Here is a 72,089-nt window from a genome sequence, read left to right as displayed (position 1 = left end):
ATAAATACAATGCACTGCAATAAAAACTCACCAAGCATCCTAAACTCCTTTTCACCAAGTATCCAGCCTAGATTCTCACTAATCTATAAATAGGCATCTGTCGTAAGGGAATACTAAATCTAGATCACATCTCATATGACTCCCAACTCGCTGCCTCTCCCACGAATCAGATTTCAGAATCATAAACAAAGCCATCATCAGTCGTGCTGTCTCAGCAATTCTATATCAATATATCATGCCCTCCCTGGAACTAGTGAAACCACATCACTGCGTCTACCCAGGGAGCTCAAATCATCTCAACTAATGATCACCATCATCATGCAATCGCATCATCAATTCATCTCATCAAGAACAGCCCTCAACCTCCACCGACACCAACATGAGGGGCCTTTCAGTTGTACAAACACAAGCAATACAGGCAAGTAATACACAATTAGGGTACAGGTAGAACAAGTAGCACATAATCAGGTAACTTAGCATATATAATGTAGAAATCCAAAACAAATAGGCAAACCCAAACAATTCAAACATATGCAAATGATGAATGCCTGCCCTATGGCTGATGATATCATCTGTCAGTTATCAAGCCAACCCGACATGTCCGGTAGCTAACCCGGGCACAGTCTCTCTGTTGCATATTAATATCATTAGAGGGAATATGTGCCCTGTCACCATTAGAGGGTATCTGCGCCCTGTCGCCATTAGAGGGTATCGGTGCCCTGTCACCCTTACAACCAGAGAGAAAACACAAGCATGCTTACATTCAACATTTTTCATCATTATTCATTTATCATATTCGTTAATTTATCATATATGCCTTTATACTCAGCCATAATCCATAATGGCTTTGCCGTAACTCGGCAATAACTCAGCCACCCGGCTCACAGTTCAATCCAGAACTAGCCAATTTATCAACATGGCTCTGCCGTATCTGGCAAGAACTCAGCCATCCGGCTCATGGTCCAATCAAGAACCAACCATTTATCAATAAATATAGCCCTTCGGCTCATGGCATACACGGTACTTCCACCGCCATCCTCCATATCTCATATAATCATATCTGATCATCATTGATCATAACCTTTTCCCTTGCTTCACTCGCAAGTTACCACATCCCCTAGCTCCTTCCTCATTGCTAGGCATACCATAATGATTTGATACATAAGGGGTGAGATCGGAGGCTTAAAAGTATGAGGTTTGGCTTTAAAAACTCAAAAATCAACTTTGGCATGAAAATAGGGCCACGCGTACGCGCACTCCACGCGCACGCGTGGATGGCCAAAAACTCATCGACGCGCAAGCGTCATACGCGCGAACGCGCGGGTTGAAAAATATCCAAACGGCGCGCAAGCATCAGCCACGCGTACGCGTGGGTGCTCTTGCGCCCAGGCACAAAACTGGCACGACCCTGGCACAACTCTCTGGAAAATAGCTGGGCATTTGGTACAGCGCATCGACGCGCCCGCGCACACCACGCGCACGCGTGGATGGTGCTTTCTGGAAGAACGGCGCGCACACGCCAGGTGCGCCTACGCCCGTAGGGTCGTTCTGCTAAAAATTTTCTAAGTTAAAAGCTGCAGAATTTACAGATTCAACCCCCAATCTTCCGACGGACATAACTCTCTCATTTTAAATTGTTTTTCACCCGTCCTTCGAACGGCATGGACATCCCGGATCCAATTTCATTTCTAAACAGATTTGGCAGAAAACAGAGATCCGTAGTCCAGGTTATATCCCGTCAAAGTATGCCCCAAAACCATGTTTCCATACAAAACCACAAAGTGCCATTTTCAAAACAAGTCATTTTCAACTCTTTTCAAAATCAATCAAAACATGCCAATTTCAGCCTTTTCTTTGAAATCAATCAAAATATACCAAAATCAACATCAAGCCTCCTCAACTCGCACGTTGACACTTTCTCAAACTCAAACACATTTACATATCATATACTCTTTCTCATGCCAAATTTCAACAACACTATTTCCAATCAACCATCATTATACATAATCAATATCGTACTCACTATCACGTGGCTTTACCCACAAATCAACCTTAATCATTCCTCAAGCATATATCACGACAAACATATCTCTAATGCATCATCATACCATCAAGGCATCAATAATCATAATCACATATATGACCATATAATATATCTCAACCAAAACCAACATACCTCATCTATATAATTGCACCCAAATTTACCAAATCCCATACCTCAACTCCTCAAACCTTATTATTCAATAACCAACCCAATCATTCATATATTCATTATCTGAAATTCATCCAATCACTTGTGTCATCATACAATGCACACATCAACTTATCTTTCTTACCTTTTTTCGGCCTCCGGCCCAAAATCCACGGCCTCCGGCCCAATATCATAATTTAAATGCATAAACCACAAATCAATACTCATTACCCAGTACATCAAATTCTCAATACACCAAGCATACAAGGCCACACAATTCTCAACCCAAATCATTAATTCACATTACATACCAACTATGCATATTAGCACCAACCATTTACACAATCCAAACTTAATCCTAGGGGCATCTAGCCTAGAAATTCTCATCACAACACACGGTACTTAAATGAAACTTAAACCGTACCTCTTGTAGCCAAACCAATTGATCCTCTTCTTTGGAAGTCTTCACCAACCTTAGCTCCAAGCCTCACCAAAGCTCCTCAAGCAATACCAATCTCCCAATTGTGCACCAACATCACCAAATACACTAACATAACCAATATCACATACATACATCAACCTAGGGCTCATAAAAATGACAAGTCACAAGGGTTTGAGCACTTCTTACCTCAGCCCATATGAAGTAGGGATAGAACCCACTTAGAATCTATGTTGGAGTATCCCTAAACACCCAAAATCACAAGATTTCAACACTAATTACCCAAAAACGTGTAACAGTGGGGAATTTCGAAAACTGGGCAGATATGAATGGAATACTCACCACAAAACTTAGATAGAATTGTAGAGGATGAGAAGAGCGACGCGTGGCCGCAAACGGCTCGTCAATCGAAGCTCCGTAGCTCAAGTTATGGTGGTTTGAAGATCAAAGAGAGTTAGGTTTTCTCTCTTCTCTTCTCTCTTCCCAATTTCAGCGCCCAACACCCCTTCTTTAGGGCAAAATGAGCTGAAATGCTCATAACTAATGTTTATATATGTTGGGTCTTGGGCCCACTTAGGCCCGGTTCACTTATTTTTGCCCATTGACCCAATTTTGGGCCAAAACCTTTAAGATTAGCGCTCTAAATTGCACTTTAAATATTTCTACCTTCCCTAATTATAGTTCCTCATTTATTAATCTTATTTACCCATAATCAATTTCCTCAGCTGTAGTACCAGACAGATCTCAGCCGGTACTGCCGGTCAAAATTCCACTACGCGCTTTTACGCAGAAAACTATGTTTTCCGACTCGAAAAAAATTCACTGAATCCAAATATCATATTTGAATTATCAAATTCCAATTGCCAAATCTTCCAACCATATTCGCTCTTATTTAACTTATTATTTAATTAATTTCGGTTAGACCGGGTATTACACTCGGTAGGAGGTGACGATGGGATCGCATGGAGGTTAGGCTGGCGAAGGCTGTGGGACAGCGGTGATACTGATAGTTAGAAATCCTCTAAGTTAGAATACCCTACTTATGGTTTATAAGTTATATATTTTGTTTAAGTTTGACTCTGTTGTTTGATGTGATGTTCTAGGATTGCCTTTGGCGTCCTAGAACCTTATATCTTACATTACTGGGCACTGTTACCATACTGAGAACCTCTGGTTTTCATACCATATATTGTTGTTGTTTTCATATCAAGGAAGAAGCCATTGCAAAGTCTCCAAAGCACTCAATTTTTCAAGAAAAGAGAATGAGCCCCACGATATGGATGGACAAAATATCACTGGAAGAAGATTCAAAACATGTGATGCAAACACAGAGAAGGCCTAATCCCACAATAAATGAGGTTGTTCACAAAGAGGTGATAATATTGTGGGAGGCAACCCAATTAGTGAGTACTTTTTTTTCTTCTCCATTAAAGTCCTTTCTTTTAACCAATTGGAAAAGGAGAAAAAAATGTATTAATGAATGAGTTGGATCTTAGTTAATTTTTGCTTTCTACTCATAATTTTTCTTTATTGATTTTAATTTTTAAAACTAGTTTTCAAAAATTTTTTCTACCATCATTGTTTTCTTCTTATGCATGCATTACGTAACACAACTTATACTTAGCATTCTATGTTCCTCCATACTCTTCACTACTTTATCATATGACAAAACCCTAAGTTTGGTATTCACCAATCTGTACATGGCTAAACTCTAAGTTTGGTGTTGCAACTAAGACTAAGAATGAGGATGAAGAGATCAACATAGAAGTAGAACAAAGAATGAATCTAGTAACAATTTTGTATGGTGGTTAGTAATTCTTTTCATTTTTAAGTTTTCTTTCATTTTTCTTTTTCTTTCTTTGCATCATGTTTGTTTCTTTATTTTATTTTGCCATCGTGCTTATTACTAAATTTGTCCTCTAAACCTTCTAATCACATAATAAAAGTTATTTTGATGGAGAAAAGTTGAATCTATTAACTAAAGTCCTCTTATGAAAAGTGGTGGTCCATAACTATGTGATTATACTCCATGGACTATGGTAAAATGTTAATAATCTTGGAGAAAAGAAAAGAATGATTCTTCATGAGTAAAGGCTTAGAAAAGTATTATGAGATCTCTAAACAAAAAAAAAAGAAGATCATTGGCTTGAATTGAAAAGAAATAGAAAAAGAGAAAAGAAACAACAAAGAAAAAAGAAAAAAGGAAGAACAATGGAAAAAGATAAAAAAGAAAAGAAAAGTTGCAAAGCTTTGAGCATCAATGGTTGAAATCCAGTTACGTGCATGTGGTGTCGATTGTCCAAGGAAAGACTTGGGTGATTAGATTCGAGAGGTGCGTCATCGCCTGGTAACTTGGCCCAACTGGCCGGAGATTATCGATCAAAAGTCCACCATCAAGAGCCACCTTGAAACAAGACATTTAGAAGTCCAAAGAGGTTTTGGGCATTGATGTATGAGAATTCAAAACTTTAGCTATATGCTTGTGGTGCGATTGTGCCAAGAAGAGGCTTGGGTAACTAGATCCGTAAGGTGCTTCATCATCCGGTAACTTGGGCCAACTGACCCAGAATTATCGATCAAAAGCCTACTATCAAGAATTGCCTTGAGATGGAACATTTAGAGTTGTCAATCGGAAAATTTTTCTCTATTATAAATAAAGGATTCAAGGATCAATCAAAGCTTAAAAGAAAAAGATCTCATAATATCATCCGAGCCTCAAGTCTAAAGGATTCTTCGCTCTCAAGACTTCAATATTCATTAAGAAAGAAGTGGATCTATTTATAATCACATGGCTTGCTAAACCCCACTCTCAAGAGGAACAAGAGCTTCAAGAAGATTCAATTCTCCTTCATTCAATTCTTTTCTTTTCTTTTCTTTTTAACTTGAGGACAAGCAAAGTTTTAAGTTTGGTGTTGTAATGTGTTCGCATCATTAGTTGTTTTCTTGCTTTAATTCATCATTTTCTTAGGTTTAATTACATTTTTATCTTCTAATCTTGCCACTTTTAAGTATCTTGTGCTGCTGAGGTGTTTACTAAGTGTTTTCAAGAAATTATGATGAAAAAAAAAGGTAAATCAAGTAGCAAAGAGAGGTTGATCAAGGAGCAAGGTTTAGCATGAAGAATGGAGAGCCAAGGACATAGGAGTCAAGCCATGCAAGCCATGCACCTAAGCAGAAGATAGGGTGTGCCACGCCCTAAACGAAGGAAGAGAGGGCGTACCACGCCCCACAAGCTATCAAACTAGGCATGCCACGTCTAGGATAGGGGGTGCCACACCCAAACAAGAAGGAGCTAGGGCATGTCACATGCATGCCAAGGCATGCCACACCCCGAAGAAGAAGCACTTGGCATGCCATGCCTAAGAAGGGTGTGCCATTCCCTATGGAAGTAAATCAAGGAGGAGGGCATTCCACGCTCCAACAACAAAAGGAAGGGCGTGCCATGCCAAGGATAAAGTGTGCCATGCCCAAGCAAGAAATCAACCTTGGGAGAAAATTCATAAATGTTGTCCATCCTGACCTCTTCATACTCCAATGACCATAACTTGAGCTAGACGGATCCAAATGAGGCATTTTTGGTGGCTTTAGAAAGTTAACATCTAGAGTTTCGCAACGATATACATATATCTATGGTGGATGTTCAGTTTGTACTACAAATGACCCTCATATTTCTAGTTCGAAAATCATCGCTGGGAGGAAAAAATGTATGGCGTGCCATGCCCAAGACAGCAAGTAGTACGCCCAAAACACCCAAGACATGGCATGCCATACCCAGACAAGCAAGTGGCACGCCCAAACATCCTTCTACATGCCCAGCTTCAATTCTACACACCCAAAAGCCTAAATTTCACACCAAGCAAGCACAAACCCCTAGAGCCATTCAAATTCAAGAGTGTGCCTCGTGAAGAAAGGAGTGTGCCACGCCCTAACCAAGAGAAGTCCATGGAATCACTTTCAGGTGAAGGGCGTGCCATGCTAAGGGTTGGGTGTGCCATGCCTGACCAATCAAGAGAGGGCGTGCCACACTAGGAAATGGGCATGCCATGCCTTAGCCCAATTCATGCCCTAGGAGTGTTCTCCAAACTCATGCGTACCCACGAGAAGTGTGGGCATGTCACACTAGCCCAAAACTTGCCTTGTCTTGCATTGATTCATATCAAGCCCAACCTTGAATATTTGATTTCAATTTGAAGATTGAAGAAGATTCTGTAATTAATTAGTTTGAATTCCTTTTGATTATATTTTGAAATTTAAGATTTGAATTAGTTAGAGACTATCTTAATTGTTCTGATTAAGATAAGATTAGGATTTGAATTTGAATTAGAAACCCCAGGTATAAATAAGTGAATTACATTCACAGGGGGCATTGGGAGGAGGATCTTTGGATCCCTCACGTAGCTCTTCTCCTTCTTTTCTTTTCTTTTGTTTTTCATTCTCCGTGAGTCACTAATTCTTTGTCAAAGGGTTAGGGGCTCTGCTTCTATTTTCTATGAATTAGTAATCTAAGTGTCCTTCTATTTTAAAGCTTGCATTGATTTGTTCTTGATTGAGTATTTCGTTTTTCATCCTTAAAGGATTAGTAGTACTGACAGGTGTGCTAATCCCGTTTTGAATTCATTTACTGATTCGACAGAGCTTATATCCGAATTGTGCTTGAAAACTCTTTCACATGGCTTTTCAAATTGATTAGACATAGTGTTTTAAAGCGTGTGACACAAAACATGTTTTTTAATTACCCTAATTTTGAATACGTGACATATAATTCGGATTAGGACGATTTTCAAAAATTGTGTTTCTGTATAAGATTCAATTGGACAGGACTAGCTTTAATACGTGGTATAAAATCCGACCTGAGGACTACTCTTGAATCTAATTTGGAATTGAATCAATTTTGCACTTAACCTCTTCGGTTAATTGATTGACCAAGATATTGGCTATTGATTAATTGAGGAGAAACCGAGGAGTTAAGACATTGGAAATCGATTAATTAAGATTTGTCGTGAATGGTCCTTGTTGGCTTTGAATAGAGAAAACAAAGTTTGATTCTTGTAAAAACTTAAGCATCCACAAAACCCTTGACTTCCCCATCATACATACCTTCCTTCAAGTAATCACACGTTCACTACCTCAAGCAATTTAGCATTCAAGTCTTCCAAGTTTTAGCAAGTCTTTAAGATTTTAGCAACCTTTAATTCCAAGTTTTATTGATCCAATTAATAGTTTAATTCGATATTTGCAAGGTCAGCCTGTTAATCCTCGTGGAAACGATATCTACTCACCATGGTATTACTTGAACGATCCGGTGCACTTACAATACATGAGTATTAGTTTTCGCTCATCAATATGGGCGAGGCTACCCATAGACTTTCTACTAAGGGAATCTGCTACAATATTTACCTTATCATGATTATACAAAATGGTATAATCATAATCCTTTAGCAACTCCATCCATCTCCATTGCCTCAAATTTAAATCTTTTTGTTGGAATATATACTTCAAACTCTTATTGTCCGTATAGATTTCATAGGTCTCACCATAAAGGTAATGTCTCCAAATCTTTAAAGCAAAAACGACTGCTGCTATTTTCAAGTCATGAGTTCGATAATTCTTTTCATGCTTCTTGAGTTGTCATGAGGCATAAGCAATAACTTGACCATGTTGCATCAATATACATCCAAGTTCTATCCGAGATGCATTACAAAAGACTAAAAATCCCCCAGATCCAAAAGGTAAAACAAGAGCAAATGCTGAGCTTAAACAAGCCTTGAATGTTTGGAAACTTTTCTCACAAGCTTCTGACCATATTGAAATTTTACATTTTTTTGGGTTAACTTGGTCAATGGTGTAGAAATCTTTGAGAAGTCCTTAATGAATCACCGATAATAGTCGACAATCCTAGAAAGCTACGGATTTCTGTCATCGATTTAGGCCTTAGTCACTTTTGAACGGCTTTAACCTTCTTTGGATCCACTATGTTTCCATCTTTCGATACGACATGCCTTAGAAATGTTACTTGGTCAAGCCAAATTTCACATTTAAAAAACTTAGCATAAAGCTTATGGTCCTTTAAAGTTTGCAGCACAATTCTCCAATGATATTCATGCTCTTTAGCACTCTTAGAGTATACAAAGATGTCATCGATGAAGACAATCACAAAGTGATCTAAAAAGGTTTGAAATTCTTATTCATCAAATCAATAAAAGTTGCTGGTGCATTCGCCAAGCCAAAGAATATTACTAAGAATTTGTAGTGTCCATAGCGAGTAACAAAGGCAGATTTTGGTATGCCTTCCTCTTTTAACTTCAATTGATGGTACCCTGAATGCAGGTCAATCTTAGAGAAACATGTAGCTTCTTGAAGTTGATCAAACAAATAATCAAGCATCGACAATGGATACTTGTTGTGATAATTATCTTATTGAGTTGACGATAGTCTACACATAGCCGCATCGTTCCATCCTTTTTCTTTACAAATAAAATAAGAGCTCCCATGGAGAAGTGTTAGGACGAATGAATTCGTTCTAGCATGTCTTCCAATTGAGCTTTTAATTCTTGCAACTTAGTTGGAGCCATACGATAGGGAGGAATGGACACAGGTTGAACTCTTGGGGCTAATTCTATGAAAAATTCAACTTCATCGCGGTCAGGTGGCATCCCCGGTAATTTATCAGGGAACACATCAAGAAATTCTCTAACTATAGGAACCTGGTCAAGACTAGGCACTTCAGTATCGACATCTTTAACAACTGCCAAAAATCCTTGGCTTTCTTTGTCCATCAATTGCATAGCTCTCACAGATGAGACAATGCTAGCTAAAGTGGGACAATCGTCACTCTTGAAAACAAAATGTGTGGTACCTGAAATGTCAAACTTCACAGTTTTAGAGTAACAACTAACATTAGCATGAGAAACTGCTAACCAATCTATGCCTAAGATGACATCAACATCCTCCATTGGTTCTAGAAGAATCAAGTTAGCTAAGGTATCAACCGTATTAACTCTAAAAATACAGGACCAAAACACAACTCGAACGACCATAAAAACTCCAAGTGGAGTGCCAACATAAAATGAGTGAGATAACAGTTCAGGATGTTTATCGAAACGAGATGTAAGGTGTGGAGATACATATGAATAATGAGATCCCATATCAAATAATACTCGAACATCTAAGGAACAAACTTGTAAGATATCTGCCACAACTGCATTAGAAACTTGAGCATCCTGACGTGTCAAAGCGTACACACGAACCTGACTTCTCTCTCTGACTTCCTCCTTTGTTATAAGTTTGACTGTTGTCACCTACTCCTCTGTCACTAAGACTAGAAGAATTTTTAATAGACATAGCTGAAGATAAAGGCAGTGGTGCTGCAGGGCATGCAATAACCTGGATAAAATTTTCTTTAGAATTGGGACAATCTCTCCTAAGATGACCGGATTGGCCACAACCAAAACATGCTCTAGTGGCCTTAAAAACTACCAGAATGGTTATTTCCACACTATTGGCAATAAGGTTTAATTGGTCTCGTCTTATTAGAACCTTATGCACTAGATTGAGAGCTGCCTCTAACAAAAGATTTTGGACTCGAAACACTCATGAGAACAAATTCGGAAGAAGCAACCCCACCGAAAGATATTTGAGGATGAGCTCAATAACCCAAATAACCTTGTTGATTGTTGACGGAGGATAAATGTCGGTCTAGAAAATTCTAAAATATTTTCAACTCAAGTGTCGCAAGTATGGTCTAAACCGATAAGTGGTCCCCAATCAAAGTTTAGAAGAATGTCACAACAATCAATTCAATAACCGGGAGTAGCATCCCGAGTCATTTTTCCTAGTACTTGCACTAGAATGCACATCATGGTTAGGAGGTGGGGGGGTTGGTTGCTTGCGAAAGAATTAAAGTGGCAAGAATATATAAGCAATAAACAACTAACAATTAAATTGAGACAACTACTACCAATTAAGTAATTATCTAACTAACAAGCATGCATTAAGATAACACAACTAAAAGCATATATGATTAAGAGAGATGAAATTGAAGTGAAAGGACTAAGAAATCAAAACTAGCAAAGATGAATGACAATCAATCAATATAAAGACCTTGGCTAGGGGTGAGAATTGGAATTCCTATCCTTATTATCATCATCAATTGTGATAAAAATTGTCTATTGCTCTCACTTAGTTGTCCTCTAACAATTGAAGAAAAGTCAAGTGAGTACAATTGACTCTAGTCCACAAGTCCTAATCAAATCTTAGTGAAAGATTAGCTTTAGTGGGATTCAAGCCAACTAGCAACTTCACATTACCAATCAACAATAGAATTTGACAATTCAAGAGTTTCCAATTACTCAACTCCAAAGCTAAGAATAGAAATCTACTCCATAATCCGAAGTTGTATTTTCACAAACACCTTGTAAGCACTAATAGAAAACATTATAAAATTGAAAAATAAATCCAAATTAATGATACCCACTATCAATTATCAACAATAGTATATCAAATAACACATATAGCACATAAAAACTTCAATGCATTAACTAGAAATTAAATTTAACAAGATCCAAAATCATAAACTAAGGTGACTTGAATTACAAGACTACTAAGGAAAAATAAAGATGAGGAACTACAATCCAAGCAACAAAAACAAAAGGCTAACAAGATCCAAATGAGTGATTGAGACAAATTATAATCAAATTGCACTAAACCCTAGAGAGAAGGGAGAGTTTCTCTCTCTAGAAACCTATCAACAAAAATTAGCTAAAAACTTAGAAAATATGTGTATGCTTAGTTGCCTCCTATCCCCCTTCAACTTTTGGTCTTTCTTTTCTCAAAATTAGCTTGATTTCGGCCCAAGAAAGGTCCAAAAATTGCTGGCACGTGCAATTCTAATGAAATCACGCGCTACATGTCACATGTACGCGTAAGCCACACGTACGCGTAAGCCACACGTACGCACCAGTCGAACTTTTCGCAAGTCACGCGCACGCGTAAGCCAAGCGTACGCGCGACCATCAGCTTCTCAAAACTTCAATTCTTCATGTTCTTTCCACTTTTGCATGCTTCTATTCCATCCTTTAAGACATTCATGCCCTATCGACCCTGAAATCACTTAACAAAAGCACCACGGCATCAAATGGTAACATGAGATAATTAAAAATTAGCAATTTTAAGGCCTAGGAAGCATGCTTTGAACTATAAAGCACAATTAGAAAGAAATCATAAAACCATACAATTTATATGAATAAATGTGAAATGTAAGAATTGGAATAACCGCTTTAATAAAATAATAATTTAATTATCCAGAATATGTTCAAAAATATAGAAGTATTTTTTTAAAATATAAAGGTGAAATCTGAATTCAATAGATTTTTCTGAGTGGGAAAATGTATCTTTTGCGAAAATTTTTTGTAAAAATGCGTACTGGTGCTTAAGCTGGCAGTACCGACTCTAGTCTGTCCAGTACCGCATATTGACAAAAATAAGATTTTGAAAATTGAATTTATTGTTTTGAAAACACAAAATAATTTAAAATTGAAAATCCGGCACTAATTCTAAAGGTTTGGCCTAAAGTTGGGATAAACGGGCCAAAAATACTAATAGGTTGGATTGGGCCCAAGTTAGGGCCCAAACCCAACATATATAACCCTTATTAATGAGCATTTCAGCTCATTCCTTGCAGCCAAGAGAGGGAGCACAGTGAGAGTGAGAGAGGAGAGCAAAGAAACAAAAATACTATTCACCTCCATCTTTCTCAAGCCATAACTTGAGCTACGGTGCTCCGATTGACGAGTCATTTGTGGTCACATGAAGCTATTGTCAAGCTCTTCATTTCTAATAAAGTTTTTTCCTGGGGTGATCTAGTATTAGAATATTATTGGGTTTTTTTCTAATCTCGTTGAGTAAGGTAAGGTCTCACTAAACCCTTGTGTTTAGTTGATTTTGTGAATCCTAGGTTTGATGTTGGTATGTTGTATGATGTTAGATTGAGTTTTGGTGTTTGTTGGAGTTGGTTTGAAGCTTTTGGAATGAGCTTGGTGGCTTCGTTTTGGTGTTTGGTGTATTTTGGAAATTGGCCAAGGTATGGTTTCGGTTTTCTCTATGTAATATGTACTATTTCTGGACACTTAGGCTAGTGGATCATAGGATATGTTTGAATTGTTGATTGTGGATTATGATTATTGATGCTTGTAATGATTTTAGTAAATTGTGATATTGTTGTTGATTATTGAGAGTGAAGTTGAATAATGACAATATTGAGTAGTGATATTGGGTTTGGATGCTTGTTGATGTTGATGAATTTTGAGGATTTTGAATTAAGATTGAGTTGTGGTTTATTGAAAATGTGAAGGTGCGCAAGTAGGGTTTTGAGTGAAAATGATAAAAATGTGTATGGATAGGTTGTGGAATGAATTAAAAGATATAAGAACATCATTTATGTCCATTGGAACTGTTTTGGTTGTAGGATAATTGGTTTTGATTGTAAATTTTTGAAGTTGAGAACCTAGTTAACTTTTGGTAAAAATCAGTTTTTGGTGGACTTTGGTAGATCATAACTTGAGCCTCGGTTTTTGAAATTTTTTGAAAATTGCTTTAAATTAAAGATGATTCAAAGAGCTTTAAATTGATATAAAGTTTGAGGGAAATGGATTTTTGCAGAAGAAGTTGTGAATGTTTAAAGTTTGGTGTTTAAAACTCAAATCTGATTTGACAATTTTCTAAGTCTGGTGAGGGTTGCGTACGTGACACAGTGCACGCGACGCAGCCATTCCATTCGGGTTGGGCATTTCGCATATGCAGGCACTGCATGCTTACGCGAGCTATCAGAGTTTTGACCCTTGCGTATGCGAACATTTCACACGCGACGTGAGCAGGTGGTTGCGTACGCGACCACCCATTTTTTACTGCATGCGTATGCGAGACAGGCGCTTGCATACGCGAGACCCTTGTTTTGATGAAAAATCGTTTTTCTTCATTTTCAAAGGTTCTCTAGCTTTCCAAACATTCTTTAAATGATCTAGTGTTTAGGTCCTATTACTACTAAAGATGAGTTAGAGACTTAATTAGATGAACTTCTGTATGAATTTAGAAGATGGAGATTTAGGTTTCTGGAGTACTGAGGATGGACTAGTTGAGAGAAATGGCGGGGTACTGTGATAATGATTAATGTGATGAGTTGTGGAATTATGGATTGATGGTGGTTGAGACGAGTTTGGGATTTGGAGTTGAAAGATGACTTTACTGAGTATTGAAAATGATTTTTGAAAACCACTGATATATTATTTTGTGCTGAGATTGTTGAGTCGCTATGCACCTCGGGCAAGGGCTGTGACAGTCTCCCGCTTGCTGAGGTCACAGTGTCAGCGTAAGGATGGTGGTTAATTCCGCTTACGTTGAGATGTGAGGGCTGGGGTGGTATCCCGCTCGCATAACCTTCTCTGCTACATGAGTGTGCAGGGCCTATATCCCTGGTGTGGCAGAAAGGCTACATCCGAGAAGATGTGTCGGGTTGGCATTTATAGACCGACAAGTGATATCACGAGCTAAATAGGACAGATATTCATCATGTGCATATTCTATATGTTTGTTTGCTTTGCTGACTTGCATTGTTTGCATAATTGTATAACATGCTTAATTGCTTCTTGCTTTACTTGCTATACATGATAATTACTTGTGCTTTACTTATATGAATTACTTGTGTTTTTTGCTGGGATTCAGTAGGTTCGATAGGCGGTGGCGATGAGATCGCATGGCAGTTAGGCTGGCGAAGGCTGTGGGACAGCGGTGTAAATGTTAGTTTAGAAATTCTTTAAGATAGAATACCTTGATTAATTTATAGTTTTAAAATTTAGTTATGCTTTAAGTTTGAATCTTATACTCGATGTGAAGTTTTAGGATTGCCTCTAGCATCCTGGAATCTTACATCTTACATTACTGGGCACTGTTACTATACTGAGAACCTCCGATTCTCATACCATATTCTGTTATTGTTTTTCAGATGCAGGTTGTAACTCACCCCGGTGAGTTACATGATGGTGACAGAGTGGAGGATCTCCTATCATCTTTTGCATTTTGATTACTTTTGTTTAGTACTCTCACTTTTGCATTTTATTTGCCTTAGAGGCCAACTTTGAGATAGATATGATATGTTTTGTTTTAACTTTCAAAACTCTGTATGTCAGTGTATAACTGGTCGGCCTAAACTCCGCGGGCTGAGGCTAGTAACTTATGATTATTATACTCATATATCTATTTATACCTTGTTATTTTGTATCAATATCTTGTGCCTTTTTGCTTTTAGCTTCGTGTGAACATTTCACGCTTTGTAACTCGATTTTTTAGTTTATTTCTTCATCAGGCTTCTAGAACTATTATCTCTTTCTACACACACACACACACAAAAGAATTGTCGTGACCTTTAATTAACCTTTGCTTTACGGCATGAGGTAAGGCTTAGGGTAATTAGAGTGTTACATGAAAAAAGTTGACAAAATCCACTCAATTCAATCCAAAATAAACCATAAAATTGTGATTTATCAATTGTTCTGACCATGATAAGACTAAAATCTCCCTGAACTAGATCCACTGAAAAATTGTTCCTTCATCTTGGACTTCTTATCAACATCCTTATAAGCATTTTTTCCGCTTTTTCAACTTCAATTCCATAAGCAGAGTTTAGGATGTTCTTGAAAGATATACGTCCAACTTCAGGCATAAGAGCAGTGAACATAGTTCTGCCAACCCATGAACGAACCGGCGAACTTTCATCTCTTCTAAATTCACCAAGTAAGGAGAACTTTTAGAAAGTTAGTAAACTCCTTAGCATATTCGATCACTGACATATTCTCTTGCCTTAATCTTTCGAAGGCAATTGTATCCTCTACTTGCTTGTTAGCTGGATAAAACCGAGGAAGAAACTCTTCTGTGAACTCTTTCCAAGAAGGAGGAGGAAGTTCAGTTGGTTTTTTTTTTCTCTCAAGAAGAGACTCATACTAATACCTTGTTGAACCACGCAAGTTGTAGGATACTAACTCAACAACCCATTTCTTGGTGCACTTGAGAGTGCGAATATTTTTTTTTGTATCTTCTAGATATTACTATAGATCATTATCTAAGAAATTTCCAATGAAAATGAATGAATTTAACTTCAGATACTTCTCAATTGGCAGTTCTTAATCCCCAAACAATTGATGAATTTTTTGAGGTTGAAGATTTGGCACATTAGTAAGTCCTGCTTCAACCTTGTTTTGATTTGTTAGGGCTTATAGCACCACATTAAGGGTTTCATTCCTCTTATTTTAGCTGCTAAGTCCGCTTGAGCTTCTTCTACTATGAAATTCTCTTGAACTCTCTCAAGTAGTATTCCTCATCCACGCGTATTAGCTATTTTTGGCTTCTTTCTCTTTGTTGAGCCACTCCATGTAGAGGAAAAATTGTCCTATTAGATTCAGCAGTGTCAGAAGCACGAACAGCTCCACTATGTTTCTTCTTAAATGCCATATTTCACCTATTGAATAAGTAAAGTGATTGGATCACAAATGACATATATATATGGAGTTTAAAAGACAATATGATAAACAAAAGGATTTACCAGAACAAAGAATTGAGGACAGGGCCCCTGGTAACATCACACTTTGTGAAAATAGGTCGGTTGCACAATTGTGATTTTACAAAAGGACACTTGTTCTATATTACACAAGAATACCTAAGGCTCTTATACCACTTTATCATGGCCCAAACCAAACTATGATTAGTGCTCAAGGGACAAATCTCTCAGCAAGCCAATCAACAAAATTTACAGAAAAATAGACAAAGTATCTTCTATTCTAGAATCTTGCCAAAATGAGTATTATCTTCCTGTATCAATAATAAGCATCCATCTCTAACAACAACAATATATCCCAAATATATTCACAAATCAAATATATCAAAAGTTACATTATATATGTTAAGTTCACAACTAAAGTATATAGTTGATTCCATAGTTTTACATAACCAAACCAAAACAGTGCTTTACTCCTAGATGTCTAGTCAACTGCTGCGCTTCAACGCATTTCGGATTCTCCCACTCCAGTCGTTACTTTTCTTTCTGTTACTTCGAAAGTAGCTGCTTCAGCTTCAGCCACTCGAATTTTCGATATTCCTTTTTATTTCTCATCAAACGAATTTCTATCCAAAGATTTTGACTTCCAAAATTACATAACCCGCAAGAGGATCGTGTCAGTGACAAATGAAGCATTAACATAATCTATATTTTTAGCACAAAGGTTCCCCTATATACAAACATAGTCCTTGGATAGAAGAAGAGCTCACTGAAGAGACTAAGATCTACTGTGGGACGGGTGGAATAGAACCTGGATTGACACTTGTATCAGAAAAATATGAGAATACAATAGAGTGAGTTTTGTAATTCAATGAGTAAATATTATATCTATAACCACACAAGACGATATAAACTTTACCTTAAAAGTCATATTTCTATTTAGAGATAAGAAATTCATATTAAGTAATATAGGAATGACAAATTTTTTAACCCCAATTCAAATTTATGCATACCCATAAATATAAAGATGACAAAATTAGAGATATAACTAATTATTAAGTCAAATAATTTCCTTAAACCTTTAATAATAATTGAAATTCAAGATTTGAAGCTCTTCCATTACTTGCCAAACTTGAATTTCATTAATGAATTTATGAAAAAAAAATTTGAGTATAAGTGAAATATTAAAATGAAGATAAAATAGAAGAATGAAAATTAAATCTAGTGTGCTGTGATTGGGTAAGAATTTTTGAACAAATATGATAAAATGAAATGAAAGAGATGAAAAAGAGAAAGAGAATTTTAATTTTTGTAAAGAAATGAAAAAAAAAAAAATAGAAAATAAGAGACAGAGAGGATCCGAAAAGAACATAAGAGAGAAAAGAAGGATTTTTTTTGGTGACTTGAGAAAAGAAGGATTTAAGTGGGGCATATGCCCCGTGTGCTTGTCGCTTTTATTATTATTATTTTTTTGTTATTACATTAATATTTTAACATCATCTTAATTTTGTTTCACTTCGAGATAAAGACGATGCATTATTCTAAAAAAAAATGGCCAAGTTATGTAAAATAAAAACATGATATCTATATAATAAAGTATAAATTATACTTTTTTTTAATGTATCGGACTTTTTTAATATTTATTTTAAATGAATTTTATTTTGAACTTTGAAATAAATTTTAGTTTTATTATTTAATAATATTAAATTTTTTTATGGTATATAGTTATTTAATTATTTGTTAATCACATCTAAGTAAATTACTTTTATTATAAGTATTTTTTTTTAAATTTATTCTTAAAATTTTTTACTCATTATGAAACATTTGTAAAATGACTAGTACATAAACTTATGAAAAAGAAAAAAAGAGCATGGTACATATATAATAAAGTTTAAATTATACCTCTTTAATTTAATTAAAATTTATTTTTAATTTTAAAATAAATTTTAATTTCATCCTTCAATAATATCAATTTTTTATGATATATAATTATTCAAGTATTTTTTTAATTACATCCAAGTAAATTATTCTTAATTACATTATTTTTATTCTAAATTAATTTATGTTTTAATTTTATTTTTAATCGCATTACTTAAATTCTAAGTAAATTAATTTTTTATTAAGAGAAAAATTAAGAAAAAATTGAATAATTATTTGTCATAAAAAATTAAAATTATTGAAAAAATTAAAATTTATTTAAAAGTTAAAAAATAAAAATCTAATTAAATTACATATTAAAGAAGTTCAGTATATTAGAGATAAAAGATATAATTTATACTTAATAGTATATGTACCATGTTCTTTTTTTCTTTTTTCGAAAATTTATATATTAGTCATTCTACAAGTATGAGTCAAAATATTAAATTCGTATTGCAATTCATTTCGTTAAAATTTACTATCATTTTGATAATTTTTCTAAGAATAATGTAACATTTTGTTCCCCAACGTTTTTATCCTATTTAAATCCCTAATGTTTCAAAATCATTTCAATTTTATCGCACCGTTAATTCTGTTAACAGATCACTAACTACAGGACAAAATTTGGAACAATTTTAAAATATTAGGGGCTTAAATAAATTCAAAAATTGAATGTTAAGTGCCAAAAGTTGAGTGAAAATTATTCTATAGTCAAATTTAATAATTTAATATTAGCAAATAAATATTATTATAATGTACTATTCAAAAAAACTTTAAATTATAGTGAGATATTTATCCAATTGCCTCCATAACAATGTAAGTAAATCCATTTATAAACAATTCTAAAATATTTTTATATAATTTTTTAAGAATATATAATATTTACAATAACTTTTATTTTAATAAATGATGTTATTGTATTAAAGTAAGTCTCAATAAAAGTGTATATTTTAAGGATTATCAATATGATTTTTATTTAAAAATAATTTATTAAACAATATATTTTATTTTTGTCCCTAGTGTTTAAATTTTATTTTTAATGTTTGATTTTAATTTTATCCTTAACGTTTTAATATGTTTTAATTATACTCTTAGATAGGACAACATACAAGTGTATTAACCCGTGCCATGCACGTGATAAATTGAAATTATAATTTTAAATTATTTTGTTAAGATTAATTTAAATTATAATAATTTGATTAATAAAAACATAATATGTTATGTATTATTTATTTTTTCTTAATCTAGTGTTAAATATATTAACTCTAAAATAGTTATTAATTGGTTTTAGTAATCTACTTTCTTCAATAAATCAAACATATATACTCAATATGACCATAAATAACTTAATAATACTTAGACCCACCAACAAATTTTTATATGTTGTTTTACTGTTAAGTAAGAACATATCAAAATTAGCTCAAAATAAATAATAAATTATTAGAAAATTCTAATGCACAAAATTCTCTAATAAACAATAAATAATTTAAATCTACTAAAAAATAACTCAACACTTTTCTTTGATGCCTGCAAAACATATACCTGAAATAATATTATATCAATGTTAGTATACAGTTTTATAATCATCGACCGTATTTACTATACATGACTCCTTCTTAAAAGTTATTCTACACACGTGTGCAGTCGGAAGATAAATTATTGGACTTTATTTTAATTTCTAAATTATTATAATTATGCATTACTCATTAAATGCTAATTGTAATAAAAATACTGTGATACCCAATTATCTTATTTTAATTTATCCCTTAAATTTATATATCATAAAAATTAAATCAAATAATTAATATACATAATTTTAAATTGTGTGATACTTAAATATCTATTTAAATCAATTAGTTGATATAATTAATTTATCATAATAAATTGTCTTTAATGAGTTAAACAAAATAAAGAAGAAGCATCCTACATTGATTCTATCATTAAAGGTAAAAATTTGATTTTTATATAATAGAATAGATATAAAATAGATAATATAATACACGGCGAGAAAGAGAAAGATAAACATTTTAGATCCTAAGTTGTTTCATTTGGATGTTGCAATGTGGTATCACATTATTTTACTTATTCTACCATATGGACCCTTTTGTAATTTTATTTCAGTATCAATGGAATTTCACTACCTTTGAGTACTAAATTAAAATTCAAAATGAAACTGAAAAAAAAAAGGTAAAGAGTATAAAATTATTGATCGAAAAACACTCTAAATAATAAAAAGCCAAATTAACTTTAATATTAAATTCATTAATATGATTTTAATTTTATATAATATTTAGATAATAGATTAGTAAAAGCAAAGGGAAGAATGACTTTAATTAGTATTTGATAAAATATTTATTTAGAATAATTAAAAAATATAAAATTTTGATATTATTAAAAATAATACATTTTTATGTTAAAAAATTATATTTAAATAAAATATAAAATTTAGAGTAACATAGCTTCATGAACATTAATTATTAATCAATTATGAACTAACATAAAATTATAATATAATTTATTTATGAAAAAATAATCAATAATTAATATTAATAAATATAAAAATTAAAAGTAATTTCACACTCCAATATACCACACAAATAGGTAAATGACTTAAGCTTAATTATGGATTTTTTATTTATTTATGCATACATGATAACACCATGGTCTATAAATGCTTAATGGATAACATATCATATATTGCTCTGAATGATGAGCACGGGAGTTGAACAGTGTATACTGATTTGTGTCCATGATAGTTGCCTTCTTGTGACGACGCCTCATAGGAAGAAAAAGAATTGTTGTAAAAACTACCCAATGAAAGAGTAATTGGTAAATGAATGATATTTTCTTCTAGCATATATGATCTTTTATAGTGGTAAATTAAAAATAGAAGGAATAAAATTTTGTATTTTTATATTAGAAATAGAATTTCATATTTATCCTAATAAAATTAAATAACTAATTAGTTATATTTAAATAAATAAAATAAATTAAATAAAAATATTTTTAAGAATTAATCAAATCAATTAGTCAATACAAATAATTAGTATAATTAATTTTATTTAATTTATTGAATTCAAAAAATAAATTAAAAAATAATTGATTGAATTAATTAGTTGATATAATTAATTTATTATAATTAATTAGATTTAATGAATTAAAAAAAATAAATAGGAAAACATAGGAGACAATAATTTTTTTTAACTAAATTAACATGTATTTAATTAGTATAAGTAACAAATTATCTATGTTATTATGTACCTTATAAATTAATGAATTAAAATAATTGATATAATAAATTACAATTATTTGATTGATATAAATTATAATAAATCGTGTGATATTTAAATATCTAATCAAATCAATTAGTTAATATAATTAATTTATTGTAATAAATTATATTCAATGAATTATAAAAAATAAATTAAGAAACACGCTAAGAAGTATGTCACGCCCATCATGAAGTGCAGAAATTTAATTTTTATATAATAAAAATATACATTCTTATATATGTTATAGAAATATGATTTGATTCCATTAACTTGCTTATTTTTTTTAACTTGCCACCTATATTCAGCATGGAATTTTAATTTTTCTAAAATAAATGTAGAAGAGATAATAGTACTCTCATTCTGGAGAGAAAATAAATTCATGAAGAATTGACACCTCGTTTTTATTAGTTGATAATACATTAAATACTAATTTTATATAATTATAATAAATATATTTTCCTAAATTAGTATAATCAAACATTATTCATTAAATGTTAATTGTAATATAAATATAATAAAGATATTTTTCTAAAATAAATTTAAAAGAGAGAATAGTGCTTTCATTTTAGAAGAAAAATGAATTTATAAAAAATTGATACCTCACTTCATTAGTTAGGAAAAAATACAATTTTAGTATATTAAGTAGAAGTATATTATTATTATTATTATTATTATTATTATTATTATTATTATTATTATTATTATTATTAAAAATATTTTTGATTGATAATTGATAAGTAGTTTACTAATGTATTAAATATAGATTTTATATAATTATAATAAAAATATTTTACTAAATTAGTATAATTATGCCTTATTCATTAAATGCATTCATTCCAGAGGGAAAATGAATTCAGGAGGAATTCACATCTCACTCTCATTAGTTGAGAAAAAACTCAATTTTAATATATTAAGTAGATTATATAAATAGAAATACTTGCTAAGTATATATAAAAGAGGAGATATATAATTATATATAATATAATTGTTATATATGTAACAGATATAAATTGTTATAATTATAGAGACTTACTATAATTATATTAAATTTAATTATGAATGTAAATAAATAAAAGTGATAATAATTAATATTATTTTTTTCTTTTTTTACATTTAATATTTACCGTAAATATAAAAAATATTGAGAAAAAAAAAGTAGATACTGACTTTATTTTATTTTATTTTACGTCATGAATTTTTTTACTAAAATTAATGGAAGAAAAAAAAATATTTATGATTATAAATCAATCTCAATTATAATAAATAAGATGAATCGGTTGAGCAACTAATAAATTTAATGGGTAAATGTTATTTTACATTTATGAAAAAATTGAGGTAACATGCATGCGTGTATTAATATAGAAAGAATATATACTCACAACTTTAAAATCTTCAAGAATATTTGATTGTATTATCCTTCAAGCCAAAAAATCCATCCTTTATTTTTATTAAATATTTATATTAATTCAATTAGATGAATGTTTTAATAAAATAAAAAATTATTATTATTATTATTATTATTGAATAATAACGATAATTATCGTTATTAATATTAAATTGGTTATATATATATTTTGTTGCTTCCACAATCATGTAATAATATTTTCTTTCATTTGTTAATTAATTAAACATGGTTATTTATATTAAAAATATTTAATGATTACTAAAAATTAATCATATAATTATCATTATTAATAACCAATTATTAATAACTAATTTATATTTCTCTAAAATATAATTTTTTATCTTTTTATTATTATTATTATTATTAGTATTAGTATTATATAGGTCACCATTAAGATAATAACTTGTCACTAATAAAATTTTAGGATAATGAATGAAAAATAGAATTATATCAATATAATTAAAATTAATATAATTAAAATAGTTAAAAATATTTCTGATTGATAATTAGGTTAATAATGTATTAATTATTGATTTTATATAATTATAATAGAGATATTTTTTAAATTAGTATAATTATGAATTATTCATTAAATGCTAAGTATAATATTGTTATATAATTATAATTAAGATAATTTTCTGAAATAAATTTAAAAGAGATTAGTATAATTATAATAAAGAAATTATCTTAAATTAATATAATTATGTATCATGCATTCAAAAAATTTTAATTATAATATAATTATATCAATTAAAGATCATTTTTAAAAATAAATTTAAAAGAGAGAAATAGTGCAATTATTTTGGAGGGAAAATAGATTCACGAAAAAATGACACCTCACCATCATAAGTTGGGTAAAAACTCAGTTTTAGTATATTAAGGAGATTGGTATAAATTATAATAAATTATATAACATTTAAAAAGAAAATAAAATGAATAAGAAGAAAATAAAAATAAATAGAATAGATAGAAGACTACAATAAAATAAATTGAATGTGAGAGTTTTTTTTTTGTACATTTCATATTACATCCGTTTCAATAATAATAATAAATAAAAATACGTTAACTTGATATCTAAGAAAAAATGATGAGATAAAATTATAATACAGTTCTAAAGTAAAAGCTTAAAATAGAATATAATATCATTACACAACACATATTGAAAGTAATTTCACACTACAATATACCACAAACAGGTAAATGACTTAAATTTAAATACGAAACATTTTTTATTTATGCATACATGATAACACCATGGTCTATAACGGAAATGTTTGGTAACAAAAAAAAATCAGCCAAAAACAGTCATAACTTGCCTTATTTAGCATTCATTAATTGTTGCGATAATTAATTAATGCTAAATAAGTCAAGTTCTGGCTGTTTTTTTTGTCTACCTAGCATTACCCTTAAATACTTCATAGATAACATATCTTATATAGCTCCAAATGATGAGCACCAAAGTTGGAGAGTGTGGTAGTTTGTGTCCACGATAGTTGCCTTCTTGCAACGACGTGTAATAGGAAGAAAAAGAATTGTTGTAAAAGCTATCAAATGAAAGAGTAATTGATAAACGAATGATATTTTCTTCTAGCATACATGGTCTTTTATAGTGGTAAAATAAAAATGGAAGGAATTAAATTTTATATTTTTATATTAGAAATAGAATTTGATATTTATCCTAATAAAATTATTATTATTATAAATATAAATGGGTTAACAACTTGCCACTAATAAAATCATTGGATAATGAATAAGAATTAGAAGGATATAAATATAATTAAGATGAATATAATTAAAATGTTTAAAAATATTTTCGATTGATAATTAGTTTAATAATGTATTAAATATTAATTTTATATAATTATAATAAAGATATTTTTCTAAATTAGTATAATTATGTATTATTCATTAAAATAATTAAAAAGATTTTTGATTAATAATTGATAAGTAGTTTAATAATGCATTAAATATTGATTTTATATAATTATAATAAAGATATTTTTCTAAATTAGTATAATTATGTATTATTCATTAAATGCATTCATTTTAGAGAGAAAATAGATTCATGAAAAAGTGACACCTCACTTTCATTAGTCGGGGAAAACCTAACTTTAGTATATTAAGTATTTGAAATTACCACGTCAATTAATTACCACGTCAGTATTTCTGCTAAAATTATTAATGGTCAAGGTTATAATTAAAACATATTTGAAACGTGGACGAAAATAAAACAAATTAAACTTTAAAAGTATTTTAAAAATTTTTGAAAAATTTTCGGTACAAAAGCTACCCTCACCAAAATCGCTCCTGCTTTTTTAAGACGTTAATAGAAATATCCTTCATTTTTAATAACAACAAAGAGATTTCTAACATATTATAAAATTCGACAAAAATAAATAAAAAATATTATTTTTTTATATGTAGTAAATTATTTTTGTATTTAAAAATTGCTTATATATTTGATTCAAAATTTTATAAAAATAGTTAGATAACTATTTAATAGGTACATAATAAAATTAAATAAAAACTCGATTCCTAATTTTTTTTATTTTTTTGGTCATTAACAAAATTAATTACAAAAAGATTATTTAAATAAAATCACCAAATTTTAAATAGTCTCTAATTTAATTGCACCTTAATAATTTTTAAGATTGGAAAATATGCATTTTAATGATACAATTGGAAAATCATGGATGATTTTAATATAAATTTTCCAATTTCGGAAACAAAACTAAAATTTAACTCGATAAAAATATTTTAATTTTTTTTATTATACTTGTAAAAAATTATCAAAATTTAATTTATTTTAAATTTTTTTAAAAATATATATTTGATTTAATATTTTTATTCTATTTGAAATTTTTTAAAAATATTTCTATCAAAGATTTAGCTAATATATATTTTTAAGCACATAATAAATTTATTATTAATAAATTTTTTTTAATGTTTTTATTTAATAAATATAAAATAAATATATTAAAAATTTTAATTCTTTATATAATTTTTTTATTTTATAATCTTAACTGATATATCCTTATCAATTAAAAAAGTTTGGATATCATTATAGCTTGGTGAAAAATCTAGAGCGATTTTGATTGTTTAGCCAATTAAAAAAAGAAAAATAAAAATTGAAAAAAGTGAAACGCCACTGTATAGAGGAAAGGACGCAAGCGTGTCGAGTAAGTTTCCGCCAAATCACAAACCCATACATTTTGGCGCGCTTTCTTTCTTCCTTTGTTCATCTATTAACCACCCTCTTCGTTCCCTCTATTTCCTCCCACCACTTACTCATTCTCCCCCCCCTCCCCCTCTCTCTCTACGACTAACCTAATCTCCCAAAATGACTATACCATCGGCACCGCCGCCCTTTGCCCTAACTGTGCTCTGCGCCGGCTGCAGCACGCCACTGACCACGTCGATGAACGTCGTGGAGTTTGTTTGCCCTGCTTGCCAAATGCCGCAGCGGTTGCCGCCGATGCCATTACCACCACTTCCACCACCATCAGTATCACCGCCACAATCGCAACCACCAGTGCCGCCGGCTGGAGCGGCTGCGAAGAAGCGGAAACACGCCACGGAGACTAGCAAGCTACGCAAGAAGCAGAATGGCGGCTCTGGTTCAAGTAAGGTTGAGGTTCCATGCAGAGGCTGCAAAGGGGTTTTTTCCGTTCCAGCTAGTCTCACGAAGTTCGCTTGCCCTAAGTGTGGTGTTGAGAACCCCGTCGAGACCGAAGAAATCAACGAGGTGTATTTTATTTTTCTATTTTTTTAAATTCCGAACGCTTCTGTTTATTATTATAAAATCTCATTTTAAATAAAAAAAAAAAAGAAAAGAAGCTAGTTTGATTGATTTGACGTTGATTTAACAGGCGATGAATCTTCTTAATTTTTTTAACAATAGAAGGAAGTGTGATTTTTAATTTTTTAATTTTTTATTAGTTTCACTTATAAAATTAAAAATAAAAGTTTTATTTTATTTTTTTATTTGTTAAAAAAATTAAAAAGATCTATTTTATCGGAAAAGAAAGAGAAAGAGAGGATTTTTCATGTATTGTTTTAAATTAAATATTTCACCAGAAAACTAAATATTATCATCATTTATGGAACTATCGTGTATAATAATTTTTTGTATTTTATATTATTATTCTTCCTCCTAAAATTCTAGTTGAAAAATCAACCCTACTTTTTGTCCAAGCGTCTTATTAGAAAATTTTCCTTTTCTTTAAATAAAAAATAAGCATGCTTTTGTGGATGTGGTTTTTAGAATGGTTGTGACTTTATGTTGAATTTATTTGAGTGACGTTAATATTTGTTGAGTTGATGAGTCTAGCAGTCTAGCAGAGAAAGGGATATAGAGGAGACAAAAAAAAACTCTGCTCAATGTTATCTATTGGAAACAGGGAATTTTTTTATCTCAATATTTTAAATCAACATTAAACTAATAACAGCTAGCGGTTGAGGTTGAACGTGATGAAGATGAAGGCGGAACAGCAGGAGAAACATTTACAGATTATGTGAGTTAAAGATCCTCTCGATTGAACACCGGTGTTCCTTTATCTTTTATATATATTTTTTTTTAATGTTAACCAAATTAGCAAATAGATATTAACTATCCATTTCAAGCCTTGGAAACACAATTAGCTGCTCAAACTTTTCACGTTTCTCATTATTCAGCGGCCAGCAAAAGTATCTATGGGACCTCCGCACCCAGATCCTGTTGTTGAGACTTCTTCCTTGTCTGCAGTGCAGCCACCTGAACCTACTTATGATCCAATACTTAAAGATTATTTGGAAAGTTCAAAGGCTTTGTCATGCCTGCAGATAGAGACATTGGTCTATGCTTGTCAGGTTTGTCGTTTTTCTTTGACATTTATTGATAACAAATAATGATGGTTTGGCTTCTTGTCTATGATGCTCTTTTCCTCAACAGAGGCATCTTCTACACCTTCCAGACGGCACAAGGGCAGGATTTTTTATTGGGGATGGAGCTGGTGTTGGTAAGGGCCGCTCAGTTGCTGGGCTTATTTGGGAGAACTGGCAGCAAGGACGGGAAAAGGCGTTGTAAGTTCAGATTGCTGTCTGAACATACAGTCATGCATCTATATTGAAATTAACTAGTCTCTCGATCCTGAAATATAAGCAACTTTTTATCAAAAAGTTTGTCCAACAATGCTTGTCATTTGATTAGTTTAAGGATGTTTTAATATCTTTTTCCCCCTAGTTATACCTTTTTCATTAATTATATGCTTAATTTTGTTACTCCAAGCACTTCAAATGTTTTTTTGAAGTTAGTGATTTCTTAATATGCATGTTTTTGTCAAAAGTGACTTATATTTGTAGTTAAGGGAGTATAATTCACGATTTTGATGCTTGCTTATATGTGCTTGTAACCCTTTTTTTCCGTAGTATGAACTTGCATACTGGGATTTTTTTAAATGGCCCCTTTATGTTTCCATGATCATGTAGATGGATTTCTGTTGGTTCAGACTTGAAGTTTGATGCCAGAAGAGACTTGGATGATATGGGTGCAACTTGTGTTAAAGGTATATTATTTAGCTAAAGTTCTATTACATGCTAGCTTTTATGGTGTAGATATAACTAATGTCAGCATAGATGGTTCTTATAAGAGACTGACAGATGGGGATAGGAATCCTCCAAAACCCAAAATGCAGATAACTAAAGGAGAAGAGAAAATCCCAACTAGTGATATATTTCAAATTAGGAACTCCACAAAGATTTATTTATCTCCTGACTGCTTTTACCGAACAAAAATCATATGTTAAAAGGATTATCTGGTTCTGATTAGAATGCCTTGGGTAATCATAAAATAATGTAGGTCTTGGGTACACTTTTGATATGAATTATAGAGCTTCACCTTGTATTTGGCTTGCTGACTCTCAAGCTACATTTATTTTCTTGAAATTCCTTTTAGACGTTTATAGCATTATATTTATTTATTTATTAAGGTTTCGTTACAAACAGGGTGTTATTGTTTAATCACTATTTAAAAAGTTATTATGCAATATACATTTAACTGTCTTCCTTTTTTCGCTGGACCTAGTGCATGCTTTGAACAAACTGCCTTATTCTAAGCTTTCTTCGAAGTCTGTTGGAGTCAAGGATGGGGTTGTTTTCTCAACTTACAGTAGCCTCATAGCATCCTCTGATAAGGGTCAATCTCGTCTCAAACAACTTGTGCAGTGGTGTGGGCCAAAGTTTGATGGTCTTATAATATTCGATGAGGTTGGAAGATAATTGAATTATTTTCTTCCAAGTGAAAACTGTCAATTTTGTTGTTCGATTTCATATGATATTTTGGTAGTGATGAGTATTTCTTGTAGTATTTTTTTTGTTTGGTGTAACTTTCTGTTGCTAAGAGTGATCTGTTTAATTATAGTGTCACAAAGCGAAAAACTTGATGCCGGAAGCTAAAGGTGGTATGCAGCCAACACAAACTGGCAAAGCAGTGCTTGATATACAGGTTTCTGCTTAATGCTCTAATAATGCTTGGATTAGTACGGCAATTTCTGATATCATGTTTTATATGATTGTGACTAGTAATTCTACAGTGAGCCACAAAAGTATATATATATATATATATATATTTCAGGGGAAAGAAGGTTAACCTAACTGAAAATTCCACAATTCATAAACTAGGAGCTGCCTGATAATTGATAAAGAAAGATAATATAAATCATAGTATTTCATGTATACACTGACATATTTTTTTTCATAAGCCCATAGTGATGAAGATAAGACCTATACAAATTATTGTAGTAGTTAGAAAACCTAAATTTATTTTTGTATACTTCTTTTTCTTGTTTTGATTTGTAAACTTCATCCTTGTTTCATTTTCTGCTTGCCTTTCTCCATCTCTTTACCTTTTCAATACATGGTAAGCAATCTCGTTCTATAATTTATGGAACCTAGAGATCTTTATGTTTTTATGATTCTTGTGCACCGGGTAGCCCTTTCTCTTTTGGTAATCTATTAGTAATATATTAAAAGAGAGCTAAAGATAGTTTCTAGATTTCTTGTTAGCCTTCTAGGTTTCTACAATTATACCACTCCAGCTTATGTGGCTAATTCATACAACTTGAGCACAATTCTTCTATCCTTGCATTATGTCATAGGATTTTCATTGTATTTTTATCTCCTCATAATAACCTATCTTTATATAATATTATAGGATTTTTTTTAACCTTAACTTTACATATTCTCTTACCCTTTATTTTTATGTAGGTTATACTATTGTTTTCAATGTTAATGTTAATTCTTTTTAATAGGTATAATTTTATTTAAAATTTAATTCCTTCTCTTTTCTTCTTATACTCATTACTCATTTTTATGTTTACTATATAAATCAATATTCACTTCATACATTTTCTTTATCTCCTCTCACATAATCTCATACCTTTCTCTTTCTCCTTCTCCCTCTCCATTCTTACTAATTTTTTGCACAATTAGAATTTGGTTGATGACCATAGTTTTTATTTTTTTATTTTTTAATTTGCTAAATGTATGTATTAGATAATTGTGTGATTATATTCATTAATTTTTTTATTTCATTGTGTAATTGTATTCATGAGTTATGTAGTGTCTTTGTCGCCTATATATAACTTCTTTTTCCTTAATTGAATATCGTTTTTAATTATCAAAACATTAATAATATTTACTAGATAAATCAACATTCACTTTACACATTTTCTTTATCTCCTCTAACATAATTTCGGACATCTTTCTCTTTCTCCCTTTCCATGCTTGCGAATTTTTTGCACAACTAGAATTTGGTTAATGGTCATAGTTTTTTTTTTTTTTTTTTTTAAATTTGCTAGGTGATTGTGTGATTGTATTCACTAGTTTTTCTATTTCTAATTGCATTCATAAGTTATATATTGTTTTTGTTGCTTATATTAGGTGAATAAATTTCAATTGAATGTTATTATTACTTATATAGTTTGATTTATATATAATTTTATTTTTTATAATCTTAAATTTTGAATTAATTTTTTTTATTTTAATTGTCATTTATCATCAACTTTTATAAAATTTAAATTAATTTTGATATGCTACTAAACAAAATTTTAAATTTCTAATCAATTAAATTTAATTCATATTATTATTCAATTGAATTACAAAGTAACGGTTAAGCACAATTATTATCTATATTTAACTGTATATTTTTTTTTGTATTTCTTTTTTGTTGAATAATAATATTATTAAATCATATATAAATTGCCAAATTAATAAATGTATTGTACAATATTTTTTACAAATTAACTTCTATGTTTAATATTAATTTACATATGATCTAATACATCCCTAAGCAGTATATATAGCATTTTAAATTTATATTATATAATATAATTAATTTAGCTCAAATTCGCGGGTCTTCATCTAGTTTACTTTATTTTGTTTATTTAATTTTTATTATGCAGCTTGTGGGGAGTGTTAGATGCTAGAGTATTTCATGTTGTGTCACATTATACGTAATGTTGGTATGTTGTGTATAAGGGCTAGGCTTGTTGGGGTTTTCCCATACTTAAACATGGCCTTGGTTATTGTCTTGCGCAAAAATTATGATAACTAGTGGCTTAACCGTTTTTTTTCTATTGTTGAATTTATAATTAAAGTTAAGTAAACATAATTTTGAGAAATTTATATTAGTAATTATTCAATTACTATTCATCAATAAAAATATGCACATTACAAAATAATTTCAATTCAATTGGTTATAAGTTGGATGATAGTGATTTCATGAATGAGGTAAGACTTATAAGAAGGGATGTGTGTTTGTGTTTGTACTAGGATGAGAAGGGAGGAGATTTTTTGTAAAACTGCCAAAAGGAGAACATGGAGGATGTTGGGTGAAGCGTTAGATATGCTGGTTGACATGGTAGTGTGCAGAACGGTAGTTTGAGGATTAAAAAGTGACCAAAAGGCAGTTTATTTTGCCTCAAGCCCTTTGTTAGTAGCAAAATAGACAGATATTTTGGTCCCGGAGAGTAGGGCTTAACATATTAGTCTGTCAAAAACAATTAGCCCATATTTTTGTCTATAAAAGTTGAAATGTGTTGCAAGAATTTTGTTATGAAACTAGAAGCGATGACTGAAACTACCAACTAGAAGAGCTATACTGTTATGGCATGATTGTCTTAGAAAGGTGACATGTATGCATTTGATGTTCTAGACTTCTAGGTACTTAGGTGTTATAATCAAAATATTGTGGGGATTATATTTACCAAAATGTTATTATCGTTTTTGCTAGTAAAAACAAGTAGGGTTATAGGGTCAAAGTCTTGTATAATAATTATTTCTCTTTCTTGTTTGTACAAAGTAGTAATATGAGGTTTATGTAAAATTTGCTAGTAATGTATGAAGTGTTCTGTGTGTCTTTTCATAATCAAAGTGATTTTTAAACATTTCCTACTAACTTGAATTTATAGAAAAGCTCTTCCACAGTCTTGGTTCATCTCTGTTTCTCTGTCTTCAATGTCTGTTGCTGTGTTTATCTGTCTTCAATGTTGTAAAATTTTCATTTTGTAATGATGAGAGATGAATTGCTATATTTTCTACTAAGCTTTCATAATCTGATTTGATTTGATAGGCTCAACTACCCGAAGCTCGTGTTGTTTATTGTTCTGCCACTGGTGCATCTGAACCCCGCAACATGGCTTATATGGTTCGACTTGGCCTTTGGGGTGATGGAACTTCTTTCTGTGATTTCAAGGAATTTTTAGGTTGAGTTTATATCTTTTTTTTTTTTTTGAAATATCTATTATAGCTACTTCTTTATATACTCTCTGTCCTCCCTTTCATGGATATGTTTTAGTTTTACCCAGTCTCTTGTATTTATTAGCTGTTGTACTCTTTTCAGAAGGAAATTCTGTTGTCTAATCGTTCATGTAATCTTGGCCATTCTAACATACATTAAAGATTGCTTAGTTTGTATTTGTTGTATCATATAGCAAAACATATAATATTTTTATTTTTATTATTCCTAGACTATAAATATACTCATATTCTCATGTGGAAATTTGTGCAAAATAGTGGTAATGGCTTCTCTTTGTATCCTTTTTAGTGCTAGATAATTTATTTATTTTTGGTTGTTTAAATTCCCATTGCTGCTTTGTTTGGAACAGCTTTGGAATTGCTTAGTTTCAATGTTCGTCTATGTACCTGTTTGATTAATTCATGTATGTTGGCTCAGACCCCGTAATCTTTTTATCATTCTCATGGTATATACATCCAGGTGCACTTGACAAAGGGGGTGTAGGAGCTCTAGAACTAGTTGCCATGGACATGAAAGCAAGGTTATATTATTTTCACATATGCACCCACTGCAGCCTTATGCACATGTATGCATGTAATATATATTCTTAATCTTTATGATTTCAGGGGAATGTATTTATGTCGGACCCTTAGCTACAAGGGTGCTGACTTTGAAGTTATTGAAGCACCATTAGAGGATAAGATGATGGTATGAGTCACTGCATAAGCTGAACTATTATCTGCGATGATAGAGTAAGCTAGTAAGATAGCTTAAGAGAATAGAAACTAGAATAGAGACTGCTGTGCTTGCTAGGATTAGCTTGCTGCTAGCTCTCATAACAGATTACAGTTTCTTAGAAATCAATCTCTCTCTTTAATCGAATATGATATGTTGTTTATTTCTACTAGAAAATATCAATATCATGCACTGTCGATATGTTTATCTGGACATTCACAGCTTGAAATGCCATATGTTTTCACTTTTCAGTATCTTGAACTTAAAATGTGACTTTTTTTTTAATTCTGCACATTTTGACTGGTATGCTCTACATTCTGTTTTGTATGGTTCTTTTCTAAGTAGGAGTTCTCGCACCAGTTATAGGACCTTTATTCTTCCAAAAATGTGGAATTGAGAAACGATGTATTTTTCATTGAACCTTTAGACATAAGTTGTGAATTTTACATCTCTGTGGTAGGAGAGAAGGACTGCCTTGTATACATAATAAAGAATTAAAGATATATGGGCATCAGTCATCACCTGCACATTATTTAAAAAGTAGTTCTATTTATTATGTTTAGTTTCACAATTATTTTCTGATTTGAATATTGTCAGCTGATTATGTAATTGATCTTATCAAATTTCTTAGGACATATATGAAAAAGCTGCAAAATTTTGGTCGGAACTGCGCGTGGATTTACTGTCTACAACTTCCAATGCCTTCTTAAATGTGAAATTTGATTCACGTACACTGTGGAGATTATACTGGTCATGCCACCAGGTAAGGATTGGTGCTTAATGACAATCTTAGTTTTGATATCTCATTGATGCTAATATTTTGTTTGTTTTGTTTTATTTGTCACATTTCAATGCAATGCTGCAGCGTTTCTTTAGACACGTGTGTTTGTCTGCTAAAGTACCTGCTACTGTGAGACTAGTGAAGCAAGCATTGATGGAAGATAAGTGTGTAGTTATAGGACTGCAGAGTACTGGGGAAGCCAGGACTGAAGGAGCTGTGGCAAAATACGTGGGTATTTGGATTCTGTTGCCGCTCGCTCCATGTAAACCAGTTTTTCTCTGATGTCACTACTTCACATGATTTTTATTCTTCGTTTTTCTTTTTCTTTTTTTTTTCTCCCTGATAGGGTTTTGAACTTGATGATTTCATTTCTGGGCCTCAAGAGTTGCTGGAAAAATTTGTAGATGACTGTTTTCCATTGCCAGAGAACCCCGAACTTCATGGTATATTTGGGCCTTGTTTTGCAAGTTCCATCTTGTACGTATAATATATTTTCCATTTATTTGATCAAATTTTTTTTCTGTTCTATTATAGAAAAGGATGCATTGCTTGATCTCGAGGGGATGGGGCACTCAACGAGTCCTTGTGTATCAGGAAAAGTAAAGGGCAGGAACATAGCTAAGGTGCATCCTTCTAGTAATATTGAAAGTTACGAAGAATCTGAAAGTGAGTGTCTCAAAGCAAATTTTAATGAATTGTGTTTCATTTCTATCCTTTTTCTTATTTTGTTTGTGCTGATTTTGGTATTAAGTCATTTCACATACTATTTTGTCATTATGTAAGTTGGTCATAGCCGTTTGGTTGGTGATAAAGGGTGCCAATTAGCAATCATAAAATAAAGTTTTCTTTTTTCAATAAAAGAAATAAATATCTATCTATTAATATAATTTATTCTTTGTTTTCTTGTCCATTTTAAGAATTTATTCCATGAATATTAATAATGTGCAGTAGTGGAGTATACAAATTAATACAAACAGAATTACATCATAAAGAAAGTGCTGTTGCCACTTAGGTTCAAGGGAACTTTTTTCCTTGGGTAGAACTAGGAAGCAGTTTATTTTTAAAACTCAAATTAGAACTCACCGTGCACTAGTTTTTCTTATAGACTTGTGAGATTGTTACGAAATGCTAGTAAGTCACCCAAATTCTCACAAATGTCTAGGGATTCTGACGAATCTATTTCTATCTTATTTGTTGTCAAACTAAGTTCTCTAGTTACTTTGAACTAACTTGGAAACCTAACATTTAGGTGCCACATTTTCTGTTATATGTAGTAATTCCTTTTAGTTTATTCTGCACCACAATCGAAGACACTGATGTGTTTTCAATGCAACTGTGATTTATAATCGATTGACAACTCTGTATGATTTTGGATAAGCCTTCAAAAACTGTATGTTTGTGATAAAAAGCAGCTTCTAAAAGAAAAATAATTATCTTTTGATGCCTTTGCTTTTAATTAGAGAAGCTTATCCAAAAGCTACACAAATCTACGTTGTACTGTTCTTTTATAACGAAGTATGAAGAGAATTACACACAAGATTGTCTTTAACAAAATAAAATTTTCCTAGTTTGGCTTCTTTTTGGTAATGATTAGATTTAAAAAAATTAAAAGATGCTAGGTGACTGAGAAGCTCCCAAGAATGCTGTTAAGTTAATGGAGTGTCTAAGATAATGTGGAAGTAGTGATGCATTTCTTCAGCACATGCTGACCTCACATGATCCTCCATCTTTGATTTTACCACTATATTGATGCAGCTGACACTGATCCTGAAATGGATGAATCTGATTATGAACCAGAAGGTGAAGAGAGTGGTATGTTTTCTGTCATTTTTTTATAGAATTTAATTTTGATGCACTATCAGTATAAAGTAGTTTTACACGTGCATTCAGTCATATAACACCACATTAGCAAAAATAACTTTTTTTTACATTTACCACGTAAATCGTCATCCAAAAGAATGCATGACTGTGTAAAATGTTTATACTATCTGTGCATCAAAATTAAACTCTATTATATAATGGATCTGTAATGTTTCTGTATTGTGCAATACTAGAATTAGTTTCACCTGTTTGGGTTACTTTCTGTAAATATTGTTTATATATAGTCTAAAAAAATATAATAAAGTAAATTAAAGAACATTGTTTTATATATAGAAAAATCACTGTTTTGAGGAGTTCTTATGTAGATGCTGATGAATATCTTTAAGTTCTGGTAATATAATGACTGTAATATCTGTTGCATGGCCTCATTTGACTTGACTATTGGGTTGGTGTAGCTGCCTCTGCTCTTGAATCGTTTTAATTTATTTATTTATTCATTCATTTTTCTAATGAAAAGGCTTTTTTGAATTATCTTAACTCTAGAGATGTTGGACTTGCAATTTTCATTGCAGGAAAGGCATAATTTGCTTTCATGCTCTGGCTGTGGTAAACTGGTCCATCAAGAATGCTTAAGTCCCCCAATTCACAATTTAACTCCAGAAAAATGGTTATGCACTGTGTGCAAAGGAAGAACAAATGACATCCAACCAGGTCCTGGCTACCTAACTGAACTCAAGAAGAGGTTTGGCACATGTTTTAACGAATTTGCAACTGTGGTTTTAATGGTATTTGTGTTGAACTATTTACAGGATCAACTGCAAGGCACATTGAATTAAAGCAACTATGACTATAATTGGAAAATAGATGGTTTATTTTGGCAGTGATTATTGTTCTAATGAACTTTATTTACAGGTATGATGCAGCTTTGGACCACAAGACAAAACTGTTAGAGACTATTCGTAAATTAGATCTTCCGATCAATCCCTTGGATGATATTATTGATCAGGTGACGGGAATTTGTGTTTATTCATCTCGCATCACAATGATTTGCAGTTTACTGGAGCTTATATTCACTTTGCTATCTCGTACATACTCCTTTTTACATCCTGGAGCATTTTAACATGATCTTCCATCATGTTACAATTATTTTCACATATTTGGTTAAGTGGCATGAAATACATAACGTAGCACTCCCATCATCTTGAACAATTGCTTCTAAAATGCTTATATTATTTTGTAATGGCTCAAATGTATTTTTATATCAAATAAAAATGTTCAACCTTTTATGCTAAAGGTTATATGCTTAGCAGATGGTTTACCAATCATCACAAAAATAAAAAAAAAAATATCTAATCTTGTAAAGGCTTTAGTTTGTCCTCTGACATGATTTATTATTTATTTTACCACATTACATTAAAATAGTAATAGAAATTTATTTTTAATTCTCACTTTTTTCTTCTGTTGCCTAAAACTCATAATCTCAACAAAGATGAATAAGAGCATGTTGACAGCAGAATACTGAGAAATATCCAAGTTATGATAAATTGGTACTTCTTATGTCAAAATAATGAGTATTAGCTAGGTTAGGAGAAAGAGAACATACCATGTTTTGACGTTAGTGAAAAAAGCAAGGAGAATTCACATTGATCCTTGAAACAGATGCTGGACACTAATTTGATCCTGAAAAGGTTTGCAACATTAGTTTGATCATTAAATGTTTACCTTACAACTTATTTGGCATGCTAGCCTCAGTGATATAACTGCTAGGTACTGTTTGATATCTCCCATAATGTTATAATATGCAATATTATTTGCAATTGTTGAGATTGACCACCAATTACTCTACAAAAGAGTTGCAAGATAGCAATTTGTCCAACAAAATCTTGTATCTTCAATTTCGTCATCTAACAATTTGTTTTTATCTTGTTTGTCCAAATATAATTTATAGAAACAATGATTTTGTATGGTCAATGGCCTACTTGATCTAGAGGGGAGAAATTTTGAGTGATTAATTTATTAATTTACCTTATTTATAAAATCAGTATATTTGTGCCAAAAGTATCTTAACTATGATTCTCTACTGATCATTAAAATTACAATTTTGTGTAGTTAGGAGGCACTGAAAAAGTTGCTGAAATCACAGGAAGAAAAGGCAGGCTTGTGAGGGCCCCTTCGGGAAAGGGTGTAATTTACGAGCCTCGTAACAAGTGAGTTGTTTTTGGCTCCCATTCTATTTCAAACTACTTTTCTTCCCCACTGAATTATCTTGTCTTTTTTCCTCTACAGAAAAGATATCAGTATGGAGATGGTAAACATGCATGAAAAGAAGCTTTTTCTGGATGCTAAGAAGTTTGTTGCTATTATATCTGAAGCCGGATCTGCGGGTTTTTCATTGCATGCAGATAGAAGGGTTATTAATCAGGTATATCAACCTGTTTTGAATAATGAATAGAAGTTCTTCAATAGCTTTTGTAAGTTTAGCTTTATCAATCTACAATATTCCATATCTATGATATGTTTGCCCTTTTTGTGGAAATATGTTTACTGTAATCGTGACTGAAATCTTTAAATCATATTTATTTATTTTTCTTTTTCTGTTGTATGATCTTTCCCTCTATGAAACAGAAAAGAAGGGTTCATATAACTTTAGAACTTCCTTGGAGTGCTGACAAAGCAATTCAGCAGTTTGGAAGAACTCATCGATCAAAGCAAGCTTCAGCTCCAGAATACAGGTCAGTGTGCAGTTTTTGTTAAATTATCACTTTCCTGCTTACTATTTTGGTTTCATTGTTAGCTGAACTAGAATATATTATTGTCGGAGTTCAAAATTTGCACTTGTTAACAAGAAGGTCAAGACTTTGGTTGATGTTATTTTTGTAGTTGAAAAAGTATTATGGAAGAATAAGCTTGCATTATGAGTTTATGTGATGGAGGATGCTTTCCATATGAGAACAAGTTTGTATATCAAGTATATATGTAGTGTATTATAGTACAAGGAAGTAGTGCTCGAGTTTGAAAGGCATTCTTCTTTATATGGACATAATAAATGTTATCATAGATCCTATGACAAAATTAAAGAATCTTAGGTTTGTTCCTGACTCCACCATTGCTTCTGTCTTTAGATCAAGTGTCTAGTCATACGGTGAGTTTGGAAAGGTGAATGATGAATTGTCTTTATAAATATGGGGTTCTTAGTGACCAAACATGGTTGGCTGCCTCCCTTAGTATGGTTCTTTAAGAAATGAGAAACAAAATGTGAAAATCAAAGACCAATGGGGCTGTGAAAGAAAAACACTTGTAGTAGTCTGACCCTTCTACCATAACTTGAAACCTTGGAAATTTTGCATTAATTTTTCATTCTTGTCAGGTATCCATTTGGTATCTTGTACAAAGAAATAAAATAACGGTTATACTAAATGAGTATTGAATCAAATTGACAAAATGACACCATTCAAAACCCAGTCCTTTTAAACTATCATGCTCGTTGGGGATTGCTTTGCTCCCAAAGAAACCACTGGCTATGTTAGGGACGCAGCAACCACTCAACACACATGCCTTAATTAATACAGGTCAAAACTGCCATAATAATATGAATATCTTTATTTAGTAAATCCTTTACCCACTTGTTCCATCTGCAAGAAATCACGATGTTGTATTTCATATCATATTAATGCTAATCCTAAGATGTCATACTTGATACTCTATGATATAATATGATTGTATCCTGATTTCTAGCACCCTTAATACCTTTTAATGCATATGACTCAAAATATCCACAGCTAAAGTAGAAGGAACCTAGGCAAGTTTATGTTGCACGACAGACCACCTGTTGGCATATCACTAATAATATTAAAAGAATGTGACATCATACTTGATGAAGGAACTTTGTTCTTGTTGATACGCCTTTCTAGATGATGCACCTATTTAGCCAATCTCAATGAGTAAATGCTCTGCAGGGTGCTCTTTAGTAACCTTGGTGGTGAACGAAGCTTTGCATCTGTTGTTGCTAAAAGATTAGAATCTCTTGGTGCTTTGACTCAGGGGGATCGCAGGTAAGCTGGATTATCTACCTTTTTATAATGATTGCATGAACAAGTTGTAATTTCTTTGTCAATGTTATTTTTGATGCATGACAGGGCTGGACCTTCATTAAGTGCTTACAATTATGATAGTAGTTATGGAAAGAGGGCTCTAATGATTATGTACGAAGGAATATTGGAACAGGTTTTGTAATTTCTACGTTGTGAAAATTATGTAGTTCTGTTATAAACTTATATTCAACTTGAAGTTTTATTTACTTATAAATGTGTTTTAGGATTCTCTTCCTGTTGTTCCTCCTGGATGTTTATCTGACAATCCTGTTACAATCAATGAATTTATTATGGAAGCAAAAGCTGCTCTTCTATCTGTTGGAATAGTTAAAGGTACAATTATTAATTCATTCTTTCACTTCACCCAATATCAGATGGAGTAATGAAATAATAATCATCAACTTTTTAACTATATCTTAGGGTTGGTCATTGATTATTTAAGTTTATTTTGTGAGGCAATATTCAACTCTTCTCTCGGCCATATTTCTGGCTTCTTTTTTTTTAGGATATGAGGAACATTCTGGAAGTTTATCTGGCTACATTAGTGATAATGATATGCAAGATGTTCGGCGATTCCTCAATCGGCTTCTAGGACTTCCTCCTGATATTCAGAATAGGTCTGTTGGTTAACCTTTTTAGTGACAGTTATGTATTCAACAGACTAGAATATATGAAAATCTCTCATAGTAGATTCTCTCATTTTGTCTATCCCTTTCTATAACCATGTTATCAATATAAACATATGATTCTTGTACTTTAAGCATTAGATTCAGTTTGCTGATTACTACTCTGGCAACAGGCTTTTTGAATTATTTGCGAGCATATTTGATCATCTCATTCAGAATGCTCGCATTGAAGGTAACCTTGATACAGGCATTGTGGATATGAAGGCTAATGTTGTAGAACTACAAGGGACTCCAAAGGTTTTCCACTTGCACGAGAGTTTTGCTGCTATTACTTTGTTTATTGTTATTTTTTATATTAATATAGTGTGGAGAGAATTTTCATTGTTGTGCAGACAGTTTATATTGATCCAGTGATGGGGGCTTCAACGGTTCTGTTCACTTTCATCTTGGATAGGGGGACCACATGGCAGGTGCCATTGTTTTCCATGTCATCCAAAATAATTAGTATTTATTCTTACATTTGCTGACTTGTTATTTATGTGTCAGCTGGCAACCTCCATGCTGAATGAGAAGCAGAAGGGTGGGCTTGGATCAGTCAATGATGGTTTCTACGAGTCTAAGAGGGAGTGGTTAGGAAGGCGTCATTTCATTTTAGCATTTGAAAGGTATAATAACAATTTAAGTGTTTGTTATATGCTTCTCGTAGTTTGAATTTTATTATAGTTTCCGAATTCCAATCATCATGTTAGGTCAACATGTCATATTTAAAATCTTAAGCTTGTTTTACAGTCACACTCGTAGAAATACAAATGATGATGTGTTACTTTAGTTCCATATCAGATATATATGGCCTAAATAACATTTGCAATAGATTGACCAATTCTGCCCCGAGGTAGCATTGGGTGTGGAGTCATGCTTAAGAAGTTTATGGATTTTTGTGTTATACTGTCTTCTGGTGTTTTCCAAAGGTTTCTCGAGATGTACGATACATACTGACAGAGGCTTTCCTTATTCATTTACTGATGCCATTATTTATTATTATTAATTTTTTTTTCTCATTGCATTTCAGTTCTGTTTCGAATATGTATAAGATAGTTCGCCCTACTGTTGGAGAATCCTTTCGGTATGTATTAGATAGTTTGTAATACTTGCTGAGCCTGAGTCTGTAATGCTTATGCATTTTCTCCATTTACAGGGACATGCATCTGTCAGAATTAAAAAGGAAATATAAAAAAGTTTCATGTTTAAAGAATGCTCAAAAAGGATGGGAAGTGGAATATAATGTTTCATCTAAACAGGTATTCATCCTCATTAAAATATTAAAATCTCATGGGTTGAGAGAACGACAAGTTCTGCTTTCTATGTTGAAACTGATCCAGATCTGCTTTGATACTCATTTTAAATTTGAGTTGTAGACTGTGTTTAGTTGTAACCAAGATCATCTATATTATTTATAAAGGATATTATAATTGCAATATTTGATCCCTCAAGTACTTGTCTAGTCAATATTGTTTATTTTGCGATCTTCAATCAAATACCTGTTAATATTTTGATAATATATTGATAACTGCTAAGAATTTATATTAGAAGTGGAACTATTTTTTTTTTTTTTACTTTAAAAATTCTGAATAAAATAGTTTTAAAGACGAAAGAATCTTATAATGTATATTAAAAAAATTTAAAAATTCATTATATATATGTATGTTTGAATTATTATTTCTTTAAATTTTGGTTGGTTATTTTTTACATAAAATAGATGCACGGAAATTTAAACTTAGACAATCATATCATTAGTCCTTTCTTTTTTTGTTTCATATTCATCTTATTTATTAGTAGCTTCACTTTTAGGATCAACTTTATGCTCCACTGCAGATAAAAATTTCTTTTCATTTCCCTAAATCAATGACAAACCACCAAAAAAAGGAGTATGCTTAGGTAGTAAGAGTCATGTTGGTTGCTGTTTGGGCTGTTGCCTTTGAATATTTCTTGAACTTAACTTTGTTCATAACTTTAAAGTTTGATGATTTGGCCTAATGAAGTTCTAATATATTAGCTTGTGATGATGATTATTAGCAATAGCCTTGCTAATTTTTCTTTGCATTTGTGTTCTTCCTAGAAATTGATTCTGCAATAACTGATGCGTTTCTGAGTCACTGACAAGAATGCATATAGCACTAGTGCAGTATCAGAGAACTGTTTCAATTTTTTTGTCTAATTTTAGATTCAGAGGAAGTTTCACTTGAGTTATCAGTTTGTGGTTTTCTTCAAAAGAGGCTTTAAAATCCCCAAGTTTTCTAGTTTTGAAAAAGGGATGTCAAAACAGCTGTTTATCCAATATAATATTTTGAATCCACTCATTTTTTTCTGCCACAGTAATGATACATCTTACTTCTGTGACTTTCGGTTGTTCTTAAATCGGATTTTTTTTAGTCCAACAAATAAATTTTATTAATAAGAAACAAATCATCCAAAGATACGGATAACAAAAGTTCCACTTTAAAGAAGACAATAATTGACAAAAGAACGACTATCCAGGGGGTAAAGCTTTTTTCAGCACTCATGTCTAAGATCTCTCCAAGACTTGTTTTGCTCTTTTTTTTTTCCCCCTTTTTCATTGTGTCCTTTGTTTTTGTATTTTTTTCCGTTTTGAAAATTTGTGTTAGTACTATAATATGGGGTCCAATGGCCACATATGGGACCTGAGTCTGACATTGAAAGTAGGAGACTTGGCTAGGTTTTATAAGGACTGGCTGTCCAGTCACGATAGTTAGCTATATGGTCATGTTTTGTTTTGTTTTTGTATTTAGGATAAAGTACTATTTTGGTCCTTAACGTTTCAAACGTCATATTTCTGTCTGAAAGTTTCAAACAGGTTTAATGTAGTCCTACCGTTAAATTTGACACTAATAGTTAACGGAATGAGTGACGTGAACGTTAATAACGTTATTAGTTAAGTCATATCTTCTTTCATGTATTATAAAAACATAACCAAATCTTCTTATAACACTTCTTTTCCTCAATTTCTTTTTTGTACAAAACTCCAAATCCTAATAATCAATCGTCAACGCACTTCAAAATCAAAGGAAAAACTTTTATATTAATGATTGTTGGTGTATTGATTTTACTTAATACTGAAATCGAATGTTGTTGGCTCTTCAATATGCGAATTGTTTGTGTCAAATTTAATGGTGAGACAATATTTAACCCGTTCAAAACTTTTTTGGGACTGAAATAGGACATTTAAAAGTTTGTGGGACTGAAATATGATGTTTGAAATGTTTGAGACTAAATTAGGATTCGATCTAAACGATGGGGACTAAAATGATACTTTATCCTTGTATTTATTTTTGTTTTGATATTTTTTTACTACTATAATATAGGGTCCAATGGCCACATATGGGACCTGAGCCTGACATTGACAGTACGAGACTTGGCTAGGTTTTATAAGGACTGGCTCTCCAATCACAATAGTTAGTTATATGGTCATGTTCTCCAAGGTTCTTATCAATTGGTACCTTCTATATCTTTAGAACAAGTGCAGAAAGATGATGTAGTGTTTAAAACCAGGAAAATAATAGGACATAGTAGAAGGGAACAATAATGATATATCCCTATCCATGCATGGAGAATTCACAACCCTATTTTAGTACCCATAAACGTTGTAACAGCATGAGGAACTATGTAATATTTGTAGAATCCAAGCTAATGTGATTTGTTGGTTCCTATCCTTTGTTGGCAGTGCATGCACGGTCCCAAATGTAAGCTTGGCAACTTCTGTACTGTTGGCCGAAGTCGGCAGGAAGTAAATATCTTGGGTGGTGCTATTCTTCCTCTTTGGCGAGCTATTGAGAAGGCCCTTTCTTTGCAGGTATTTAACCAGTATGTAATATATCTCTTTGGTTCAATGATTCAATAGGCCCTTTCTAAGCTGGTAAGTAAATGGTGAGCTTTGCAGTATGGAAATAGTAGCCAATGGCATTTAGCATAGAAACTTTTCAACTGTGAACAAGTTCCTTCTTCCACCACAAGAGTTTGATCATGTGAAGCTGTGGTTTTTGAATCTATGGAGAGCATTGCTAAATTTTTTTTCTTGATGTTACATGTAACTGCTATGATGCCTTTTTGGACTCATCAGAATTTACATCTCTAAATCTACATATGCTTATGTAAAAGAAATACTCATCTACAGATTTAAATCTGTACAGTTTCGCCGAAACCATAGGAGGCTACGTGTTGTTCGCATTGAGACTTCTGCTGATAACCAGCATATAGTTGGCGTTCTTGTTCCTAATGCAGCTGTTAAATCCGTCCTTCAAGGTTTCTCATTCTATCTCCCCTATCCTTAAATGCACACATTCAAAGCTGTGAACATGGATCCCATATATATGCTTGCATAATGAATTCTGTTATTTTACTTGAGAATGTTAGAAAATTGGAATGTCTTATTGTTGGCCGCAAGCTATTCTGTTAGCATGTTGATCTCATAATTTTGTTATTCTGTTAATGATTTGTAGGTTTGGAATGGGTTCCAGCTGATGATAATTGACCCGTGACACTAGACAGGTCACTTTGTTTTTTGGTGAAGTGGCAAAAAGATGCTGCCTTCTCATGTTGCTTGTCCCTAGGTATTTTTTGGAAAAAGGTTAAACCTGGTTGTTGAATACTTTTGGAGGGAAACAGACTCATCCTCAGTGTCATGCAATATAGTTGGCATGATTTTGTTACCCATTTTTTGGTATATAATTTGATGTATAGTGTTGAGGGTGATGCTGATCACTAACTAAAACATAATAGTTGACTAAGTTCAGGGTTCAATATGAACAAGGTTGTATTATATCCCATACACTATTATCAAAAGCATGGATAAGGTAAATATACATGTCCGGAGAAACCAACGATGATTCATAAGTCATAGCCTGCATGACATTATAAAATTCTCCATAAGCAAAAGCCTGCATGACATTATATATACGCTGAAGTTTGATCACTATGCCAACTACTCAAACAAACTCGGAGTTGCCTTTAGAAAAAAATTCACTCTCCTCTTTTGAGAAATGTTAGAATGACATTCTTTTTTTCTTCTATTTATAAAATGTATATTTTTTTTATAGCTTTTAAAAAATCTCCTCTTTAATTTATTTTAAATGTTGTGTTAACTCATGTTAATTTTATTCATTTTTCAAAAAAAAAAAATTGTTTTTTACAAAAATATTCTTTAACAAAAATTTTATTTTTTTAATCTTTAAATTTTACTTATCAAAATATTTTTTAATAAATTATTTTTTTATTGATTGAATTATATTTTTACCAAAATATTTTTAAAAAAATTTAATAATTAAATTATAATTTTTAATTATTAAATTATGATTTTAGTAAAATTTTTGTTAATTATTTTTATAGTTTACTATTAATTTTTTAATATCAATTTATATTATTTTAATATTAAATAAAAAAATTTTAGCCCTGTTAATATGTATAATAATTAATATTTATTGATATCAAAAAATAATTATACTAAAATTTTTTTATTTAATATTAAAATAATATAAATTGATATTAAAAAATTAATAGTAAACTATAAAAATAATTGTTAATGAAAATTTTGGTAAAATTATAATTTAATAATTAAAAGATTATTGAAGGGTATTTTAGGAAAAATAATTTAATTATTGACTTTTTTTTAAAATATTTTGGTAAAAATATATTTTAATCAATAAAAAAATAATTTATTAAAGAGTATTTTGACAAACAAAATTTAATAACAAAAAAATAAATTTTTTGTTAAAGGGTATTTTATAAAAAATAATTTATTTTTCTCGAAAAATGGATAAAGTTAATATTAGTTAATACAAAAATTTAAAATGAATTAAAGAAGAGATTTTTTAAAAGTTATAAGGAAAAGAAATATATATTTTATAAATAGAGAGAAGAAAAATATCATTTTAACATCTTTCATAAGAGAGAAGTGGAATTTTTTCATAATTTTATTATTACTTTGTTGTGTGTGTGGGGTAAGAATTTGATTATTTTATACGGATTCTGGATTACGTACTAACTTGAGCTTTTAAGTTTTCGGCTTGATTACCATAACTTCGTTATATTACGTGAAGACCGAAAAGAGTTTGATTCTTGTATAATATACGTTAATTATTGTGGTTGCATCAAAATAATCCGTGTCAAAGAACAAATTTGCTTATGGTAAAAGTTTTGATTATTCTTTTACGGAAAAAATTGATAATTTTATTTCTTGTTGCAAAGAGTTTCGTCATTTTGTTAGAAAAATAAACAAAATATGTATAAATATATATAAGTACATAAGAATGAATTTTTAGTATTTATAGATCAGTTTTATTATCTAAATGATATATATGCCTGAGTAAAAAGATTCTAAAATAAATGATTGCAAGTGAATAATAAAAAAGAAAAGAAAAATATCAATAGATCATTTGTCATCTATTAGAATAATTTGATGTGGTGGCACAATATATGAGGTAAGACTAAATAATAAAATTTATTGAAAGACTACATGGAACTTATTTTAATTAGATTAAGACGTGTATTAAATATAATAGGAATAATTGGAGTTTTATTTTAACATTTTCTATATCTAATATTAAGGTATATAAAATTATTTTGGCAATTAATACATAAATCTTATATTCAAATGAGAAATAATAATGATAAGCTATAATCAGGGACGGTTCTTCGTACACTGGTGTCAATTTAAATTTTTTTTGAATAGTATATGATAATAATATTTATTTGTCCTCATTAGATATTAAATTTGACTCCACAATAATTTTTTACTCAATTTTTGGTACTTAATCATCAATTTAAAAATTTTATATTAGAAATTCGGTAAAATAATCAATTCTCAAATTTAAACGAAATTAGTGTTCTTTTTTAAAAATCAACTCAAAAGAATATTATTTATCTTCTTTTCAAATTAGCTTTAATTTTTGCATAGCAACTGTATTAATTGAAAGAACTTTTTTAACTATAAATATCAATAAGAGTCGACTTCTAATTGTGTTAGGAAGTGAATTTTCAAATAATTATTTAGTAATATAGATATAAAAAGAAAGAAATTTTGATGGTAGTGTTAAGAGAAAAATTATTTAATTTTTTAAAATATAAAATCTAAAATAATAGAATTTTAAATTATATATTATTATTATTTAAATTACTATTTTAGTATTATAATTTATATATTAGATATTTTGAAGGCTAATCATATTTTATAATAATAAAATATAATCATAACAATAATCATATTATATGTACATAAAAAATAATTATTTGTATAAAATATATATTAAAATATAAAATACACATTAAAAATAAATTAAACAATACATATATTTATACACAGATATATAATAATTAATAGATAATTTAATATTTATTATTTTATATACACATATTATTTTTATTATAAAAATATTATGATGTTATATAAATTTTGTTCCCACTACTAAAATTTTTTGGACCGTCACTCACTATAATAAACTATTTTTCATTAAATTTAATAGTTGTGTGGATAAAGGCTATGAAGGGCTGCTGCTTTGCTGGTGATGATGGTGCTGGAGTTGTTGGATTAAGCAAGAGAGGATATGTTTTGCAAGTGAAAGCAAATAGCCTGGTTAAGATGAGAAATGAATGGTATGAATAAGTGTTGAGTGTGCCACAAATTAAAGGAAAAATAATGGTTTAATGAGTTAATGAGAAAGCCAGAAGAAAAAAAGAAAATGAGTTAATGAAAAAAGCTAGAAGAAAGGGTCCTATTGGCTTATAGTGATTTTACGAGCAAGAACTCTATAATATATTCACGTGACATTTTTAAGTGTATCTCTAGCTTTGTCTCTTCGTAAAGAAAATAAAGTTTTTATTATTGTTTAAGAGGTCGAAATTCGAAACTAGGGATGTCAATGGGGCAGGGCGGGGGCGGGGGATGTCTCCCTACTCTCCATCCTCGCCCTCAGATTTGTTCCCCATCCCCGCTCCATTCTCCGCCGTGGGGGAATATTGCTACCCATCTCCATTCTCCACGGGGCCCCATTCTTCGCGGGGACCCTATTCCCCATCTACATAATAGTTCTAACTAATTATTAATTTCCATATGAATAGAGCTGCAAGTATCTATCTTATACAAAAACTACAAGATTTTATACAAAAAGTCTAAATGACACGATGGTGACTTCTTTCGAAATAACACAATGGGGGGACGCAACAACGAGTCAAAGGAAAAAGCAGTGGACGAGGTGGGAGACGCGGCAACAGAGAAGAGAATGAACACGACGGCAGAGTTACGAAAAGGAACGCCGCAAATAGAAATTACGACGCAGTAAGGGTGATGGCACGGTGAGGTGTGACGATGCGGTGAGAAGGGTGACGAGGGGGTGGCTGCAAAGAAGTTGGATGGAGTATGGACAGCCTTAGGGATCTCTGAATTCAAAAAGGGTTATGCAAATAAAGATTAGGAGTTTTGGGTTTCTATATATATGTGTGTGTGAGAAATGACTAAAAAACATACATGAGAAATAAACTATTAAAGATAATTCAAGGAATTCATAAATTTCGGGGAATAGCGGGGACGGGGCGGGGATCCCCGCTCGGATCCCCGCGCCTGCTTCGGGAGAATTTCGTCACCCATCCTCATCCCCGCGGAAAAAATTCCCCACAATCGAATCCCCATTCGGAGCAGTCCCCGCAGGAATCCCCGCGTCTCGGGAAATTTTGCCATCCCTACTCAAAACTTATTAAACAATATTTCAAATGCATTGTGGGTTAATCAACCAAAAAAAAATGCATTGTTGGATTTATATCAGGGTTTTAGAACTGAATCGATTATTAAATTGATAAAAATAAAATTTAACGGTTTAAAGAATTAATTAAAGTCTAATACGAATTGAACTACATAATAAATAATTAATTATTTATAAAATATATTTTTTATGTTTATTATTCTAAACTAGATAATAGTTAAAACATGAATTGATTTAACATTGATTTTTTTATTGATTTCTTTTTAACTGATTTGTTGATATTCGATTTTTACTCTAAATAAATCAGTTTGGTGGTTAGTTCTTAATAACCTAATTAAACTAGTTAGTTCAATTCGACTCTCAAAATTATAATTATATTTATATTTTTAGTTTAACTTTTATATTTTTCGCAATTGTTTCAATCTCCTAAATAATTCCGACTATATTATATAGCTTATGTTACATAGTTGGTCCTAGATCCGAATAAAAGAGAAGGGTTGCGTTAGATCTTTGATAATAAGCATAAAAATTTACTCGAATCTTCATAACATGAACCAAAGACATTGTTACGCTAAAACTAGGTTGTTGTCCCGAAGCAAAGCACTTATGGTTCGGGTACAATATCAAATGAATAAGAGTTACCACATCGGTGTCCAAGTATAGTGCAAGATAAGAAAGGGTTTCTATGTTTTTTTGAACGAATAAGGATAAAGAAGTTAGTTCCCAAGAAAAAGGTAAAGGTAAAATCATAGCTAAGAAAAAGCTATGGTTTAGACCATGAAATATAAGTACACTAACAGAAAAGCCTATGGAGATAGTGGACACAATGACAAGGAAAAAGGTTAACATAATGTACCTGCAAGAAACAAAATGGATGGGGATGAAGACAAGAAAATTGGATACATTAGGGTTTACATTTTGGTATACAAGAAAAATAAAGAATAGAAATGGAGTAGGTATTATTGTGAATAAAGTAGTGGAAGAAGGATAGGGTAGAGGTCAAAAGGATATGTGACGTTAGGATTTTTGCCAGTAAAGAATGTCATAAAAATAGTCGCGTTGTAGATATAGTCTCTAAACCGACAGAAATCTCTTCGTACAAATATTTTGGTTGTCACAAGTAACAAACCCCTTTGAAATTGATAACCGAGTATTCAAACCTCGGGTCGTCTTCTCAAGGAATTGCAGGGAAGTATGTTCTTATTATTGGTTATGGAGTTTGTAAATTTGGGGTTTAGGAAGTAAGGTGGGAATATGTTATATGACAAGTAAAATAAAATAATAATAATAATAAAATAGACTCCTGGCAAGGTATTAGAACTGGAAATCCTGTTCTTGTTATCCTTATCAGATGTGATGAGAATTGGATTTTGATCCCACTTAGTTAAGTCAAGTGGACTAATCCTAGTCAATCCCTGTGGGAGGACTAGCTTTAGAGAGATCTAGATCAAGTAGAATCTGCCAATTTCAACCACTCCTGAGTTTGACAACTCAAGTGTTACCAATTATCTAACCAAAGCCAAAAGGAAGAAAATATCTAAATTAAATTAAAAGCATTAATATAAATAGAGCAAAGCAATCTTAAATCTGAAATACCTCAAATAATATTAAATAAAATATGCAGATCTTAACATGAAAAGTTCATAAGCTAATTGGGCAACATATCTAATACAAGCATTGAAGCATCTGAAAGTAAAAAGAGGAATATAAAGTAAAAGGAATATTAAACCTGGGATTGAGAGTCACTCCTAAAACTAAGAGAAATCCTAAATCCTAATCCTAAGAGAGAGGAGAGAACCTCTCTCTCTCTAAAAACTACATCTACTCCTAAAATTATGAATTATGAAAGCCTTTTCATGAATGGATGTATTTCCCTACTTTATAGCCTCTAATCTGTGTTTTTTGGGCCGCAAACTGGGTCAGAAACAGTCCAGAATTCGCTGGTTTCGAATTTTAATGCGCTGATTTCCGTCACTGCGATGCGGCCGCATGGATCACGCGGTCGCGTCGCCTAGCATCATGGGAACTATAGCATATTATATATTAAATCGAAGCCCCGGACGTTAGCTTTTCAACGCAACTGGAACCGCGTCGTTTGGACCTCTGTAGCTAAAGTTATAGCCGTTTGAGTGCGAAGAGGTCAGGCTGGACAGCTTAGCAATTTCTCCAACTTCTTGCATTCCTTCCACTTTTGCATGCTTTCTTCCCATCCTCCAAGCCATTCCTGCCTTATAATATCTGAAAACACTTAACACACATATCAAGGCATCTAATGGTAATAAGAGAGGATTAATAATAAGCAAATATAAGATCAAAGAAGCATGTTTTCAATCAAAGCACATAATTAGGAAGGCGAATGTAAAACCATGCAAATAATATGAATAAGTGGGTAAAGAGTTGATGAAATCCACTCAATTGAGCACAAGATAAACCATAAAATAGTGGTTTATCAACCTCCCCACACTTAAACATTAGCATGTCCTCATGCTAAGTTCAAGAGAAGCTATAAAGAAATGAAGAGGAATGGTAGAATGTATGAAATGCAACCTATGAATGCAACTACATGCAAAATGTTTCTACCTACTTAGTTAAAAGTAAACAAATCCTTCAAGAAGAAATATAAACTGGATTCACTAATTTAAATTATGAAAATGAAGTACAAATAGACTTGTAAGAAGAAAATAGCTCATGAAAGTAGGGAACAAGGAATTGAGCATCGAACCCTCACTGGTAGTGTATACACTCTAATCACTCAAGTGTTTAAGGTTCGATTCTCTCAATTCTCTACTATCCTTGCTTTCTAAGGCTTGCTCTTCATCTAACAATCAACATAAATTTAATGCACAAATACACAAATCAAGAGATCTTTTAAGGGTTGTAATGGGGTTAGGGTCAAGGTAGGACTGTATTTGGTCAAGTGGACTAAAATCTAAATCCTTAATTAACTTAAACTTTTCACCTAACTTAAACAATCCATGTAATCACAATACAAATTCTAACTATCCATCAACCATGTTTTCCACATTATTCATGCATTCTAATTCTAAGTACCGTACATATGCATTGCTTTCACCACTTACTTTGGAACATTTTATTCCCTTTCTCTTATTTGCACTTTTTCTTTTTTTTTCTCTCTTTTTTTTTGTTTTTGTATATGTATATATATTTTTTTCTTTTTCTTTTGTTTGTTTGTTTTTTTTAAATGCATATGATTAAATTATTGAATGCATGAATCATGTTCTAAACATTTCTTTCACATTTTCATAAAGATATATAATACCCAATTCTTAAACCAAATATTTCCAAACCCACTTTTTCCACACTTAAATCATAAGCACTCTCACTAGTCTAAGCTAACCAAGGATTCAAATTAAGGACATTATTATTTTTCGCTTAGAGTTAATGATGTGCTAAATAAAAAGAACAAAGGGGGTACAATAGGCTCAAAATTGGTTTGCAAGGGATAATGAAGGGTTAAGGCCATATGGGTATGTAAGCTCAGTGAAACAAAGACCTCAATCATATAAGTGCATGCATACATCAAACCATGGAAATATAGAATTAAGCAAGACAAAGATCATAATTTTAGAGAGAAAAATACACACTAAAACAAAATTTTGGTTGATAAAATGCAACCAATTCAAATAGGCTCAAAAATCTCATAGGTTTTGTGTGTTCGAGTTCTAAACCATGTTCCAGTATAATATCTCTTCAAACAAGTGTAACATTAATTTTTATTCAAATTAGTGAAATTCTCTAAAAAGTTTCTTGAAAAAGAAAATATTACTTTAACCAAGTGGTAAAATATGCACAAAAATCAAATAATCATGCAATCAAACATACAAATGCAACAACTAACTACAAAGAAAAATTTAAACATTGGTGTTGAGACAAGAAAGTACTAACCCATGGAGATCGGTATCGACCTCCCCACACTTAAAGATTGCACCGTCCTCGGTGCATGCTGAGATTTGCAGGTAGATGGGTTGTTTCAACTGTTGCTTTTCTCTAAGGATTGTGCAGATGGACTTGTCTGTCTCTCCATGTAAAATGTCTTCCGGTTCCCTTCCGGGTGGCCATCCTGAAAGAAAAAGGGAAGAAGAGTAACCCAGAAATAGAGATAAGAAAATAAAAGAAGTATGGGTGGGTTAATGCCAAATGATAAGGGTCTCATTTACATGGAAGCTTCAACATGTAAGTGAGAAAACAATAGAAGCCATGGCATACCAATGGTGCAAAATTTGCAACAATGGGAAAAAGAGTGGGGGAGGAGAGATAATATAAATTCATGCCAATGCAAAAGTAATACAAATATAAAAGATTGGCATTGATTTAAATAATATTACTCAATCAGAATTAAACAAGTCACTAAGCATCAAGAAAATACCAGAAAAGATGTAACAGTTGAATAAGAATATTTGAACACCAATAATAACTTTAGAAAAATAAAATATGCAATGAATGAAAGTATGCAAATAAATAAAATAAAATGAAAGTGAAAAAGAATGAGAACTAGAAAAAGAAAGTGAGAAAGGAGAGAGAAAGAAGAAATTAGGATTAGAAGAGAAAAGATAAGAAAATTGGCACTAATCTGGATAGGTTGTGCGATGCTGGCGATGCGGTCGCGTGGGTGATGCGGTCGCGTGGTGCGCGATATGGTTGGGTGATGCGGACGCATGAGGCACGCGATCGCGTGACCTGTTTTGTGCGATTGGCGCGAGTGCAGCTTCGTGGTCGCGCAACTCTCTGTTCGAAACTCTTTTTGCCAAAATTCTGGGTGACGCGATCGTGTGGGGCATGCGATCGCGTGAGTGACCATCATGGGGATATGATGCAAACGCGTGGGGCACGCGTTCGCGTGGTGCGGCTTGGGCTACCAGCACGAGTCCAGCCCAACTCCAGTATAACTTTAGGCCACGCACCCTTTTTACGCCGATTTCAGGTCACGCGGCCGCGTGGGTGACGCGGTCGCGTGGGAGGCCATTATTCCCAGGTGACGCGGTCGCGTGGGGTGATTTGTGCCATTGGCACGCCTCCAGCGCTGCTCCTGCGAAACTCTCTGTTTATATTAATATTGTCTTCCGTCTCCTTGTGACGCGGACGCGTCGCTGATGCGGTCGCGTCGCGTGCTCGCTTTTTTTTTTTAATCTGAAAAATGCAGAATGCAGTGTTAATATGAATGTGATGCAAATCTCCAGGTTCAATATAACAAAATAAAATAAAATTAAAAAACAAATAAAACTAAATAAAAATAAAAAAGGACGATCATACCATGGTTGGTTGTCTCCCACCTAGCACTTTTAGTTAAAGTCCTTAAGTTGAACATTTGATGAGCTTCCTGTTATGGTGGCTTATGCTTGAACTCATCCAGGAATCTCCACCAATGTTTGTATCTCCAGTAACCTCCGGGGTCCCAAACTAAGCATGTAAAGCCCTTAAGAAGCTTCAAACAGATTCTTAGGCTCCCGGGGTGACAATTGTCAGAACAGATTCCAGGATCCCAAACTTTACTTTTACACCCGTTTTTGTCTCGATCTGCATTTTTTCAGTCGGGTGATAAGTAATTTGAATTCTCACTGCAGCTACCAAACAGCTTCCTAGACCCATTCAATTGAGCTCTACACCAACCTTTGCGTTTAAATTTAAAGCTTCCAACCATAATGAACCTTGCAGGACAATTCTTACCACTGGCCATCTTCTTCTTACTCTTAATGCCACAAAGAGCTCTAAGTTGACCATCCGTCTCCAGTAGCCCATATTCAAGTGGGATTAGAAAGCTATGGGATATGAATTTTACCCACTTGAATGTTGTGAAGGATGATGGCAACTTAGGGGGAGGTATTTTTAATGAAATTGCAAGCTCTACTCCCTTGTGCTCTTCTTTGATAATTACCACCTCTTTGCAAGCTTCTTCAATTTCAACCTCTTCCTCTTGGTAGCTCTCTTTCAATTCAATCTCTTCTTCATTGCTTTCCAGGGGCATGGGAGGTTGTGCTTCTTCTTCTTGAATCTCCATCTCTTGATCAACCTCTTCCAAGTCTTCAACTATGATATGCCTTGGAGGTTGTACACCCTCCTTAGCATCAATTTCAAATGTCTTGGAAGGGGGTTCTATGACTGGACTTTCCCATGGAGGTTCTGCATCTCCTAAGTCTTCAACCAACTCTTCTTCTTGAACAATGACAGCTTCTTCTACTTGTTCTAGTACGAATTCATTCTCTGGCTTGTCCACTGGGGTTTCTGGTATCTCCTTCATGCTACGCTCTTCACTAGACTGTCCACATGGAGCTGTGACTGATCCTTGTATATTTGAGCACCTAGAAGCCCATTGAATTAATGCTTGCTCCAGTTGTTGAGTGGTTGCCTGAAATCGATCCACTGTTTCCTTGAAACGATCCTTTGTCTCTTGATGCACTCGGTTATCATAGGTAGGATCATAGTGCTCTTGGATTGATGGATATGGAGATGGCAAATATTGAGGTGGTGGTGGGATGGGGAGATCATTCTGTGATTGAAAAGGAAGTACACTAGAGCTTGAGGGTTGATTGTTAAAGGTATTTGGTGGTCTGATTTGGGCGGCGAGAGCTCGTATAGTAGAGTTTAGATCGGTAAGTGCTCTCTCCATGGAGTTTGGGGTGGATCTATGTATGGTTCATTTGGTTTATAAGGTGGTTGGTATGGTGGATGTGGGTTAGGGTCATATGGAGGTGAATGGCGGAAAGGGGCTTGTGAGTTTGGTGGTCCAAAGTTATGTTGAGGAAAGGGTTTATGGGCATATGGTGGTGGTTGTTGATAGTCCATTGGAGGTGGTTGTTGCCATGAGGGTTGATCAAGCCCTTGTGGCTCCTCCCATCTTTGATTGTTCCAACCTTGATGCCTGTTCTCATTGTAATTTCTTCTTCCTGCAACATAATTGTAACCAGACTCATAGCTAAAGGAGTGAGAGTTCATAGTAGCAAAATAAAAAAAAAATTTAAATTTAAATTAAAAGGTTATTTAAATTTTGAATTTAAAAATTAAATTTTGAAATTTGATTTTTGAAATAAGATAAGATAAGATAAAAATTTAAAAATAAAAATCTGAAATTTTTTTTTGAAAAAATTAATTAAAAATATTTTTAAATTTAATGAGGAAAGAGAAAAACAATAATATGACACCAAATTTCAAATTTTTTTATCAAAACGAAGAAAACAACTAAGAACAGCTTGAAGGTCAAGATAAACGTGAAGAACAACTTGAAGATCAAGATGAACAAATTTTTGAAATTTTTTTTAATAACTAAATAAAAACAAATAACCTCTTAACTTAAGAAAAAATTAAAAATAAAAATAAAAATAAAAACAAGCAAAAATAAAATATTTACAATAACCAATAATAAGGCACACGTTTGCAATTCCCCGGCAACGGCGCCATTTTGACGTTAGGATTTTTGCCAGTAAAGAATGTCATAAAAACAGTATCATTGTAGATATAGTCTCTAAACCGACAGAAATCCCTTCGTACAAATGTTTTGGTTGTCACAAGTAACAAACCCCTTTGAAATTGATAACTGAGTATTCAAACCTCGGGTCGTCTTCTCAAGGAATTGCAGGGAAGTATGTTCTTATTATTGGTTATGGAGTTTGTAAATTTGGGGTTTAGGAAGTAAGGTGGGAATATGTTATATGACAAGTAAAATAAAATAATAATAATAATAATAATAATAAAATAGACTCCTGGCAAGGTATTAGAACTGGAAATCCTGTCCTTGTTATCCTTATCAGATGTGATGAGAATTGGATTTTGATCCCACTTAGTTAAGTCAAGTGGACTAATCCTAGTCAATCCCTGTGGGAGGACTAGCTTTAGAGAGATCTAGATCAAGTAGAATCTGCCAATTTCAACCACTCCTGAGTTTGACAACTCAAGTGTTACCAATTATCTAACCAAAGCCAAAAGGAAGAAAATATCTAAATTAAATTAAAAGCATTAATATAAATAAAGCAAAGCAATCTTAAATCTGAAATACCTCAAATAATATTAAATAAAATATGCAGATCTTAACATGAAAAGTTCATAAGCCAATTGGGCAACATATCTAATACAAGCATTGAAGCATCTGAAAGTAAAAAGAGGAATATAAAGTAAAAGGAATATTAAACCTGGGATTGAGAGTCACTCCTAAAACTAAGAGAAATCCTAAATCCTAATCCTAAGAGAGAGGAGAGAACCTCTCTCTCTAAAAATTACATCTACTCCTAAAATTATGAATTATGAAAGCCTTTTCATGAATGGATGCATTCTCCCACTTTATAGCCTCTAATCTGTGTTTTCTGGGTCACAAACTGGGTCAGAAACAGTCCAGAATTCGCTGGTTTCGAATTTTAATGCGCTGATTTTTGTCACTGCGATGCGGCCGCATGGATCACACGGTCGCGTCGCCTAGCGTCATGAGAACTATAGCATATTATATATTAAATCTAAGCCCCGGACGTTAGCTTTCCAACGCAACTGGAACCGCGTCGTTTGGACCTCTGTAGCTAAAGTTATAGCCGTTTGAATGCGAAGAGGTCAGGCTGGACAGCTTAGCAATTTCTCCAACTTCTTGCATTCCTTCCACTTTTGCATGCTTTCTTCCCATCCTCCAAGCCATTCCTGCCTTATAATATCTGAAAACACTTAACACACATATCAAGACATCTAATGGTAATAAGAGAGGATTAATAATAAGCAAATATAAGATCAAAGAAGCATGTTTTCAATCAAAGCACATAATTAGGAAGGCGAATGTAAAACCATGCAAATAATATGAATAAGTGGGTAAAGAGTTGATGAAATCCACTCAATTGAGCACAAGATAAACCATAAAATAGTGGTTTATCAATATGCGATTGGATAATCGCTTTAAAACTTTTGGTAGAAAGGGTGCTTTTCATGTGATTAGCGTCTATGCATCACAAGTTAGTCTGGAAGAACAACATAAGAAGAGGTCTGGAAGGAGCTAGAATGTATAATCTAATACATACATTTAGAAGATAAATTTTTTTTAGGAGAAGATTTAAACAATCATGATAGAAATGATGTGATTGGATACGAGAGAATATATGGGGACTATGGTTTGGGGTGGTCAACACAGAGGGTAAAACTATCTTAGACTTTTTCTCAACTTTTAATCTTCTCACGGCAAATACTTGTTTTAAGAAAAGAGACAAATACCTTATAGCCTATAAGAGTGGTGTAATAAGCTCTCAAATTGATTTTCTTTTGACAAAGAGTCGGCTGAAAATTTTGCACTAATTCTAAAATTATTCTGAGAGAGAGTTTGACAACACAACATAGAGTACTTGTCATGGATTTTCGCATGGAGCAAAAGGTGAGGAAAAAATATCAAGAGAAGAACCCAAGAACGGAATGATGGCAAATGAAATATGAGTGATGTGAGAATTAGTGTTGATCTAGAATTTCTCAAAATAGAATCTCTTCGTTGCAAGTATAACCCAAACCAACAACTAACTCCCAATCAAAGTTTAATTTCAAATTAAGAATATAACCGAGAGTAATTAAACATCGGGTCACTCTCCCTCGGACAATGCAATTGAAGTTTCACACTCTTGGTTGTGAGGAAAAGGGAATTTTGAAGTATAGAATAAAAGATTAAAAGAACTAAGAAATAAAAGAACTAACAAATGATTAAAAAGGAAATTAATGCAATTAAAAAGAAGATAAGGTTAAAACTAGTGAAAATGCTATAAATGCATAAAAGAGACTTGACTTAGGAGTGAGAATTAAGAAATCCTATCATCGTCATAACCACAATTATGGCAACTATGATGAGTCAATCTCGCTTCGTCAACCCCTAACATCGAGGAGTAAGTCAAGCAAGCATAATTGGCCTTAATCCATAAGTCCTAGCTAACTTACTAATTTCTTAGCAAAAAGCTAACGTCAATGGAAACAAGAGTCAACTAACTACCCAAGAATTACCACTAAATGTCGGACATTATGACTCTAGTATCTTAGGAACTCATTTCCCAAGCCAATGTATAAAAATCTACTCAAAATTACCAAGTGACATTTTCACAAACATTTGGTGGGCATAAAACCAAAATATAGGAAATTGCAAAGGAAAATAAAAACTATAACCAAACTATTCACAAAATCAACAATAAACATGCAATCAAGCAAGTAGAAATCATAAAACATTAAATTCATCAATCAAAACTTCAAGAAATCAAAATTGCATATATTAACAAAGTAACTTGAACCATAGGAAAATGTAACAAGAGTAGTGAAATTAAAGAGGAAATTAAAGAGTACTTACAATGACATAAGCAAAATCCAATATCAAACTTGAAACTATAAAATGCTACAATGAAAATTTAAGTAAACCCAAGAGAGAATTTTCTATCTACACTACTCCTACTCCTAATAAGGCTTTCTAATCTAATCTAACCTAATGCATTGATAAGGAATGAAGTCCCCTTCATATAGTACTCAATTTCATTATTTCAGCTTCAGCACATTTAAAACTGGGCCAAAAGGTCCCCAAAATTGCGAGCCACATGCCTCATTAATGAAGTCACGCGCTGGTACCTGTGCGTACGCACAGATGTGTGCGTACCTACACTTGCTAATTTTTCTACTTGTGCGTACGCACATTTGGCTGTGTATTTCTCCTTTGTTTTCTTCATGTGTTCTCCCTTCTTACATGCTTTCTTCCACTTCTACCAAACCATTCTTGTCTAATGGATCTGAAATCACTCACAAAATATATTACGACATCGAATGGAATAAAAGTGGAATTAAAATGCTCAATTTAAGCACAAAAATGCATGTTTTCACATTTAGGTCCAATTTAGGGATCAAACACAAAAGTATACTATTTTAGTGATTAAGTATAAGTTTATGTGATGAAATCTATCCAATTTATGCCAAAATTTATCGTTAAATATCGACTCATCAATGAAAAACAAAGAAACTTCCAAAAATATATAGAAGAAGAAACAAAGTGAAAATGACATGAAAGCGCAAATGAGATGGCAAGCGTTATTATAAGAGTGACAAAAGAAAGTTTTAGTGAAACTAGATGAACAAGTAGACATGGGGTCATGGTGGTAGGACACAAGTGTACAAGAGAAGGTTAAGGTAAAGAAAAAATATTTTAAAGAGTGGTCTCTAAATCGTAATGTTGAAAATTAGAAAAAATATAAAGTTGCTCAGAAGGAGACAAAAGTAACAGTGAAGTAACAGTGAGCGAAACAAAAACAAGAGCATATTAGGATTTTTGTCAGTTTTAGGGTACAAAGGAAAGAAAAAAATGTAGATATAAGATTGAAAAGAGTCTAGAGAAAAGAACAAAGGATTTGGATCAAGTGAAGTGTATCAAGGACAAAAATGGTAATTAGTAAGGTTTTGGTTCAAGATGAGAGCATTAACAAAAGATAAAAGAGTTACTTTTATGAGTTATTTGATAAAGGACAAGAAACTCTTTGGTAATTTTGTCGGTTACATATGAGAGAAAAAGACTAAAACTTTAACTACTATAAAAGAATTCGAGAGTTCAAAGTAAAAGAGGCTTTAAAAAGGATGACGAGTGGAAGGGCATGATTAGATAATATCCCAATTGAAGTATGGATGTTTAGGAGAAAAAGACGTCTGCTGGTTAACCAAACTTTTTAATGAGATCTTAATGTTCAAAAAGATGCCTAATAAACAAAGAAAAAAATACCTTGGTCCCTATTTACAAGAATAAGGGGGATATACAAATTATGGAACCTATACAGGGTCAAGCTTGTGAATCATAACATAAAGTTATATGAGAAGCTAACAGAACGGAGGTTGAGATAGGAGACACAGGTTTTGAAGAACTATTTTAGCTTTATGTCAGGTAGATCTACCACCGAAGTTATATACTTGTTAAGGAGAATGATCGAGAGATATCGGAATAACAAAAATGCTCTACATATGGTGTGTATTGATTTAAAAAAAAGTATATGATAGGGTACCAAGAAAGGTTCAATAAAAGGTCTGGTAGAAAAAGAGGGTGAGGATTATATATATTCGTGTAATTAAGGATATGTACGAAGAGGCTATAACGAATATGAAGACTTAAAGTGGTGTGCAAAGAAGTTTTCACATTAGTTTTGGAGGTGCTTACTGAGCATATTCAGGAACTAGTACTATGGTGCATGCATTTTGTCGATGACATTGTCCTTATAAGAGAAACAAGAGAAGATTAAATTAGAAGCTAGAGTTGTAGAAAGGAACTTTAGAGGGATACAATTTGAGCATAAGTCGTAATAAGACAGTATATATAGAATGTAAGTTTAGAAGGCAAGGGAAAAATAATAGTGTATAAGTGAAAATTAGAGAAACCATCCTACCACAAGTGAGGTTTAAGTATCTTGGCGTATGATATAGGATAATGGATAAATTGAAGAGGATGTAAAACATCAGATATAAACGGGCTGGTCAAAGTGACAAAGTGCGTCTGGTTTTATATACGACAAAAAAATACCTCTAAACTTAAAGGAACATTTTATCGCATTGCTATTAGACCAATTATGTTGTATGAAACAGAGTGTTAGGCCACAAAGGGTGAACATGAACATGAGTTAAGTGTGACAGAGATAAAATGTTGAGATTGATGAGTGGGCACACACGTGTAGACAAAATAAGGAAAGAAGATAAGAGAGAAAGTTAGACTAGCACCGATTGCAGAAAAGATGGTAAAATTTCGTCTCAGGTGGCTTGAACATATGGAAAGAAGATCAGTAGAGTACCCGGTTAAGAGAGTGAATGAGATAGAAAGTAGAAATATGACGAATGGTAGAGAAAGATCTAAAAAGATCATGAGATGGTCAAAGGAGATTTACATGCCAACAGTCTCATTATAGATATATACATAATAGGATGTAATGGTATATCTGATTTATGTAGCCGACTCTATCTAGTGGGATGAGGCTTGATTGTTATTATTGTTGCTTCAATCTCTAAAATAAATTATAAGGTCTTATTTACTTTAAACATCAATTAATTCTCTTTCTGCCCTTAAAATTAGACAAATGAATACCTCATTTTCTAGAAATACAACTTCATTGGTCTTTACCAACTGATTATTCAATATGAACATCATTTAATTGTGTTTAATATGGTGTCCGAAATTGGTTCATAAGATTTAATTAGATCAAAACTAGTAGTATATATATCTACTTAATATACTAAAACTGGGTTTTCTCCCAACTACTAAAGGTGACGTGTCGATCTCTCATGCCTCTGTTTTCCCTCCAAAACGAATAAATTTTTTTTTCTATTCTAAATTATTTTATTGTAATTATATTATAATTAATACTAAATGAATAATATATAATTATACTAATTTAGCAACATATCTTCCTTATAATTATATCAAATCAATATTTAATGCACTATTAAATTACTTATCAATTATCAATTAAAAATATTTTTAATAATTTTAATGATAATAATAATATCAATAATAGTAATAATAATAATAAAAAATCTTTATTACCCGATTCACATATATCAAATAATTTTTCTAAATTATTTTATAAAAAAATCTTTAATATAATTATATTGTAATTAATATTTAATGAATAATATATAATTATACTAATTTAGAAATATATCTTCATTATAATTGTATCAAATCAAAATTTAATGCATTATTAAAAAATTACCTTAATAATAGGTAATTTACATATTTATTTTGTTTTACTAAAGTCTATATATAGTATTTTCCTGTGGTACATGAATCTAAATTTGAGAACATATATTTTATTAGTGACAAGTTGTTAACCCATTTATATTGATAATAATAATAACTTTATTAGAATAAATATCAAATTCTATTCCTAATATAAAAATATAAAATTTAATTCCTTCCATCTTCATTTTACCACTATAAAAGACCATGTATATTAGAAGAAAATATCATTCTTTTACTAATAAATCTTTCATTTGATAGCTTTTACAACAATTTTTTTTCTTCCTATGAAGCGTAGTTGCAAGAAGGCAACTATCGTGGACACAAACTACCACACTCTCCAACTTTCGTGCTCATCATTCGGAGCTATATAAGATATGTTATCTATGAAGTATTTATAGACCATGGTGTTATCATGTATGCATAAATAAAAAATATTTCGTATTTAAATTTAAGTCATTTACATATTTGTAGTATATTGTAGTGTGAAATTACTTTCAATATGTGTTGTGTAACGATATTATTATGTTCTAATTTAAACTTTTACTTTAGAACTGTATTATGATTTTATCTCATCATTTTTTTTAGGATATCAAGTTGACGTATTTTTATTTATTATTATTATTGAAACGGATGTGATATGAAATGTACCAAAAAAAAAAAACTCTCACATTCAATTTATTTTATTGTAGTCTTCTATCTATTCTATTTATTTTTATTTTCTTCTTATTTATTTTATTTTCTTTTTAAATGTTATATAATTTATTATAATTTATACCAATCTATCTACTTAATATACTAAAACTGAATTTTTTTCCCAACTTATGATGGTGAGGTGTCATTTTCTCGTGAATCTATTTTCCCTCCAAAATGATTGCACTATTTCTCTCTTTCAAATTTATTTTTAAAAATTATCTTTAATGGATATAATTGTATTATAATTAATATTTAATCAATGATACATAATTATACTAATTTAAGATAATCTCTTTATTATAATTATACTAATCTCTTTTAAATTTATTTTAGAAAATTATCTTAATTATAATTATATAACAATATTATACTTAGTATTTAATAAATAATTCATAATTATACTAATTTAAAAAAATATCTCTACTATAATTATATAAAATCAATAATTAATGCATTATTAACCTAATTATCAATCAGAAATATTTGTAACTATTTTAATTATATTGATATAATTCAATTTTTTATTCATTATCCTAAAATTTTATTAGTGACAAATTATTTTCTTAATGGTGACCTATACATTAATAATAATAATAATAATAATAATAATAATAATAATAATAATAATAATAATAATATAGAAAATAATATTTTAGGAAAATATAAATTGGTTATTAATAATGATAATTATATGATTAATTTTTAGTAATCATTAAATATATTTAATATAAATAACTAAGTTTAATTAGTTAACAAATGAAAGGAAATATTATTACACGATTGATTATAGAAGTAACAATATATATATATAACCAATTTAATATTAATAACGATAATTATCGTTATTATTCAATAATAATAATAATAATAATAATAATAATAATAATAATAATAATCTTTTCTTTAATTAAAACACTCATCTAATTGAATTAATATAAATATTTAATGAAAATAAAGGATGAATTTTTTGGTTTGAAGGATAATACAATTGAATATTCTTGAAGATTTTAAAGTTGTGAGTATATATTCTTTCTATATTAATATACGCGTACATGTTACCTCCTTTTTTTCATAAATGGAAAATAACATTTACCCATTAAATTTGTTAGTTGCTCAATCGATTCATCTTATTTATTGTGATTGAGATTGATATATAAACAAAGATTTTTTTCTTCCATTAATTTTAGTAAAGAATTTCATGACGTAAAATAAAATAAAATAAAATAAAGTCAGTATCTACTTTTTTTCTCAATATTTTTTATATTTACGGTAAATATTAAATATAGAAAAAAATAATATTAATTATTATCACTTTTATTTATTTACATTCATAATTAAATTTAATATAATTATAGTAAGTCTTTATAATTATAACAATTTATATCTGTTACATATATAGCAATTATATTATATATAATTATATATCTCCTCTTTTATATATACTTAGCAAGTATTTCTATTTATATAATCTACTTAATATATTAAAATTAGATTTTTTCTCAACTAATGAGAGTGAGGTATGAATTTCTCATGAATTCATTTTTCCTCCAAAATGAATGCATTTAATGAATAATGCATAATTATACTAATTTAGGAAAATATCTTTATTATAATTATATAAAATTCATATTTAATACATTATTAAACTACTTATCAATTATCAATCAAAAATATTTTTAATCATAATAATAATAATAATAATATACTTCTACTTAATATACTAAAATTGTATTTTTTCCTAATTAATTGAAGTGATGTGTCAATTTTTCATAAATTTATTTTTCTTCTAAAATGAAAGCACTATTCTCTCTTCTAAATTTATTTTAGAAAAATATCTTTATTATATTTATATTACAATTAACATTTAATGAATAATGTATGATTATACTAATTTAGAAAAATATATTTATTATAATTATATAAAATTAATATTTAATGCATTATCAACTAATGAAAGCGAGGTGTCAATTTTTAATGAATTTATTTTCTCTCCAAAATAAAAGTACTATTCTCTCTTCTAAATTTATTTTAGAAAAATAAAAATTCCATGCTGAATATAGGTGGCAAGTTAAAAAAAATAAGCAAGTTAATGGAATCAAATCATATTTCTATAACATATATAAGAATGTATATTTTTATTATATAAAAATTGAATTTATGTACTTCATGATGGACGTGGGATACTTCTTAGCGTGTTTCTTAATTTATTTTTTATAACTCATTGAATACAATTTATTACAGTAAATTAATTATATCAATTAATTGATTTGATTAGGTATTTAAATATCACACGATTTAGTATAATTTATATCAATCAAATAATTGTAATTTATTATATCAATTATTTTAATTCATTAATTTATAAGGTACATAATAACATAAATGATTTGTTACTTATACTGATTAAATACAATAAACACATATTAATTTAGTTAAAAAAATCATTGTCTCCTATGTTTTCTATTTATTTTTTTTAATTCATTAATTCCAATCAATTATAATAAATTAATTATATCAACTAATTAATTCAATTAATTATACTAATTATTTGTATCGACTAATTGATTAGGTTAATTCTTAAAAATATTTTAATTTAATTTATTTTATTTATTTAAATATATCTAATTAGTTATTTAATTTTATAAGGATAAATATCAAATTCTATTTCTAATATAAAAATACAAAATTTTATTTCTTCTATTTTTATTTTACCACTATAAAAATACTAGAAGAAAATATTATTCATTTACTAATTACTCTTTTGTTGGGTAGCTTTTACAACAATTCTTTTTCTTCCTATGAGGCGTCGTCACAAGGCAACTATCATGGACACAAATCAGCACACACTCTTCAACTCATGTGCTCATCATTCAAAGCAATATATGATATGTTATCCATTAAGCATTTATAGACCATGTGTTATCATGAATACATAAATAAAAAAAATCCGTAAAAAATTCGTAATTAAGCTTAAGTTATTTACCTATTTGTGTGGTATATTGTAGTGTGAAATTAATTTTAATTTGTGTTGTGCAACGATATTATGGTTTAATTTAAGCTTTTATTTTAGAATTGTGTTATGATTTTATCTCATCATTTTCTCTTAGATATTAAGTTGATATATTTTTATTTATTATTATCGAAGCGGATGTGATATAAAATTTGTAAAAAGAAAAAAAAAACTCACATTCAATTTATTTTATTGTAGTTTTCTATTCTTCTATTTTTTTATTTTTTGTATTCATTTTATTTTTTTAATATCATATAATTTATTATAATTTATACCAATTAATTAATTATAATTCATTATATCAGTTAGTTTAATTAATTAATTTATAATATACATGATAAAATAGATCATTTGTTACTATTACATTTATTTTTCTAAAATCTAAATCTGAATAATTATATTTTCAGTTTTTGTTATGAACAAAATATTATTAATAATGAATAATAATTAACCACTCATACTTTTGATCAAAGTATTTGGATAATTTTTATATTTATTAATATTAATTATTGATTATTTTTTGATAAATAAATTATATTATAATTTTATGTTAGTTCATAATTGATTAATGATTAATGTTTATGAAACTATGTTATTCTAAATTTTATATTTTATAAATATTTTATTTAAATATAATTTTTTTAACATAAAAATGTATTATTTTTAATAATATCATAATTTTATATTTTTTTATTATTCTAAATGAATATTTTATCAAATACTAATTAAAGTCATTCTTCTATTTGCTTTTACTAATTTATTATCTAACTATTATATAAAATTAAAACCGTATTAATGAATTTAATATTAAAATTAATTTGGCTTTTTATTATTTAGAGTATTTTTCAATCAATAATTTTATACTCTTTATTTTTTTTTTCAGTTTCATTTTGAATTTTAATTTAGTACACAAAGGTAGTGAAATTCCATTGATACTGAAATAAAGTTACAAAAGGGTCCATAGGGTAGAATAAGTAAAATAATGTGATACCCACATTGCAACATCTAAATAAAACAACTTAAAATCTAAAATGTTTATCTTTCTCTTTTTCGCCGTCTATTATATTATCTATTCTATCTATTCTATTATATAAAAATCGAATTTTTACCTTTAATGATAGAATCAATATAACATGCTTCTACTTTATTTTGTTTAACTCATTAAAGACAATTCATTATGATGAATTAATTATATCAACTAATTGATTTGAATAGATATTTAAGTATCACACAATTTAAAATTAGGTATATTAATTATTTGATTTAATTTTTATGATATATAAATTTAAGAAATAAATTAAAATAAGATACTTTATTACTTATTTAAATTGAATACAACAAATATAAAGTAATTTAGTTAAAAATTTATTATTTTCTAATCTTCTATACATAAAAATGACAAAACAAAATTATAAAAATAATATTTTTATCACTTTTGCTATTTAATTTTTTTTTTGCTTTTTTATGTATAATTTTATTTTATATTAACTTTGTTTATTTAATAATAAAATATACTCATATTAATTCTATCATATAATAATATATTTTTCTCCTATATTAATCGAAGAATTTTAATAATTATCAACTACATCTAATAGAATAACTAAGAAGTGAGAACTACGAGAAGTTAAACCCAGGTCAAAATGTTGAAACAAAGAAAAGAAAACGGTGGATATATGATTAGAGAAAAATGTATAATAATGACAAAATATACTAAAACTGGATTTTTTCTCCAACTAATAAAAGTGAGGTGTTAATTTCTCATGAATTCATTTTTTCTCTAAAATGAAATCATTATTTTCTTTTCTAAATTTATTTTAGAAAAATATATTTATTATAATTATATTACAATTAACATTTAACGAATAATGCATGATTATACTAATTTAGAGAAATATTTTTATTATAATTATATAAAATCAATATTTAATACATTATCAACTAATAAAAGTGAAGTACAATTTCTCATGAATTCATTTTTCCTCCAAAATGAAAGCAATGTTCTCTCTTCTAAATTATTTTAGAAAAATATCTTTATTATAATTTTATTACAATATTACAATTAGCATTTAATGAATAATACATAATTATAATAATTTAGAAAAATAAAGTCCAGTAATTTATCTTCCGATTGCACACGTGTGTAGAATAACTTTTAAGAAGGAGTCATGTATAGTAAATACGGTCGATGATTGTAAAACTGTATGCTAACATTGATATAATATTATTTTAAGTATATATTTTGCAGGCATCAAAGAAAAGTGTTGAGTTGTTTTTTAGTAGATTTAAATTATTTATTGTTTATTAGAGAATTTTGTGCATTATAATTTTCTAATAATTTATTATTTATTTTGAGTTAATTTTGATATGTTCTTACTTGACAATAAAACAACATAAAAATTTGTTGGTGGGTCTAAGTATTATTAAGTTATTTATGGTCACATTGAGTATGTATGTTTGATTTATTGATGAAAGTAGATTACTAAAACCAATTAATAATTATTTTAGAATTAATATATTTAACACTAGATTAAGAAAAAATAAATAAATCATAACATATTATATTTTTATTAATCAAATTATTATAATTTAAATTAATCTTAACAAAATAATTTAAAATTATAATTTTAATCTTATCACGTGCATGGCACGGGTTAATACAAGTTTAAATAACAACTTTAATCTTATCACGTGCATGGCATGGCACGGGTTAATTGTTCTTCATTTTGAGCTGATTTTGATATTTTCTTATTTTACAGTAAACCAACATATAAAACTTTGTTGGTAGATTTAAGTATTACTAGATTATTTATGGTCATATTGAGTATATATGCCTGATTTATTAAAAAAAAATAGATTAAATAACTATTTTATAGTTAATACAATTAACACTATATTAAGAAAAGAAAAACAATGCATACAAGTTATTCTTTTATTAATTAAATTATTATAATTAAAATAAAATTTAACATAACAACTTAAAATTATAATTTCAATCTTATCACGTGCATGGCACGGGTGATTAAACTTGTATATATATAAAAGAGAAACTAATGTAGTTATCATTATCAAACACTTAATATTTTTTTAGCAAAATGCTATTTGGCCAACAAAAAGAGTAGTTGACAACTGTCAAGTACATATTCGTATCCATATTTGCTAGTTAAAAAGAAAATTTTGTCCCTCCATTTACATAAAAAAATGAGCAACTACAAAATTCTATTTGCTCTGCTTCATTGTTCATTTCTTTTCTATCTCTGATTCCACTCCCTCATCATATTCTGAACCACTCCCTAAAAGTTTTTGAAAATTTATTGTCTTATAATCCCATAAATCACTCTATCATAATTCTTTAGTCATTTCAGGAATCAAAAGGTGGCACGAAGAAGAATCTTGACAAATTTTATTTTATCATTTTATTTTATGCTAAAAAATATAAAAAATTTTAAATAATTTGTGCATTTTTTGATATTTTTATAGATATTTATGTATATTTCTCTCATTAAGTTTTATGGTTAAAATAATGTTTTCCATTACTATAATTTGTTAAGCCATGATATATTCTTAGAAGAATACTAGGGGCCAGCAATTTTAGTGTTTAGTAACCATCAATTGGTCATCAATAGTATTTTTAATGGTGTGAGATTACATCTAATAGTGAGAGATCACTCACTTTTATTTTGATGGTTAAATGTTGGCCAAAAAACACAAAAGTTGCTGGCCCCTATACTTTTCCATATTCTTATTTAAGATATTTCAGGGTTAAGGAACATTAGTTGTTTTAAAGATTGAAAAAAGCATAAGCAAGGAGAGAAATGTATGAAAAAAATGAATGCTATCTAAAAATACATGGATGCATATACATCCTAATATGTACAAGCATGATTTGTGTGTACACATCCGGAGATGTACACATGATTTGTGCGTACGCAAATTCATAGGCCATGTTTACAAGGGGTGCTACATCCACAGAAAAAGAGTTTAGAATCTTTTACGAACATGCATCCACGGGTTGTGCATGAAGTTTTTTGTGACCATGGGTCGTGATTTGAAGCTGTTGTGTATTCATGGGACATGGTTAAAGACAATGTTTATCCACAAGCCATGTAAAGAAGGTGGTGGTGCAACTATAAATTGCATGGACCCTGTGAGGTTATTAGTTTTGGAGAATACACATAACTCCCATAACCTGTTATGGGTCGGTGCGAGGAGAAGAGTCAAACTGGTGTGTCCACGGGCGAAGTGGTGCGACGGGAGGAAAAAAGACCATTTGAAGCTCTACAAATAATATACCACTATTTTTGGCTTTTAGACAAATTTCACCTTTTCAACCTTAACCTGTAAACGTGCAACAACTTCAATCATGGCCTATATATAAATAGACAAAAATCTTCAAGTACAATCCGTAGATGCCCAAACTCTTACTTGCACAGAATGTGAAAGACCCTAAACTATTTGCATGTGGATGGAGAACCCCTTGCAAGCATACATGACCTGTGGATTCTTTTTCGCTCCACCCTTCAATCGCGTCAATGCCACTTCGACTGCTTTCGTGGTGCCACTCTTTAGTTGTTGAAATGGCTAAGGGATTATGAAAGAGCGGTTTATAAAATTTAGATGGTATGTTTTCGAAAATATTGAGGTAGTGGTTTTAGGAGATAATGTGGTTTTATAACTTTATTAATTCACATTGTTTACACATTGTTCAAAAATATTGTTAGTTACCTATACTTTTTCAATAATAAAATTCTTATTTTATTAAGCCAAATGATAATATGGTTCAATTCGAGTCCACAACCAAACTTGCATTTAGAATGGTCATTAATGGTCAAACACTCAAACCTATTGAAAATTAATTAGTCCAACACAAGTTCATGAATTGCTCTTATATATACTAATAAAATAATTTTTATTTTAAGAGGTTAATTTTTATATTTTTATTTTTAAAATTATAAATTTAATAAAATAATTTAAAAGTTAAGAATGAAAAAGTATAATAATTGTTCTTGCAAGAATACTTTATCTGATCTATACGTTGACTCTTCGTTAACCTCGTTATGCTTGATAGTTTTGGCCGAATCGATGATATCTTTGTGAATCTAGACCCGAGCGTAGTACCTGCAAAAAAGACTCCAACACCCAAATCAGTAAAAAAATAAACTAAATGAAGAGTGTGTATGATTACGGATATAGTTCCGAAGTATGTTGTTTTTGGGACGAAATATTTGCTTCTTTGTGTGTTCTTTCATTGATGGCTCAGCCTGCTTTATAGATTGGTTTGTAGCTCAATAATCAGTTTCTTTCGAGATTGTGGTGACTGATC

The 72,089-nt window shown here is 30.7% G+C and overlaps 1 protein-coding gene across 1 annotated transcript; it reads left to right on the top strand.

Annotated features, from left to right (window-relative positions):
* The first annotated feature begins 25,951 nt into the window (after positions 1-25,951).
* Positions 25,952-45,481, top strand: LOC112770206 (protein FORGETTER 1). Its single transcript, XM_072224966.1, has 32 exons — positions 25,952-26,509; positions 27,213-27,278; positions 27,439-27,612; positions 27,695-27,825; positions 28,231-28,307; positions 28,826-29,007; positions 29,162-29,245; positions 32,372-32,504; positions 33,017-33,077; positions 33,163-33,244; positions 33,903-34,034; positions 34,137-34,280; positions 34,399-34,495; positions 34,587-34,718; positions 35,808-35,864; positions 36,417-36,615; positions 36,786-36,879; positions 37,983-38,080; positions 38,160-38,295; positions 38,499-38,605; positions 39,830-39,925; positions 40,010-40,097; positions 40,189-40,297; positions 40,470-40,581; positions 40,764-40,887; positions 40,983-41,060; positions 41,137-41,255; positions 41,660-41,713; positions 41,786-41,888; positions 44,330-44,458; positions 44,796-44,907; positions 45,105-45,481. Exons 1-32 carry the CDS (start codon positions 26,105-26,107, stop codon positions 45,134-45,136), a joined length of 3,747 nt encoding a protein of 1,248 aa, XP_072081067.1. The 5' UTR covers positions 25,952-26,104; the 3' UTR covers positions 45,137-45,481.
* The last annotated feature ends 26,608 nt before the right edge of the window (positions 45,482-72,089 follow it).

The sequence above is a fragment of the Arachis hypogaea genome, chromosome 18, assembly GCF_003086295.3.
Source record: "Arachis hypogaea cultivar Tifrunner chromosome 18, arahy.Tifrunner.gnm2.J5K5, whole genome shotgun sequence".
In the NCBI taxonomy this organism is placed as follows: Eukaryota; Viridiplantae; Streptophyta; class Magnoliopsida; order Fabales; family Fabaceae; genus Arachis; species Arachis hypogaea.
Note: the sequence above shows the minus strand (reverse complement) of the source record. Positions and strands in the feature narration are given on the sequence as shown.

Excerpts from the sequence above, each read along its gene's own strand:
- LOC112770206 (XM_072224966.1), top strand. The coding sequence starts at position 26,105 with ATGACTATACCATCGGCACCGCCGCCCTTTGCCCTAACTGTGCTCTGC. Across the intron at positions 32,505-33,016 it reads TGATTTCAAGGAATTTTTAG|GTGCACTTGACAAAGGGGGT; the intron begins GTTGAGTTTATA and ends ATATACATCCAG. Across the intron at positions 36,616-36,785 it reads CTAACTGAACTCAAGAAGAG|GTATGATGCAGCTTTGGACC; the intron begins GTTTGGCACATG and ends CTTTATTTACAG.